Here is a 72,089-nt window from a genome sequence, read left to right on the forward strand (position 1 = left end):
TTCTTACATAGGAACATGGGACGACCAATATCCGGAGGACTCAAATATTCTTTTGATTAAGGACAGCCATGACTGAATTGCCCACTTGGGCGAGACTCATGAATTTCATGGATAAATTTGATTATCAAGATATGCATTATGTGAGCCCATAGGGGCAAGATTTATGTTGAAAATGTTTATCATATACATTATGTTATTAATTTTGTTACACATCATGCATTATTTCTACATGACAGCCCACTTGGGCGAGACTTAAAATTAATTTTATTCATGAACTTTTACTTAATATTAGCCCATTGAGCGCTAGAATGTATTTGTTCGAATTTCATTTGAAAAGGCATATCGTGGTGTTACTTGTGTTTATGATTCACTACCATTCCAAGATGGCGACCATAAACTGGTCGGGAATGACTGATGTAAGTCCTCTTTCCTTGTTTACTAGTTGGATATGTAAATAGCACAGTGCAATGATCACATTTACCGTGACCAAGCCTTAGTGGCGAAACGCGTCGGTAGGGAGCTGCTGATTTCGTGCCTCTAAATAAATCACTTTAAGCATCAAAAGTAGCCTGTGATTTTCTTCAAAATGGGAGAAAACGGTTTGTGCATATCGACGGTGTCCGGCACCCACACAGGCTCGCCGTGGCGAGAGACGAGGAACAGCCGGGAATGGTTGTTTGTTCATGTTATTTAATGTTCCTGATTTCCCGTAAATGGACTCCGCATCAAGAACCTCTAAAGCAACGAATGGCCAAGTACTGTGTATGAGGCGGCGGAGAGCAAGTTCTTAAAGCAAGTTTCAAGTTTGGCAACGTTGATCTACAAACGTACCAGCAAGACGGCGAAAAGAAAACCCGGAAGTGAACTCCTGTTCGGCAGCTCCGCGGTGAGTAACGCGGAAGGTGCCTTGACAAGGGGGTTCGGGTTCGCTGCGAACTTGCCTCATTTACGGTAACGGAGTAGACGGAAAGCGGGACCTCACACGCCTTCGTCTACATTTGATGCTATACGCGCTGGGAGCAGCGCCACAATTACAAGCGCAGGCAAATACGAAAGATGGCAGCTCGCTTTGAAGCTAAAAGAAAGGAGATATCGGACCGGTTATTTTTTACAGACCCTACAACTGGAACTAATACTGAAGGTCAACAACAAGGGAAACATTTACTCCTGACTAATGAAGTTAAATTACAACAACTTTTTGACAAATTAGACAAATTGCACCGCAAGGAGGTAGCCAAATGGTGGGAAGCAGAATCACTGCAGAAATACTTGGATGCACAACGAGCACCAAGAGGACTGCGAATCTATACTATTCCCACTTTTGAAAACCCTGACCCAGAGATGCTAGAGGAGTGGGCAGGTAACTCTAAAGACTGCTCAGCAACAATGATGCGAATCTTGATTAAATACGCTATAAAATATAGAGCAAAATTATTAGAACAAATTGATGAAGTACTATCTGAACTGGCCACATTAACTACCCAGGAAAAAATTCAAGAGTTTATGATTAAACTCGAAGGGCGCCTCAAGAAACTTGAAGATGAAATAACAGCAAGGAAACAACGCAAATTTATAAGGGATTTCAAGGATTACCAAACAGGCAGAACCTTAACATTTCATAAGAAATATGATTACTTATTCCAAAAAGCGAATATCAATTCAACTGATAAAACCAAAGCCAATATTACAGTGGAAGGGGACAGTACTGCCCCTGAAGAAAGTGATGCATCCAATGGCAATGTTGCTGATGCCACAGGGAGTGCATCGGGAACACCAATACGTGGAGGGGGCAGAGGCAGGATCAACTTTTTGACACAATTCCAAATGCTGAATAAAGCAAAACAAAATCAACAAGGCGGACAAGCGGACCAGGATTTTCACAGGGGCCGAGGACGAAACTTTCGAGGCAAAGCCGGAAGATTCAGAGGAACCAAAAAGCAAGGAGAAGAAAGCAAAGGAGATTCCAACACACCCGCACCAATGCAGACAAGAGCAAGAAAGGGGACAAGATGACAGTAGTCAACCTCTCTAAACGTGAGTTAAACAACATTGAAATTGACTTATTGACTCTGGGTTTATCGTTTTGTCCGATGCGTAGAATGGATTATGTACAAACACGCATAGACACCTTTTGCTTTATTCGAAAATTAAAACTAAGAAAATGGTTCCAATATCATACATCTAATCTGTCTAGAAATGTTGTGGTAGATGCTGCAGAAGGTTTACCTGCCCCTGATGTGGAATATACACAAGATGCACATAGACTTGACACTGGGGGTGAAAATGTCTCCAATGCAGATAACGAGGAAGTGGCAACAGCAATGCCATGTAAAAGTGGCTTTAAACCCAAATCAACATTTGTACCAGTGATCCAATGCGATGCAATTGATGTTTTTGAACGAAGTGTCACTAGAGATTTGAAAAAGATACGCTACTGTACTGAAGGCTTGGCAAAATACAACTTATCAAGGGAACAATGTGAGGCAATAGATTCCCTTAGAAATGATGATGACTTGATCACGCGTGATCAAGGCTTGTGAGAAGCCGAAACATGTAGCAAGTGATTAAACACCCTTGGATTGTTTCCTGTTTGGCGTTTTTTTGGCTGCCACTGAGAGCGTGTTTATGCAGCTGCTTGAAGTGAATAGGATTTCCGGCATGCTCGGCCGGAGTACACGCCACCTCCCTAGGGGCCTCTAGCAACCCACGGAGCACTTTTTTGGAACCTATATATATATATATGCGGCTGAATTTGCACGAATAAAATCTTCAGCACTTACTTGGTCCGTGTCCGTGGTTTCTCTGTCTCGGTGAAGGAGACTGCTGCTGGGTGGAGACGCGGTTTACCTGATATATATATATATATATATATATATATATATATATATGTATATATATATATATATATATATGTTTTCAGCAAAAACTTGTCAAAAAAGACAACGCCGCACAATGCTTCGATATGTTGATTTTCCGTTTATTTTCTGTAGGTTCCCCACCAATCTTTTTTTGACAAGTTTTTGCTGAAAACATGTTTGCGAGGGTGTTCTGAACCTTGCCGCCAGCACCAGCTACTGCAGCTCCTCTCATCTTGGGACATTTGCTAGATTGAAATATATATATATATATATTCACTGAAAAAACCATAGGTTATAGACCATATATAGTTAGGAATTAGCATTTACAAAACCTTGAAAATTCACTGAAAAAACCATAGGTTATAGACCATATATAGTTAGGAATTAGCATTTAAAAAACCTTATTTTACTCACACAAAACCATTGAAATTCCATATATAGTTAGTTGCACTAACTATATATCGCGCACCTGCAATCCACTGCTGATCATGTCACATATTACATCATTCATGACATGGTCAGTGACATCACTGATGACATCACTGATGACATCTCAAATGACATCACTGATGAGATCACTGATGACATCATCCAGTGACTGTGTGTTTCTGTAAAGTTTAAATATGTTTTACATATTGAAGAATGAGTAGATGTATAAGTGTCTGGACGAAGGATTTAGTAGGTGCATGACTGAATGTATGAGTGAGTGATTAAATGTGTCTCACTGAGTGCATGGGTTAGTGACTAAACTGTCTTAATTTGTGCATCATTATGTCTGTTGTTCTGTAAACTGCTGCATGTGTTGATCAGTAGCTATATGATTAACTATATGGGTTATTGATTGATTGTCTAAGTATTTGTATGGGAGACTGAGTGTGTGTGTGGCTGGCTGGGAGGTGTGTGACTCTGTGCAGATCAATGTGTACTTGTATCAATGATTGTATAAGAAAGTAAGTATGTGTTAGTATATGTTTGAAAATGTAAGGTGCTCTATGTTTAACTGTATAGACAAAAAAAATGGAAGTGTGATTGATTCTTTACAGGACTGACTAGGTGTGTGAGTAACTCCATGGATGAGTGGCAGAGTGTGAGTGTCTGTATAGGTGTATGAGTGCATATGATAGTGTTGTAAAGATGAGTGATTGTATGTATGAATGATTGTATGGGTGAATGAGTGAATGTGTGTGTAGACGTAGGAATCAGTGAGTACGTATGTAGTAACTAGTATTGGTGTGTCAATGGTTTCAAAAATTATACTCTGTATTTAACACTGGGTGAAACAGAGGTTATATTAAAATGTGAGGAGATGCATTGTATTGTCACATGAATGATATCATCAGTGATGTGGTCATTGATGTCAAATGAGATGTCATCAGTGATCTCATCAGTGATGTCATTTGAGATGTCATCAGTGATGTCATCAGTGATGTCATTTGAGATGTCATCAGTGATGTCATCAGTGATGTCACTGACCATGTCATGAATGATGTAATATGTGACATGATCAGCAGTGGATTGCAGGTGCGCGATATATAGTTAGTGCAACTAACTATATATGGAATTTCAATGGTTTTGTGTGAGTAAAATAAGGTTTTTTAAATGCTAATTCCTAACTATATATGGTCTATAACCTATGGTTTTTTCAGTGAATTTTCAAGGTTTTGTAAATGCTAATTCTTAACTATATATGGTCTATAACCTATGGTTTTTTCAGTGAATTTCAATGGTTTTTTAATAGCAAATATCATAAGCTGTCGAATGTCAAGTACGTGGTAAGTGAAAACATTTTCGTGTTTATGCACACTGATCTGCTTTGAATGGTGCCCCCCCCCCCCTCATTTCTATTAGGAGTACTCTCTCTTTGCAGATAGTGAAAGGTAGTTAACGCAGGTCTTTGCCCCCATTGTAATCCGTCGTGCCTGCTTCTCTCTCCATTTGATTGATTGTTATCCAAGTATTTACTGTTTTAGAATTAGTTCTCTTTGGTTCATTCTCTATTTACAAACAAACACAGAGTCGCAATACTCTGTTTAGTATTTGCAGATAACGAAAAATCGTGTAAAAAAAGAAGAAAAGGAATCGAGCAAAATCAGTAGGCCACTAATGGGATCTCTTTTTGACCTCGCTAAAATAGAAACATTAGGAACAACCCCTCATGACAAATACAAAACTAGTGAGATGAACTGAACTCCACACAATGATGGCTGCAAAACAGCTCGGCTCCGCCACCCACCCCGCCCAAAATAACGATAAAGAACGGCTGCCATGATTGGTTGCGGAATGACCACGACGGAGCTACGAAATGGTGCTGCTCTCATGCTAACCCCAGCTTCAGTCTGAAACATCCAGAAACACTGTAGACTACCAATTTGATCAGTTCCGGTAGCGCCCCAATGTAACCCGGTAGAGAAGAACTAGCTCTCCCCTCTTTGACTGATGGTTCCTGTTGCCTGTCCCTTCTGTTGTCATTTAACAGAACTATTTAGCCTGCTGAAAGGGGTTGTGTTCCGACCGCTGGTTGGTGGAGACATTTTGACTATATTCTGTACCTGCGTTGTCGCGTAATGCGTCATATGATGCGCCGCGTTAGCGCATCCGGAAGTCATCCGGGGCGCGCAGCGCGTAACGTAAGCATAACAAGTCATGTGACTTGTTAATAAAACTTTTCATTGGTTCATTTTACTTTTCTTATTGTAATGATGAAAGGCTTGGTCATATGACCTAAAAATTACGCTTTTCATTACTTCCGAACATTATTTTTTCTTAAATATATGTTATAATGTTCCAGGCTAATGTACTTTCCCGGAAATTTTACAACTGTCCTGCAAGTAAAATATATTCTTTTTTCGAAAAAAAGAGCGTTTCTTCGTCCCATGACGGAGCCGTTGAGCAAAAGAGGGTCGACCTGCTGTCTTAGTCGCCGATACGCCTGAATATGAGATTCTTATCGATCACTTTATGTTGCAGGAATAGAAAACACAACAGCCCTTGACCATTTATCTTTACTGCGTTCCTTCGTATTATACCTTTTACCCTTCATGTAATTGGTCTGCTTTATTTCACTTGCCTTTTAATGATTCTAAAACAGTCACTATTATTAAAAACTTTACCAATGTATATACTACTACCATGTTTTCTTTTAAAAACCTTTATTGTGAAAATTTCATTATACAAATACGAGCCTATAACCACGTGGGCCTGCCACAGAGCAAACTGTAATCGTATATGATGAATAGACATTTACACTGTAGAGGAACGTAACGGGCGGGCCATTAGGTTGCAAGAACTAAGGTGTCTAACAGTTACGGAATCGGTGGACGTACATTTTATAATTAAAATACGACAGGGCCAGTTACAATAAAATTATCTAGATATACATTTGCGGGCAAGTACCATGGGTGACGTTAATTCGAACTTTCAACAGTACAGTAATCAATAACACATCAGAACTTAATATCAATAGGGATGTCGAAATATTCAATCAATTCTCGTCCCCGCCCGCCATGTGCTTCAAAACTGCATACGTATCTCGTGATTTCAAGGTTCTGCAACCAGTACACAACAAGGAGTTACGAGTCCCATTTATTCCGGCGCCATTTTGGGCGAGGACGGGCAGGTCCAGGATATAGTCAAAATGTCTCTACCAACCATCGACTATGATGATGTTCATATGCTGTATTTATTAGAGTAACACTCATCTGTCCACATGAAATTAATTTGCCACAATCTAAACATGTCATTTTAATCTTTCCAAAGTTCTTCTAAATATTTGGGACCGTTTCCCTTGCCTCTGAAGCTCTCAGTGCCACTTCTTTGATGAATGTACTAGCAGGTCAGGGGTTCTCCTCCAAATCTCTCTTTTATGTAGCACTATAATTAATTGGTGCCACCTCTCCATATGACGATGCATGGTATAGTTACCACAACTATATTTTTTTTCGGTTCCTTCTGGAGAGTTCATCGTGGCAGATGAAGCGTGTAACGTACCGGGCATTTACCTTTTTTTGCATGTACAGGAAAGGAAAAAAAAATCGAGCGTCCGAGTTCTAAGGTGTCCCAGGGCCATTTTGGTGGACCAGGCCCAAATCCAAAGAACAGCCATCTCACAGGCTAATGGGGCGACCCACGCCGAGTTTCAGCATTGTAGGATGACCACACAAGTACAGCAACTTGCTAGACATCACCTCGGTGCCATCCGGATCTCGGCGCCCCACTGCAGATGAAGTGCCTCTCAACTATGAAACCACCACGGTGACATCCGGATCTTGGCGCGTTGTGCTGCCTTCGGCCTATTCGCACATCGGTCCGCTACTGACGCCATCTCACAGGCTAATGGGGCGAACCAAGCCGAGTTTCAGCATTGTAGGATGACCACACCAGTACAGCAACTTGCTAGACATCACCTCGGTGCCATCCGGATCTCGGCGCCCCACTGCAGATGAAGTGACTCTCAACTATGAAACCACCACGGTGACATCCGGATCTTGGCGCGTTGTGCTGCCTTCGGCCTATTCGCACATCGGTCCGCTACTGACGCCATCTCACAGGCTAATGGGGCGACCCACGCCGAGTTTCAGCATTGTAGGATGACCACACCAGTACAGCAACTTGCTAGACATCACCTCGGTGCCATCCGGATCTCGGCGCCCCACTGCAGATGAAGTGCCTCTCAACTATGAAACCACCACGGTGACATCCGGATCTTGGCGCGTTGTGCTGCCTTCGGCCTATTCGCACATCGGTCCGCTACTGACGCCATCTCACAGGCTAATGGGGCGACCCACGCCGAGTTTCAGCATTGTAGGATGACCACACCAACTTGCTAGACATCACCTCAGTGCCATCCGAATCTTGGCATCTCAACGCCTAGTGGTATCTTCCATACAAAAAATATTGTTACGCTGCCTTTGGCCCCATTCGCACATCAGTCCGCAACTTAGACATCACCTCGGTGCCATCCGGATCTTGGCATCTCAGCGCCTTGTGGTGTCAGTCAGAAAATATTGTTGTGCTGCCTTCGGCCTATTCGCACATCGGTCCGCTACTGACGCCATCTCACAGGCCAACGGGGCGCCCCACGCCGACTTTCAACATTGTAGGATGGCCACAGAAGTGCGACAACTTACTAGACACCACCTCGGTGCCATCCGGATCTTGGCGCGTTGTGCTGCCTTCGGCCTATTCGCACATCGGTCCGCTACTGACGCAAACTCACAGGCCAACGGGGCGCCCCACGCCGACTTTCAGCATTGTAGGATGGCCACACCAGTGCGGCAACTTGCTACACACCACCTCGGTGCCATCCGGATCTTGGCGCGTAGTGAAGCTGCAGCAGGTGCAAATAAGCTTCAGACAGTGTTACAACCGCTGCTCAGAACTCTCAACTATGACACCACCTCGGTGCCATCCGGATCTTGGCGCGTTGTATTGCCTTCGGCCTATTCGCACATCGGTCCGCTACTGACGCCGCCTCACGTGCCAACGTATTTTCTCCGCATTTTATACCCTATGCCGCATAACAGATCATGTGACTTGTTTATAAAACTTTTCATTGGTTCATTTTACTTTTGGTTTCCGAATGATGGAAGGCTTGATCATATGACCTAAAAACAACACTTTTCATTGGATGAAAACTTTTTTTTCCCCCCAAACGATGAAAGCCCCACCTTGTTTCTGGATGTTTCAGACTAAACTGGCGTCAGCATGAGAGCACCACCATCTCGTAGCTCCGTCGTGGTCATTCCGCGAGCAATCATGGCAGCCGCTCCCCACCAGAAGCCTGCAGGAGTCGGGGCCCCCAAAACTTTTGATGAATTCTCAAGGCGGAGGGGACGCTTTCGAGAATGGGGTCCAAGACCTAGCAGACAAGCGTCCGATTTCCAAGGTGTCCCAGGGCCATTTCAGTGGACCACGCCCAAAAAGGAAAGAGCCTGCCGCCATTTTGAGAGTCCTGTGGCAGCCGCCTATCGCTGCACCGCAAGAGTGGGCGCAACTCAGCTGAATGGCGGATTTTGACACAGTGGACCAAAAGCGGACGGAATGGCAACTGAAACGGTAAAGGGGCGCCCCACTAAAACAGATGAGACTCCACCTGGAGAGGCCCGTTCACGCCGCCTCCCCCGGGGCGCTCCACGCCGTTATTCGGAGCAGCATTGTAGGATACCAAAACCAGTGCGGCAACTTACTGGACATCACCTTGGTGCCATCGTTCTGCTGCCTTGGAACTATTCGCACAACAGTTTGCTACTGATGACCCACCCCCGCGACGCCCCACGCCGTTATTTGCTGGGTGGCAACTTACTAGACATCACTTTCGTGTCATCTAGATTTCGGCGCGTTCTGCTGCCTTGGAACTATTCGCACAACAGTTTGCTACTGATGACCCACCCCCCGCGACGCCCCACGCCGGAAATCTGGACGTTGTGCTGCGTTGGGACTATTCGCACAGCCGACCGCTACTTCGTTGTTTTTCTCTAAAAATGTTTATATGTTATTACTATTTTTGTTTTCTTGTATATATTTATAAATTATTAAAGTTTTATAATCTTACTACTTTGTCGGAGTGCTATATATTTTTAATGTGACACATAATTGTAAAAACTTTGATGTACAAAGAGTCATCCCTGGAATCTTCCGCTTCACGCTCGGTCCCCTCCCCAATCACAATACAGGATGGTTTTCAGATAATAGCAACGCTTCTGCTGTGACGGATCTCATCGAGTGTGGGCCTTGATCTACTATAACTCCTTTGAAGAGGGGTGATTCTTTACAGCTGTGGCCATAAACTACATCTGCAGGGCTAGCTGATAGCCTAGGACCGGCCTGGACAATCGGACACAGAGGAAAAGGAGTGTCAGAGGGTGCGGTAGTGAATAGGGCGAAAGGGAGGTGTCGGGCGGGCACAGGGTGTGATTCTCAGGGAAGAGCAGCGCAGATGGGGGGAGGTTTATTACCCATGCATAAGACAGAGAGCGGGGGTGACCACTGCCTGGGTGAGATGCTTGCGAGGGTGGGGAGCCATGCTAAGGATCGACAGCGTGCACAGAGTGGGTCTGGTCAAGGCATCTAAAATGGCTGCCGTGCACGACAAAAGTGTGGCATTTGAAAAAAGACAAGATGGCGCACACAATGTTTTTCAACAATTCCTGATTTCCTTCGAATCGAACGTTAACAGACGTTGGGGCATATTACCAAAGTTAAGCGATATTTATCCCTAACGATGCATTGCAAAGATTTTTTTACCGTCAGAAATTATCGCAGATAAACCTTGCTATTATCAAGGTTTATCGCAAATACGATAAAAAACGAGCGCAATGCATTAATATCGCTGAAAACTCCGCGATATTCATGCATTACCGAGCTAATGCTCTTAGCCATGTTATCCACCTCCCATTGGATAACATGGCTAAGAACTGCTCAGGGCAGCTGTTACTTTTTGGAGATATTCGCGCTTATCTCGAATATTTCCAAAAGTTGATAATAGGAGATAGCGATGTTAGCGACTGTTTCCAGTCGCTAACATCTTGGCATGCCCACTTTGCATGTCATTAGTGATAAATATCACTCACATGCAAAGTGGGACCCAAGATGGTTGCTATCTCCTACTAGCCGTCGCTAACTGGTGTTAGCAACAGCTAGGTAATACAGATATAATTTTATCTCCGCGAAGCGGAGCGCTGTTACAGATATATATCTTGTTTTTGAACGTTAATTTCTCAAAATGCACTGAAGCACATATATTGAGACATAGCAAAGGCACATCGGGCTACCAGTCCCTAATATTTTACCAAGTTTCGTGCAAATCCATTCAGCCGTTCGATTATTATTATTATTTTTTTTTTTTGCCCCGCGGGGCCCTTTTAAAACCTCCACATCAAACCTAGGGGGTCAGCGAGGATCTACTATGCCCCCTTATGGTCATTTGCCCCTTTGCTTTGGCCTCCTCTTGTCTCTCGATCCTACCGAGAGACAAGATGGCGGCCGCTACGTACTGTTTGGAATGTTTACAGACACCGGAGAGCCAATCAGCTTCGCTTCGCAAAGCTCCGTAACGCGAAAAGTACGCGAAGCGGTGCGCTGTTACAGATATATATCTTTTTTTGAACGTTAATTTCTCAAAATCCACTGAAGCACATATATTGAGACCTAGCAAAGGCACATCGGGCTACCAGTCCCTACAATTTTGCCAAGTTTCGTGCAAATCCATTCAGCCGTTCGATTATTATTATTATTATTTTTTTTTGCCCCGCGGGGCCCTTTTAAAACCTCCACATCAAACCTAGGGGGTCAGCGAGGATCTACTATGCCCCCTTATAGTTATTTCCCCCTTTGTTTTGACCTCCTCTTGTCTCTCGATCCTACCGAGAGACAAGATGGCGGCCGCTACGGACTGTTTGGAATGTTGACAGACGCCGGAGAACCAATCAGCTTCGCTTCACAAAGCTCCGTTGCGCGAAAAGTCCGCGAACCAGAGCGCTGCCCGGTCCGCTGTTACAGATATATATCTTTTTTTAAACGTTAATTTCTCAAAATCCACTGGAGCACATATATTGAGACCTACAAAAGGCACATCGGGCTACCAGTCCCTACAATTTTGCCAAGTTTCGTGCAAATCCATTCAGCCGTTCGGGCTAAAAGTGAGGCCAACCGCCCTATGGAAAACTCAATGTTAAAAACACATTTTGGGACCCCCCTTTTTTCTCGGCCCCCACTGGACGAACCCCCCCAAATTTTCAAGGGCTGCTCAGAAACAAAATGTGCCATTTTCCTGAAAATTTCAGCCAATTCCGTCCACAAACGCCAAAGTTATTAGACATAGAATTTTCAAAAAACCCATAGAGAAAAAATCCTAACTATATATACCTACTGGCGACCGCCAGTAGGTAATATATATATATATATATATATATATATATATATATATATATATATATATATATATATATATATATGTATGTATATCGGATATACAAATATATATGTCTCGGTAGACTGAGGCACAGGAAAGCTGAAAAACAAACGTGTAGAACTCAAAAAGGGGGCAGGGTAGAAGCACCCTGACCCCCTAGGCCTGCTCAGGGGGTCCCACAAGGACCCCCAAGGCAAAAAAAAACCAAATTGTTTTCAAAATTCAAATTCTTCATCCAAGAAGTGTTGGCAGCCATCTTGGGACCAATATACATGATAGCACCTCATTAAAAAGCATTGCAGTTAATAGAAGGTTTTAGGACATTAGTTACATTATAAATCATTTGTTGATGGTACCATACTCATTTTAGGAATTGTGGTGTGTTCTAAGGTGATTTTACCATGTGAAAAAGCCTTCTGCTGGGATATCATGAATCATGTTTGAAAGAAAACTATTATCTCATGCTTTTCCCACAGTGATTTGGAAGGGGATCTATAAGCTAAACTGAACGCATCTTTTCTGTAAATTGACATTATCTTTTTCAGTCATGTGAGAATGAAGTCTGACATTCTCAGTATAACATGTACATCCAACAAGGACAGAGACTGTCAGTTGATTCCTTTGTGTTCTACTGCAGCTTTCCAGAGTGTTCTAAAGAACAACTAAAGCGCTAACAGTCCTACTTATTACAAAGGTATGGCACACCAGAAGCCATCTTGATTGGAATAAAGTGGTAACTCTTAAAACATTCAATTTAAAAAGGAACAAAATGAGGGGGTATATCTTGCCATAGAAAGTATGATTAGTGCTGCAGAAAGAAAAATTAGGGCACATTTTGAGTGACTTCTCAAATCCTCTTCTATTTCATTAAAAAAATTCTGACATGCAGTCTCCCAAGATGGCCACCAGAGACAAAAGAGCCCAAATGTAGCCCAAATAGCACCCAGATGTAGCCCAAGTATAGCCCAATGACAGAATGTCCCAGAGTGTTCTAAAGAACAACTAGAGCGCTAACATTCTTACTTATGACAGAAGTATGGCACACCAGAAGCCATCTTGATTGGAATGAAGTGGTAACTCTTAAAACATTTAATTTAAAAAGGAACAAACTGAGGGGGTATATTTTGCCATAGAAAGTATGATTAGTGCTGCAGAAAAAAAAATTAGGGCACATTTTGAGTGACTTCTCAAATCCTCTTCTATTTCATTAAACAATTCTGACATGCAGTCTCCCAAGATGGCCACCAGAGACAAAAGAGCACAAATGTAGCCCAAATATTACCCAGATGTAGCCCAAGTATAGCCCAATGACAGAATGTCCCAGAGTGTTCTAAAGAACAACTAGAGCGCTAACAGTCTTACTTATGACAAAAGTATGGCACACCAGAAGCCATCTTGATTGGAATGAAGTGGTAAGTCTGAAAACATTTAATTTAAAAAGGAACAAAATGAGGGGGTTCATTTTGCCATAGAAAGTATGATTAGTGCTTCAGAAAGAAAAATTAGGGCACATTTTGAGTGACTTCTCAAATCCTCTTCTATTTCATTAAAACATTTCTGACATGCAGACTGAAACATGCACTTTGAATACCAGCAGCAGACTTCCCTGGTGAGCAGTAGCTTTACTACAGTGATATAATGAGCAACTAGAGTGCTAACATTCAGAATTTATGGCAAATGTGTGACACATCTGAATGCCTTATTGATGGAATTAAAGTAAACAAGCATTGAAAATGCAATAGATATCGCCCTCGTTTAAGTTAAAGCCATTCTGTTTGTAATGAGGTGGCTTTTTAGCTTTGCTTTTAATAGGGTTTTTCAAACTTTCATGTAAATAACATGCATATGTATGCATATATGTATATGTATGCATGCATTTATATTTGTATTTATATAGATATGCAGATTATATATGTTTATATATGTATGTATATATATATACACATACATATATATAAATGCATATATATATGCATATATATATGTGTATATGTGTGCGTGTAGGTAGACCGAGGCACAAGAAAGCAGAAAAACAAACACAAAAAGGGGGCTAGGTAGATACACCCTGACCCCCTAGGCCTGCCCAGGTGGTCCCACAAGGACAAAAAAGCCCACATTTTTTTTTTTTAAAACCTGGTCTGTTTTTTTAAAAATTTCCCCCCGGGGGGACCAAATCGCGGCGGCATAGTGATAAAGAAGTGTGGGGGTCCACAATCCCCCCCACACTGCCCCGGGGACCGCCGCCCCCGGGGCAAAGCAACGCAGCCCCTTGGAGCATACTGGAGGCTCCTGGTGGGCTACTTGGCCCCCAGGGACACCAGTATGCAAGGGGAATTAGTTCCTATTCTGCAAACACGCCAGGGGTTGCAGTGCAGAGAGGTGTAAAAAAGGGTGTTGCCTCATTACACCTCTCTGCAATGCAGCTCCCTGGCGCATACTGCAGGTTCCAGGTGGGCTAGTTGGCCCCCAGGGACCTCCAGTATTCAAGGGGAATTATTTCCCTATCTGCAGCCGTGCCAGGGGGCTGCCTTGCAGAGACATGTAAAGAGGCCCTGCCCCTATTTACACCTTTCTGCAACGCAGCCCCCTGGCACGTTTGCAGAGGGGGAACTAATTCCCCTTGCATACTGGAGGTCCCTGGGGGCGAACTAGCCCACCAGGAACCTCCAGTATGCGCCAGGGGGCTGCCTTGCAGAGAGGTGTAATGAGGCCATGCCCCTTCTTACACCTCTCTGCAACGCAGTCCCCTGGCGCACACTGGAGGTTCCTGGTGGGCTAGTTGGCCCCCAGGGACCCCCAGTATGCAAGGGGAATTAGTTCCCCCTTTGAAAAAGTGCCAGAGGGCTGCGTTGCAGAGAGGTGTCAAAAGGGGTGTGGCCTCTTTACACCTCTCTGCAACGCAGCCCCCTGGGGCACACTGGAGGTTCCTGGTGGACTAGTTGGCCCCCAGGGACCCGCAGTATGCAAGGGGAATTAGTTCCCCCTCTGCAAACACGCCCGGGGGCTGCGTCGCAGAGAGGTGTAAAAAAGGGTGTGGCCTCATTACACCTCTCTGTAATGCAGCTCCCTGGCTTATACTGGAGGCTCCTGGTGGGCTAGTTGCACTGCAGAACGTTGTAAAAAGGGGGTGCGCCCTCTGATCACCTGCCTGCAAAAATGTAGTAAATCAGTATAAAAAAATAACAATTAATACATTTAAAAATTGTCATTTAAAAAACCTTCGAAATTCAATGAAAAAACCATAGGTTTCAGGCCTTATATAGTTAGGAATTAGCATTTAAAAAACCTTGCAAATTCACTTTAAAAACCATAGGTTTCAGGCCTTAAATAGTTAGGAATTGGCATTTAAAAAACCTTGCGAATTCACTGAAAAAAACCATAGGTTTCAGGCCTTATATAGTTAGGAATTAGCATTTAAAAAACCTTGCAAATTCACTGAAAAAACCATAGGTTTCAGGCCTTATATAGTTAGGAATTAGCTTTTAAAAAACCTTTGAAATTCACTCAAAAAACTATAAGTTTTAGGGGTGTTATAGTTAGCTGGACATTTCACTCATACAAAACCATTGAAATTGCTCCTATATAGTTAGTTGTACTAACTATATTTCGCGCACCAGCAATCCACTGCTGATGATGTCACATATTAGATCATTCATGACATGGTCAGTGACATCACTGATGACATCTCAAATGACATCACTGATGACATCACTGATGACATCAACCACGTGACAATCACATACACCTTTTCATACACTATTAACATTTTGCATCACTTTTTGTTAAATACAGAGTATCATATTTGAATCCATTGGCACAGCAATACAAGTATCTAAAAATCCACTCAGTGATTCATAGATGTATACACACATCTAATCACTTACCTGTAGATTTACTCATACATGCTGTCAATGAACAATAGAACACTATCAAAAATACTTATACACCTATATCGACATTAAACAACAGCACACATCCTATTCACATATGAAGTCATCCTACTCACTTATGCAAACAGTGTATCATACTTACATACTTACTTAGCAAAACACTTATACAAACACCACTTCATCTATTCATTTAGATAGTAAGTCATACTTAGTGAATTATAAAATCATTATTACAAGTATACAGTTATCCATACAGTCACTCACACAATCATTGAGTCTTATGTATACTTATTTATATACAACAACTGACACATACACTGCCTTTTATTTTTCTAGTTTGTTGGACATGTACCATTGAGAAATATATTTGCTCATCACCACACCCATAAAGAGATTCACTCACCCAAACTGTTAGAACATGTAGTTTTAACTTCATATATCTACTGAATCAACTATTCACACATCTTTGGACAGTCACACCCCCCCCACCCAACCACACACACTTTCACACTCCCATACAAATACTCAGTTAACTAATCAATAACTAATATAGACTTTCACATAGCTAGTAACCAACTGTAGAATCAGTTTACACAACAACTGACAAAGTGATACAGATGAAGGGATTCAAAATCTATCTTACCGGGTCACACTTACCAATAACCCATATATGTTAAGGACAAATAGTAATTCAGTCGGCAATGGAGAAGGTTCAATCGTTTATTCAATCAAATACAGACCCTGACAGGGGAGCCCCGGTCTACACAACCTCAAAGGTGCGCAGAGGAGACTGCTGGCATATTCACAGTACAGAGCATATATACGTTTCACATATTTAGGAGGACACCTTACAAGGAAAAACACAGTTTGTCAGCAGGCCAAGAGGAATACCCATATAAGGCACAATTGATTGTTAGTATCCTGGGCTTCAGCTATTCCGGGGGCAGGTCAGCCGGGTGCCTCCTAGTCTATCTAGAGCGGGGAGGACAAGAACAGGCTTTGTGAGAATGTACGCATCCCTTCAAGGAGAGCAGGTGCGACCTTGAGTTTCTCTTGAGCTACCAGTTAGCAGACACTGAACGTAGTCTGGCTGACGACTGAGTTTCGGGTAAAAGACACAGTCACGTGATATCAGGGAAACAGCATTTGTACATGCAGAAACGAAACAAAAACGGTTTCCACAGTGCCAATAGTGCTAATACATACAGAGTGGTTTATATGTGTCTAAATGAATATTTTCTATTTCTAAGTAGTCGATTATATGTTTGCAAGTTTATATGGGACATATTAGGCCAATATTCATGTATATAAAATTCGATCCCTACAGACGGCCCTTTTGGCCTAATATTTCCAATACATATTCCTATTCTACAAAAACACCCTCATCTATTTGCATGAGGTCAGACACTTCCTTTTGAATCATTTGGGTCTCTACCTTGCGTTGTCTAGAAAATCGTAATGCAGACGTGATCCTGGTGGCACAAAAAGTGCAGCAGGCAGGGCCACAGTGGAGACACAAGCAGCACATAAATATTACTCCAAATGCTCCTGCTGATACCAAAAATATTTTCCATCCCCAAGTAGCCAAACGACCCCAAAACCAGCCGCTAAGGGACCAGGTGCCATTATCCACATGGGCCTCGCTAGCCAATCGATGAAGCTTCTGTATAGCTAAGTGAATAGTAGGGGCGGAGTCAGGAATGAACACACAGCAAGAGCTGCCGATCACACAACAGGCTCCTCCCCTATCGGCCAGGATGACGTCAAGAACCATCCGGTTCTGGAGCAAAACAAGCCTTGTCGCAGTAAGTTCTACTGTGATATTAGTTAGAATTCCGGTAGTGGTCTGGACCACATTTTCAACAATTCTAGACAAACGCCTGATGCTGCGGCTATTAAATATGGGCCCCCAAAAGGGGGTGAGGCCTTTTGCGAAATCTTCAAACTGTTGTAAGGAAGTATCTGTCTGGTCTGTGCTATCCAGATCCTAGCTCCGAATATTCCGGCCTACTACTGTCTCCTTGGATACCAGTTGGTGAGTTCTATGATAATCAGGAGGGGCAATATACACAGGAGGATAAAGAAACGACAGGTAGCAACTTCCTGCCCATCACCGCAGACAAAATAGACATCTGGTGGGGTAATCATAGGTGGGGTACTATATATTTGCAAGGTGTAGGTGTAATTACATTTACTTCTGCCTACTTTAACGTGGCCTCTACCCTGTAGGCAAAAGGGAGAGGTAGTATTAATGATGGGAATTGGCAATGCTTTGTCATTGGTGACATTTCTATCCTTAAATTGTTGAAAGTACGTTGTATCATTGAAAAGTTCAAAGTCCTGCATTTCTTCCACTAGCCAGGTAGCATTCTTATAATCAGTATAGAGATTTATGCAAGCATTGAGGTCCAATGAACCCTCCCCTTCGTTGCCAGTTGCATCAAATCCCTGATGCGTCTCGATATATTTTAAAATAGCTTCATAATCTTTTTCGGAATACAATTTTGGTTCAGCAACGTAATGTGAGTACATTAGAGACAATAATTGAAACCATGCCTCGCAACTGGCCAGATAGGACATTGGCAAAGAAATGAATAATTTGTGTTGGTGCATGACCGAAGGGAGCAATCCACATACCCAACAATTCGTCTTATTCGTTGTAGAATGGGTCTGATGTAACATTTCTATAAAAGCATTCTTCATATAAGTTTCCCTATGTCTAGCCTTATGAGGGGGCAAAGAGTAAAAGAGATGTTCTTCCGGGGCAACAGTAGTACCTATCAATTTCTGTACTGGATGCTGAAACTCTAAATATACAAATACACTCATCATAATAAGTGTAACAATAATAATAAACACAATAAATGCCACCTTCACTCTGGTGGACCAACCAAAAAACAAATGCATATTATCCACATTTCGCCGAGGGGCTAGTGGTCTCTCATCCTCCATTGCAAATCGAGCAAAAGGGAACATACTCTCTAAAAGTTCAGATATAACTCGGTTCCTCTCTATAAGTCCAAAAACTATCTGTATCCACGAAGCACGCACACCACCAGAGGGGTTCTTCTTCCTGTGTCCATTCAGAGTCTCACAGGCAGACTCCTGTCGATTTTCTTCATGAACAAAATAGAAAACAGCTTCTTGTAGAACGACCGCAGCCCCCAACTCAGTCTTTCTTGCTGAACAGAGCTATTTAGCACAAAGTTCCGAGCTCTCAACGCGTTCAGTCCAGTGTCTCGCTCAGTACCCCAGCAACTCTATCCAAGGTTCTTGAGCTCAAGTCTTTCCCTGTCTCCTACCATGAGAACCTGGGGTACCGCGCTGTTTTCGGGGCCGCAGGTCGTATTTGCAATGACCAGGTCGCTCTTGATCAGAAAACAACTCAATTGCACGGTCATCAGATACATCCGGATTCTGTGATGCACCCACCACACTGACTTCCGCTGGTTGGGTCACCTTTTTAGTGACTGGGGGCACAGTTTCACTTGGCTGCCCCTTTTCTTGGGCTTCCGAAAAAGGCACAAAGCTCAATGGCGATTCTCCTTCTTGGCTTGAAATTCCTTCACGATTTTTCAAATCAAAGGGTAAAGGAAAAGGAAGTCGTTTCAGATGGGTCACATGGATCCAGTGTTTCCGCCCGTGAACCTTCACAGCTGACCTGCTGACGAGGAGGATCTGATGGGGTTCAGACCATCTCGGTTCCAAACTCGATTTCCTCTGGAAGTTCTTCAGCAGAACCCACTGTCCGGGTTCCAGCCGATGTCCGGGACCCTCTGGTAGTGGCTGCAACGTCTCGGATACCTGTTGATGAATAGAACGCAAATCTTTAGTTAAGGCATACAAGTAATCTGTCATAAGAGGATAATCAATATCTCTGAAAGACCTAGGTCTAGGAACTCCCCATATATTGGCAGGCCTACCAAAAATGACTTCATAAGGAGATAAACCAGTTCTAGTGTGTGGAGTGGTTCTTAAAGATAATAATGCCACTGGAAGGGCATCAGGCCATTTTATTCCAGTGCTGGCACAAATCTTGGCCATTTTTGACTTTAAAATGCCATTATATTTTTCCACTAATCCTGCAGACTCGGGATGTCTAGCTGCATGGAACTTTTGCCGTATCTGTAGGCCATCACATACACTCTGCACTAGCGCAGAGTTCAAATGTGTCCGGTTGTCCGACCAGATAATCCGAGGCAAACAAAATCGAGGGAAGTATTCTTTGATCAGGGCTTTGGCAGTGGCTACTGCAGTGGCTTCTTTAGTGGGATAGGCTTCAACCCATTTGCTGAAAGCACAAACCACTACAAGTACATACTTCAAATTATTCACCCTTTCCATCTGTATATAATCAATCTGAATAACTTCAAAAGGCAAAGATGGGGGAGCAAAATTGCCACCTAGGACGGACTCCCTGCCTCCTGAGTTGTAACGCAAACACACCGGGCAATATTTGACCACGTGTAAGGCTGTTTCAGAAATATTTGAGTTGTTCCAGACAGGGTCTAGTACCGCACAAATACCCTTTGCTCCTATATGGGCAGGGCCATGGGCCATAGTCACTACAGCATACACCAAGGCATTAGGGAGTAACCAACGCTGTCTTTCTGTTCGATCTATCCAACATTCATTTGTATCTAATTTCCCTGTCTCCTCCTCCCATTTCTGGACCTCCTCTGAGGTGGCCTCCTTCTGCAATTCTCTCACGCTTTCTATAGTATTATCAAAAACCGATGTTTCCGCCACCCACCGAGCTGAAGTACTTGGGAGCATGGCAGACATTTTGGTTTGTGCTGTTTCCTTTGCTACTGAATCAGCATAGGCGTTTCCCTGTCCTGTGGAATCAATAATTTTCTGATGTGCGCTACATTTAATAATGGCCACTTTATCTGGTAACGTCAAAGCTGCTAATAAACGATCAATTAAAGGACCATGTTGAATCTTTTGGCCATGCGTGGTAAAGAAACCCCACTCCCTCCACAATCTCCCGAAACTATGAGCAACGCCGAAGGCGTATTGACTGTCTGTATAAATATTTACTCTCAATCCTTTGCTAATTTCACATGCTCTTAACAAAGCTATTAGTTCAGCTGCCTGGGCTGAATGGTGTGAGATTCTAGCAGTTTCTACTACAGTTTTCAAAGTCGTAATCGCATATGCAGCTGTTGCAGTTCCATCTGGTAATTTGAAACAGGAACCATCAACATATAATTCTCCTTGGGGGTCTAGTAAAGGAATGTCGGTAAGATCTACATGACCTTTTGTCTCTTCCTCAGTTCTAAATATACAATCATGAATATCATCCTGTTTATCATCAGAAGGGAGAGGTAAAAGCGTTGCTGGATTCAAAGTGGCACATCTCTTAATCGTAATGTGTGGTGCAAACAGTGTAAGCTCATATCCTGTCAAACGAGCACTCGTCAGGTGCTGGGTTTTGGTTCTATTCAATAGAACATCTACAGCATGCGGTACCAATACTGTAAGGTCAGTATTCAAGACTATCCCCTCAGATTGTCGGATGGCCACCGCTACTGCCGCAGTGGCCCTCGGACAACTGGGAAGGGCTTGTGCCACCATATCTAATACTGACGAGAAGAAGGCACAAGGTCGTTGTTTCCCCCCAAAATGTTGTCTTAATACTGACAGGGAACAACCGTCCACCTCGTGCACGTAAAGTGAAAAAGGCTTCCGGTAATCCGGGGTACCCAAGACAGGCGCAGAACACAAGGCAGATTTCAAAGAATCAAAGGCTTCTTGGCATTCATTCGTCCAAGGAAGGGGTTCATGCACATCTTTGGTAGTCAAATACAACAAGGGTTTAGAGAGGAGTGAATAGTTAGGGATCCATTGGCGACAGTAAGAGGTTATGCCAAGAAAAGCACAAACATCACGTTGAGTACGTGGTACAGACATGTTAGTAATCACAGAAATTCGTTTTGACGTTAGGCGTCTCCCCGCTTTCGACAGTAAGTGTCCGAGGTAGGTCACTTCCTGTCGACAATATTGAAATTTAGAAAGGGAGACTTTATTACCTTTCATAGCCAAATGGTGTAACAATTTTACAGTAGCATCCCTGCAACCCTCCTCAGTGTCGGAAGCCACTAGGATATCGTCCACATATTGAATGATTGTATTACCGGGGGGGGTAAAATTAATTCATCCAATACTGCTTTTAGAGCTTGGCTATAGATACTCGGGCTTTCTGTATAGCCTTGAGGTGCGCGCGTAAATCTAAAGCTTCGGCCTCCTAATGAAAATCCGAAAATATGTCTGCTATCAGGATGGATGGGAATGCTAAAGAAAGCATTCTTCAGATCAATAACGGAGAAATAGCGAGCGGTAGGTGGAATCATAGTAAGGATTGCCGTGATGTCCGGTACCACTGGGTATTGTGGGACCACTATCTTATTAACCGCTCTAAGGTCAATCACAAAACGATATGCAGACTTATAATCTGGGGCACCATCAATGGAGTCTTTTTTTAAATCAGCATGATCGGGCTGTTACACACATTCGCAGCCGTCTCTTCCACTACTCCTTTGTCAATAAGATCTCGAATAATTTGGAGCAGGGCCTGTTCACCCTCTGGTGAAATCTTATACTGAGGAATGCGGGGCATCTGTGCATTTGGTTTTATGGTGATTGACACAGGGTCTATTCTTAACAGACCAACATCGGTGTCCCCTGTCGCCCACAGGGTCGGAGGGATGGTAGCAAACTCTGGAGGCAAACGCTCATTCTTAGCAAAATACTGTGTCGTCTCCACGGGTGGTTTCGGCATTGTAAGGTACACACCATCAGGAGAACAGTAAATGCGGGCATGAAGTTTCTTTAAGATATCTAAACCTAGCAAATTCTCTCCACAATTAGAAGTTAGAAGAAAAGGAGTGGACATGGAAATGGGACCAATTGTCAACGGCAGAGGTTTGGACACGGGGATGACTACCGGTATTCCAGAGAATCCGACTGATACATTATTTTGGCCAGACAGAGCTGCCCCTGGGACCAGTGCCTGGGCTACTGAGCTACTCATTGCCCCAGTATCCACAAAAAATTTCCCTGATGTTCCCAACAGTTCTCCTTTCACATAAGGTCCCTCTTGCTCCACCGGTACTGTAATACGGCCCCTGCTCTGTCCTTGGCTGTCTCATGCATACTCTCGATCATCGTACATGTCATTATGATAGCTTTCGTTGTAGTATTGTCTATTCTGAGGGTCATCAAAGTGATTCTTGCGAGAACTCTCATGTTGCTGCTCCTCCCTTCTCATGCTATTTCGATCCATGTTCCCTCGACCCCGTCCTCGACCCCTACTAGGACCGTTTCGTCCTTGCAATAGAGGGCAATCAGCTCTCCAGTGCCCTTCCTCCTTACAATAAGAGCATTGGTTTATCCCAATATTCGGAGGACCTCCTCTACCTCTTCCCATTGCCTGGCCCCTGTGAGACGAGCCCCGTACACCCCTTCCCGAAGTTTGCCCTCGGCTAACCTGTTGCAATAACACTCTTGTTTTTAAATACTTAGTCTTCTTTTCAGATTTATCCTTGCTCTCATTCTCGCGATGTTCATAGTATTGGGCCATGCTAAGAATAATGGAGGGTGCTGCGGTAGTCCACGTGCTTTCAGATGACTGAAGACGGGACATAATCTCCGGGATCAAATTGGTGACAAATCTGTTTACAAATAACCGAATCCCTCCTTCAGTAGAGAGGTCCTTTCCACTAAAATCAATAAACACCTTCTCAAACCTTGTAAAGAAGTCCGATACACTTTCATCCTTCTTTTGTCGACACACAGTTAATTTATCCCAAACTACCTTTCGAGGGGGGAGCAGTGTTTTCATGTACGTGATAATTTTATCTGGGACTGCTAATACTTCATCCCGGGGTTTCTCACCCGGCTTCCGCTCCTTATCCCAATCCTTCAATTGGACCCATGTTCCCCCTAATTCGGGAGCATGGTCCGTATCGTGTATTTGCCTCCAAATATCACCGGAATCAGAAGACCGATGAACAGCTCAATGTCAGCTATTGTCATGATAGCAGAATTAGCGGCTTCGGATCATTCTTTGTAATAGGCTGTAGGATTCTTACGGGGGTCTGGTAGCTGGGCTTTCAGTGTGAGAACCTCGCTTCGTTTCCAAGGGGTATAAACCCATTGTTCTTGAAGTCTGGCATCCTCACGTACTCTGGTGATATTACCCCCATTATCTCTTATCTCGGGTACTTCTGGTGTCGTGTATTTCTATAGGTTCTGAATCGATCCCCCTATTCCTGACCCTATTCTGGTTAAACTTACTAGCTAGTTAACTAACAGTCAGCCCATGAGGCAAGAAAACCCCCATGATGCAGATACCGTTATCTGACGCAGTCACACTACGGCACAGGAACGTGTTATCTGATTAGGTCATAACGCTTGAGATCTAATTAGACAAGCGACATTCCTCCAGCCCCTGATAAGGCATACGACGTTCTCATAACAAATCAAACCTATGACAACCTGGATAATCCGTGCGGCCATTGTTTTGATTTCACAGAGAACTTTAGTAAAGAATGTGCTAACGAGCAAGTCGTATGACATCTTTATTGACGTACCTATGTCCATCCTTACGTCAATCCCGGCACCTTTAAGGTATAAATATTGCCGACCTTGCCCTATGCAAACACACGCGTGGTGACAAGACGGAGCAGCCATACTTGCCGAAGCCGAGAGCAGAAGCAGACCCCGCAGGCAGCAGCCCCGCCTTCCTGACGCGCTGAGAGACGCGCTGCTATCTCAAGCCGAGAGACCCAGCACCGGCGCTTCTGGGCAGCCCTCGCAGGCAGCCTGGAATATCGAGAGCAGAGAAAGAGATACCATTCCTCATTCATCCTAAATTCCAGGTACAGAACTGAATAACCCCTCCTAGAGAATTCTTTAGTTATTCACTTGGCAAAAACAAACTTAAACTAAACTGTAACTTTCTATTCCCGCCCACGCATTAGACTTAGGTCAGGTACACGGGGTAGGCGTATTTAGAAACACCAGTTGAGTACGTTTAGTCAAATGTATATGTGTATGTAAATATATTTTAATCATTTTAAACATCATATGGCTCAGAAACCATATCAATGTTTTTACAGTATTATTTTATACTAATGCTTCTAATGTATGCACTTTACTTAACTATAAGTATTGCAATAATATCGATCCATTTCTCTTGTACGAGAAAAGAGACTGATCAATAAATAACATCTTTTATTGAACACGCCCGTCTCTTCCTTTTCTCTACATTCTGATGAGACTAAGAATGCACGTACTGACTGAGTAAAATAATTGCCTTGTGCTCACACGACTCTCGAGATTGACTCTTGATTAGGGGAGAGCAAAGTTGTCATGTTCTATGGTTGTCAGAAACTAAATCCCTTCTTGTCTAATCAGGGGAGTTCATCCTTCCTTGAACATTCGAGAAAGTTTCTAGCGAACTCTGAGCTTAGCTGGCAAACCCAAAAATTAAGTCTAGTTTCGACAGTAGTAGACCTAGTTAACGTCTGGCCTAGGCCTTTACTACTGTAGGTACTATTCCAATGCGCAGAGCCTATTGGGAAAATAGGAGCTACACTACATGGCGCCCAACGCGTTTGGAAAGGGCGATAAAACTAACGTAAGACATTTAGAGTAACTCAGTCGTGCTTTCTCACTCAGACCCCTTTTCCCAAATACTCCAAAGACGTCTGGAGTGGGTGAAAGGTTATTATATCCTCCAAAACCTCGCAGGAGGGAACTCCTATGTATGGTTCTTGGTCTAGTCAACGTTGAAGGATAAAACAGTTCCAAAATATTGTGCATCTAATCTCTGTTTCCATAAAGAAACCTGATCTGCAAATAAACATAATACCATCCTGTCAGTAAAATGGGAGACAGCGATGGAGAAAGAGAGGCAATTAGATTAGCTACTGAAATAGCAGATGCTGATGCTACCATGCAAGCAGCAGACGCGGATATAATACTTATTCCGGTCATTAAAAGGAGATCTATAACCTTAAAACTTATAGAAAATGGACTGACACCTAGAGGTGGCACAGTCATATTCGTAATTGAGGCACACGAATATCGGCAGACAGAGGTATACTATACATGGATACATTTTCCAGCAGCAAATGCTGTAACAAAGTACTTCCACTATTACAAAGTAGAGGAACCTCCTGAAACGTACACTCCTTTCGAGGAGGTGGAAGTACCACTCAAATTCCAAGAGCATTTGCTCTTATTTGATGGCGCCCTAATACATAACAATCACATTACAAGGCTCGGTCCTTTAGGAAGACCAGGAGCAACGTGGCCGGTCCTAGCCGGATACACACCACATCCAGACATCGAAAGAATGCCTGCAGCAGAGCTATTAATACAGCTAAAACAACTACTAAAAATTCATAGACAATTAGTTCAGTATGTAATGCGGACTTCAACAATTCAGCCAGCGATTAAAATTCCACAGCTGACCCCTCACCAGGGGAACACAAATAAAATCACACCACAGAACATCCAATCCTGCCTAGGTAAAGTTCCAGCTAAACGGGAACAAATACCATTCTGGTTGGCACAGAAAATTACCCAAATAGAGGCGGTGTTTCCTGACACCACCCCATTAGAAAAACACAGGATTCTGACTATATGTCTCCCAATGGGAATCGCACCACACATTGAGGACTGTGACACTTGGGGTACAGTCTTTGCTTCCATCTATACAAAAACGCACGGTGTTCCATCCATTTCGGTGATACCAGATGTGCTAAAACAAATTCAAGATGAATACGGTCCAGAACCTGCTTTAACTCTTGGTATGAAATTACTGAAAGACTTCAAGCAGGTCTCGGCTATATTACTAGCCAACATAAAGGGTGAAGCAGCAAACGTGGCGATCCGCCAGAGGTTAAAAGAGACAGATATAGCAGACCAACCAGCTGAAATTGCCAGAATCATAGAAAAATCCTATGAAGAGCTAGGCAGAGATAGTCTAGGTGGAATACCAGTAAAACCGCAACTGACTACAAGTCCAGAAAAAATATTTTTTAATAATAATTCACCAAAAAAGAACTGGGATGGAAATAAACAATCCAATCCTAAAGAAAAGAAATTCCAGTCCAGAGGAAGGTCTCCTAGGCGAAGAGAGAAATCTCCGAACCCGAGACAAAGGTCACCTCAGAGTGAACCCTCTGGGAATAGATATAACCTTAGAAATAGGGATAATATTAAAAAACCTGATAGATATCAAGACATTGATACACGTCCGTCTCAATCTTTTCAGAATTCCTCGCAGAAATCGGAAAGAAGAGGACGATCAGAAGAGCACGCCAAGTCCAAAGACAAGGAACCTGCTCAACTGAAAAAGAAATCACAATTTCCAAAAAAGAAGGTAGCCAGTATCAAGGTAGTTAACAATGCCGAGAATACTGAGGACACAACTGAAAAACGGAGAATGGGCTCAGACAATGCTAGACAGCGCAGCAGAGGTGAGCATAGCTCGCAAAGTCCTTATGAATCATCTGGAGACAGTGGACACGAATGAATACCTTCAAGTGGAAACTGCAGATACCAGAGTTAGCAAGCCCCACAAAATATACGAGATAACATTACGTATAGAGGGAGATAAGACTAGGAAAATAAGGGGACTATTTTGGGATAACCTATCCAAGGGCTATGACATCCTTCTAGCTGAAAAAGACTGGCCACCAGAGTTTGTCAGGGAGTGCCCTCATGGCGAAGAAGTAATTATGCCTGCCTTCTCGAATCAAATACCGATTCATAAAAAATATACACTTGCTAGAAAGTGGGCAGTGGCCTTAGCACCTGCTTTATATAAAAATCATGTAGGATGGGATGAGGATTCTCCTCCTCACAAAGTCCAGTTAAAATCACAACCTACTGCACAAAGGCAGTACCCAATTAAGCAAGAAGCTAAAAAACAAGTAAATGAAATACTAGATCAGCTAGAATACCAAGGGGTGATTGAAACTTGCACCTCACAAATGAACAATCCTTTGTTTCCGGTCTCCAAACCAGACAATTCGTACCGTCTAGTTTTGGATTACCGACACCTTAACACATGTTGCAAAACTTTTGCAGTGCAAAACTCACACAGTGCTGCACTAATGAATAACATAGTGCGCAAAAAATACAAAACAACCTTGGACATCTCCAACGGATTCTTTTGTCAAAACATAGCACCAGAGAGCAGATATTTAACTGCATTTTCAGTAAATGGCACTCAAAAACAATTCTGTCGGTTAGCCCAGGGGTACAAGAACAGCCCGGGGGTATTCTCAGCGAGAGTAACAGAATTACTACAACTATATGATGATGAAGCATTATCTTATGTCGATGACATTTACTTAACAGATGATGACTTGGAGACTCACTTGAAAAGAGTGAACACCATAATACTTGGTTTCGCTGCAGAGGGTTACAAATTCAACTTCAAAAAGTCCAGAATTGCCCATCTGACGGTCCTATTCTTAGGATATGAGTTATCAAGTGAAGGCAAAAGCCTGGCAGACAATTTCCTAGAGAAATGTGCCGTAATCCAAGCTCCTAAAACACTAAAAAACCTACAGTCAATTCTAGGCTTCCTAAATTTCGGAAGAACTTACATTGCAAATTACGCAGAAAGGGTCAAACCCCTTTACGATCTAATTAAACCAGACTTTAAAAGATCCAGTTGGACTCAAGCACACACAGAAATTTTGAGATCCTTACAAACAGACATGCTAATTAAAACAAAATTAGAAACCCGTGATAATACACGCAACCTTGTGATCCGAGTCATCCCAGGGAGATACGGATTCACATACCTAACCTCTAATGAGGGAGATAAGGTACCAATTGCATTCAAATCACATTTGTACACAAAAGCTGAACAGAGATTCAACAACAAAGGAAAAATTGTTCAAGCAGTTCAAACCGCAATAGCTAGAGAAAAAGACATAGCTGACGGTAGACATATCACAGTCAGAACAGCAGAATCAGCTTTTGAGGCATTAACAACACCGTGTAATTTACCAACAACAACATTGGATCCAGAATGGTTACAATGGGTAAATTCAATGACAACGGACAAAGTATATTACTTCTTTGATCCAGAACTAGAAGAATTAAAAAATCTAAAATATGAAAAAACGTATCCTCTGCCAATCGACATTCTGCCTCTACGACATTACGCCTGTGTAATCTATACAGACGGACATGCTCAACCCTCCGTTTGGGGAGAACATGCATACAATCCCACATGTGAGATTACAAAAGAAGTGTGGCACGGAGGTAAACTAAGACCTCTATTAACAAAATCACACTCAGTAGAAACTAATTCAGAACTACAAACTGAAATATTAGCTTTGAAAATGGCGCTAGATAATGCGGATCGCGAATTCCCGACACTTATAGTGTCAGATTCATATTTCTGCGTCAAAGCATATAACAAGGATTTGCAGACCTGGATTCAGAACGATTACAAAGATGACACGGATGCACCAATAAAGCAGAGACTGCTCTGGGAACAGGTAGCTCTTTTGAAAAAAGAACTACCAAAGACTCACGTGACACACTCACTGAGTCACCAGCGTGATGGCGTTCACGTTGTAGGGAATTCATTGGCTGAAACAGCCGCAGCGGCAGCCAGTAAACCGGCTCCCGTAGATCAGAAAAAGCGTACATTAAAATACATTGACGGCGAAACATTGCTGGCAGTAAAAACGTCATCAAAAGGCGACTGCTCGGTGTTACCGATCAACTATCCACTCAATTACACATACATCATAGATGCAAACTCCATTCCTTTTGCTCGAATCCCTGGAGTGGGGGATAGAGTGATTCCAAACATGGACAGGAGAAACTTGTTAATCGCAGACGCACACATGGGCGAGGGTCTCAGACACCTTAAATTAAAGGATTCTCTGGAAGAATTACAATCACGGTACTGGTGGCCAGGCATGAGCCTGCACTACACCATGTTTGTAAAAAACTGCCCAAACTGCAACAGAGATCGCAGTGGGGAGAGAAGCAGTTTAATACCTCGTCGTATCAAGGCAGATAACATCACCACTAAAAAGAATGGCTTGCGATTAACATATACAGGCTAGTTCCCACTTATAATGTAGATCCACAACACTCGGCTGACGTCCGGACTGTTATACAAGATTTGCGAGTCTAAATGGCATATACGCTAAGAGCATGCTACGTTCGACCATTTTTTTCTTTTTCTCAGGCAATCCAGCCTGGGGGGGGAAAGAATGGCCAAATGAGCACAGCCCAGCGGGAATCTTCTCACTTCCTTCCTGAGGGTATGGGATGGTGTAAAGAAAAAACCAAGACAGAAAGCAATCTATAATAGAAAGGATATTAGGTTCGGGAGCTGGGTGGGTCAAACATCTAATAAGTGTCCAACGTAGTCTTAATAACTTGCCAAGAAATTCTCTGAAGGGATTCAGTCCGTACGAATTATTATTCGGAACTAGGATGTTGATCTCTGACCTTGATAGTCAGACTTCAGTGGTAACAGAAAAAAGCTTTGATGTCAAAGACCGTTTGGCTATTTTGCAGGACTTAAACAAAACAAGAAAAGACCTGAGCAACATACAGTTGAAAGAACAGCCAACGACCACTGAAGAATCACCACCTGTCCCAGCAAGACCTGTCTGGATTCCAAAAGTCGGGGATCTAGTCAGGGAGAAGATCGCGGTAAAGAAGGAATTTGGGCCTTCTTACAGAAAAGCAGTTCCTGTCTTGTCTGTCAACGGGACAAGATCAGTTGTACTACCGCCACTTGCTGGAAAAAAGGAGAACCGAGTTGTATCCATCGACCTGGTAAAACCACAACATGTGGCCGATAACCAACAGTAGGCCAAGTGGACTCCCAATAAGTAGCAGAACACCAAGGTTTGCTACCAGTACAGAGGTCCTATCAAAGAGGCTCATCACATTCGAAACGCCTACAGAAGAACAACAAGGACTATGCAACAATGCAATAGAACTTAGACCTCTGAAAACCCAAATAAAGACATTTAGCAGAGACACACCAATCTATACAGAAGTACCAAGTGAAAATGCGAGAAACAAAAATCCTGAACCAATTGGAACAATTGACAGAACTGCATCCGGTTACTTCATCAACTTCGATGATTCCTCTGACGGCTTCAGCGAACAAAAGACACAGCCATCATCAAAATCCTTTAAAGACAAAGCTAAGGAACTTTTGAAACAACTGAAAGAAACATATCTAGTTTCTCCATGGATTGAATTTTGGGTGGGTTTTGGTGCATTTATCCTCATACTTTGGCTCATCATGGTATTTACCTTGGGACGCTTCATTGAGGGAAAATATGCTAAAATGGACACAGCAAGTCAGAACATCAACTTGGTCCTCAAACCACACACATCTTCACACGTCGAGAAAAGAGAACTTTCTTCAGAACTTTCTTCAGCCAACTTCACAGCAATTCCAATACCTGGTGGGGTAGCCTGGGACAACACTGACTATGAAATTTATGGTCCGGTCGAGATCCTGAAATATCCACACCAAATCAAGATCTCCTTGAGTGACTTTGCAAAACCAAACTCATTTGCTGATGATTGGGACTTTGAAAGTATAAACAATATGATGTCTGACTTAGTAATGTCTGCTAAATTTACAAAACATGATTATTTGCAGGGTTCTACAAATTATGACAGCATGTACTGCTATAACCATTATGGGAACCATTACTTGCATAAATCTGCACAACCTAGAAATGTTTTAAATTTTAATCAATGGGAACATTGTGCTACACCTCCAAAAGGGAGCTCTAGAACCGTGTATGACAAATATTCATATTTTTCAGGTTTTAACATAACTAATGCTGAAACATTTTATTACAAATTGTCAAACAAGACAGGGATGAAAACCATGATAACCAACACAAAATTGATATATTCAGATTCTTTCTTTGAAAAAATGAATACTTTTGGATTTGATTATTGGGACAAACATGTTGATTTGAAAAGTGTTTGGGGTACAAAAGAATGGCAAGTACAGGGTATAGAAGCTTTGTTTAGAGCCTGCATGATCCCAGAACAAATGATATTTTTAAATGACACCGTTCAACAAACCACCTGTCTTGGCTTAGCCAAAATCAAAGATTTAAATAACCTGTCTATTCCAAAGCCAACAATGTTTAGCAATAACTCTGAAACAGATGAAGAAATAGACATAAACCATATACTTAACCAAAACAGAACACATCCTGATTGGAAACAATGGTTGATCTGGCCCACAGATACAAATAACTGTCAAGATAGATTCCTGAATAAAACACAGGGTTTCAAAATGAACAGGCCAGACCCTAGATATCCCCAAAGACATCACCCAGGGATAATAACAACCTACAGTGTGGGCAAATTATGCCTTCAATGGCTACAAACTTCCACACTGCCTGAAATTAAGCAACACCTAACTTTACTTACTGATGGTGCTGACTTGCGTGATTTCATAATGGGACCACGCAAACAGCGTCAAAAGCGTTTCATAGCAGCCTCTGTATATGCAGCATACAATGAGGCCTGGAAGGTTACTCAAATTGAAACAGCAGAAAGAATACGGGAAATTGACCGTATTAATTTGGAAAAATCACTTTCTGTAGTGGACAATGGGTTAATGACTCTGTCCTCCAGAATTTTTTCATTGGACAGCATTGTGTCTTCAGCAATCGATATATTATCGCAAGACTTACTGTTATTACAACATGGTCAGTCACAATTGCGTTCTATTGTACAGCTTGGCTGGACGTTACAAAATCTGCGTTCAGGCTATGTGCCTTGGCGTTTAATCAACACAACGTCACTATTCCAAATCTTTAACCTTACTGATAGACAAATCGGTATGGCTCAGAAGGGTGCTGATTATACAATCTTGAGCATTGAAAAACTAGAAAGATTACCGTTGACAATGTCAGAACGACCTGTCAGTGAATGGATAATCCACGGAATCATAAATATTCCAATCTCAACCTTCAGGTTTCAATACTGCCAAAAATATATACAGGCTGGCATGTACGAGAAATTGGGAAAGGGGTACCTTAAAACAACTTGGAACCTGCCCTATTCACATGCATGTGTCAGTAACAAAGGACAGAAAGTGTTTCTTAGTGGCAACAATTGTGCTATGTCACTAAGCGGCACGCTTCTGTGTAACGGTATTAGTTTGCACGGAGCCTGTGAAGGGAATTCATACAACCTTTCATGTCACCAGCAAGGCGCACCTGCAACTGAAATAGAACCATTCTTTCAAAGACTCTATAATGGGAGTTACATTCTTATTGTAGACCGCAGATGCTGTAGTCTTATGCCCGGGACTCCTTATCTCGTCACTACGACGGCGAAGGTCAAGTGCTGTGGACGTTCTTTGTTTCCCAGCTCCTTTCCAGACAGGGAGGCAAGGGCATGGCCCGGTTTGAAAATTACTTCTATTCGAATAGACACTTTAAGCAGAATGAAAACAGTGCTTCTTCAGACGCCTACAAGGCTCACGTCATCTAAAGAAACGTATGATCTACAAGTCGCAAGGACGACTGCAGAGATACATACATTATTATCAACTAATTCCCCCGTACATTTCGCGGAAATCCTGAGCGAAATCTTAAATATTTCTGATACCACAGGGGTCTCAAAGGTATTTAAGACAGTATTTTCGATGGCATTAACACCATTCAAAGCCATACTGGGTATTTTTCCAGACTTCGTCCATTCGATTTTTGGCGGACTTCCCCTGATCCTAGGACTAATTGCAGGAATCCTATTCCTAGTCCTTATTTTTCGTTATGGCAACCCATGTCACAGATCAAACTCTCGCGACAATGGAAGATACGATCCTAGCCATTGGATACCGGGACCGGATATCAAAAATCCTGGGACTATCCCGGCTTAGAGACCTAAACATGACTTGGTTTCTATCATTTCGACCAATGTGGCAAAGGTGTGTTTTACCTGTACTAAGGTGTCTGCTATGCGGAGAAGAATGCGTGTTAGACACCTGTCTGACGCTACAATCGGATGCGCCGGTGGATGCAGATACACTGTTGGTTCCTACCAAGGTTCACGCACTGTGCTGCCCTCAAAGGCTGCCAATTCTGATGACGGCATTCCTGGAATCTTCACCACTGCGATTGAAGAGTAGTGAAGTTCAAGATGAAAGCAGCATCGAACAGGTACGACCTTCTGTCAGCAATGCAAATCAGGATGTCAATGGAGACAATCATGCGCATGAATGCATGGTTACCCCTATTTCCGACTTAGAGGAACTTTCCCATGAAGCTGTTGACAGTTTTTTCGAAAGCCTGAATGATATGATGTTCTCTCCGGAACAGAAATAGAGACTTTTGAGTAAACTCGCACACGGCGTTCCCTGAATTCGGCCTTCAACTTTAAAAATAAAGTCACATGAACAATTACAATCCAGTTCACGGACAGCAACTTTTTTCAGCAAGCCCCTAAAATATTTTTCTATATATTTTTTCCCGGGACACTGATTTTCTGCTTAAAGTAAGAGACTATTCCTAGAGAACTAAGATTTCTATTTTAGATACTTTATAGACTTTATAGACTTTAGCTGCCCGCTGGTATGTTCGCAATAGATTTTATGTGATGAAATGGTTTCGACCTTTTTTCTGTATAGCCATATTAAGAGCCATTTCATGTGTATTTCTCATATACCAACAAGCAATAATGCATAACAATGCGTGTTTACTTTTGCATTTAATTCATAGCTTAAGTGCATACAATATATATGACTGCAATTTTTCAGTATATTTGAAAATTTCGAAATGCATTTATGTATTTTGGGGTGGTAAGGTATACACTATACTCTATAGTATGTTGTACTATGTTATACTATGCATAGATTAGTAGATATGACCATAGTTAGCGTGGAGTGGGTGTCGTGTATTTCTATAGGTTCTGAATCGATCCCCCTATTCCTGACCCTATTCTGGTTAAACTTACTAGCTAGTTAACTAACAGTCAGCCCATGAGGCAAGAAAACCCCCATGATGCAGATACCGTTATCTGACGCAGTCACACTACGGCACAGGAACGTGTTATCTGATTAGGTCATAACGCTTGAGATCTAATTAGACAAGCGACATTCCTCCAGCCCCTGATAAGGCATACGACGTTCTCATAACAAATCAAACCTATGACAACCTGGATAATCCGTGCGGCCATTGTTTTGATTTCACAGAGAACTTTAGTAAAGAATGTGCTAACGAGCAAGTCGTATGACATCTTTATTGACGTACCTATGTCCATCCTTACGTCAATCCCGGCACCTTTAAGGTATAAATATTGCCGACCTTGCCCTATGCAAACACACGCGTGGTGACAAGACGGAGCAGCCATACTTGCCGAAGCCGAGAGCAGAAGCAGACCCCGCAGGCAGCAGCCCCGCCTTCCTGACGCGCTGAGAGACGCGCTGCTATCTCAAGCCGAGAGACCCAGCACCGGCGCTTCTGGGCAGCCCTCGCAGGCAGCCTGGAATATCGAGAGCAGAGAAAGAGATACCATTCCTCATTCATCCTAAATTCCAGGTACAGAACTGAATAACCCCTCCTAGAGAATTCTTTAGTTATTCACTTGGCAAAAACAAACTTAAACTAAACTGTAACTTTCTATTCCCGCCCACGCATTAGACTTAGGTCAGGTACACGGGGTAGGCGTATTTAGAAACACCAGTTGAGTACGTTTAGTCAAATGTATATGTGTATGTAAATATATTTTAATCATTTTAAACATCATATGGCTCAGAAACCATATCAATGTTTTTACAGTATTATTTTATACTATTGCTTCTAATGTATGCACTTTACTTAACTATAAGTATTGCAATAATATCGATCCATTTCTCTTGTACGAGAAAAGAGACTGATCAATAAATAACATCTTTTATTGAACACGCCCGTCTCTTCCTTTTCTCTACATTCTGATGAGACTAAGAATGCACGTACTGACTGAGTAAAATAATTGCCTTGTGCTCACACGACTCTCGAGATTGACTCTTGATTAGGGGAGAGCAAAGTTGTCATGTTCTATGGTTGTCAGAAACTAAATCCCTTCTTGTCTAATCAGGGGAGTTCATCCTTCCTTGAACATTCGAGAAAGTTTCTAGCGAACTCTGAGCTTAGCTGGCAAACCCAAAAATTAAGTCTAGTTTCGACAGTAGTAGACCTAGTTAACGTCTGGCCTAGGCCTTTACTACTGTAGGTACTATTCCAATGCGCAGAGCCTATTGGGAAAATAGGAGCTACACTACACTGGGAAAAAGAGAGGGTGTACCTCTCTCATGGGGTTCTGAGCTCCCCATTCAGCGCTGTTCCGAAGCAACCGCTCCCGATAGTTCAATAAAGTTGTCACATTCTGAAAGACTTCCTCTATCTGCAGATGAAATTTGTGAGCGTGATCCCGTATATCGCGCAGTATTTGAGGCGGAGAACCCTCCGCAAAATGTTGCTCCCATAGCGAAATCTATCGGATCGCCATGCTTTCCACGGCCAATTGTTGTGCAACGGGTTCAAAATCCTTCATAGTACTCCATATATCTTCTAAAGTATAAATAGGGTTCCGCATCCACTGGGATGCCTGATTTATAATAATTTTTCTCTCCTCCTGGCCCAATAGCGATCGGATGAAAGCCCGTTGATCACTCAGGTCAGACATCGGTCGCTTGGGTGTAGTTCCAGAACCCACCATATTCCTAGGATCTAAAGGGGTCTGAATCGGAGGAGAAAGAAATACGGGATGTAAGGGGGAAGGGAAGGCCCCATCCGGCCGAAGCGACAGGAGGGGTGAGGTAGTTAAGCGAAGAGAAGGAGGGGAAACCAGCGTGTTGGACCCTGATCTATCAACGGGAGCCGTGGCAGCTATTCCCGATATTGGTCGGGCATCTGCGACTGCACCCGCTTGAGCAGGTCGATCCATGGGTACAGCTGGATATAATCCTTGAGGGGCATAAGGGGGAGGCGGTCGAGCCTCTAACAACTCTTCTAATTCATCTCCTGTCTCCGGTCTCGCTACATAGCTTTTCTCTGTTTCCAACCGGAACTGTCTATCCATTCTTTCGATATTCTTTTCTACTTTTTCCTTACCATAAGCTATCGCTTTTTGAGTAACCGTCTGACCCGATTTCATTTTCTCCAACTTCTCTTCCCTGATTCGTCATCTCTTTGCCTCCTTTAACCACAAATTCAAGGAGTCAAACATCGACTGACGACTTTTCTTCATGAACAATTTATTCTGTATGTAATTAATCTTTTTCTCATCAAAGGACCCAGTAAGAGGCCATTGTAAATCCGAATTGTCCCTCGTATATTTGTTCCATAGGGTATTGAACAAAATTGGCTGTAAGCCGTGCTTAGTGTACATATCAAAACTGGGGCTGCCCTCGGGAGGGGCGGGCTGTCTTTCTTCGAGCCGCGTACCTTTCCTACAGCAGCACCCAAAACACATTTTGCTAAAACAAGGCATTGCGACTTATGCTTTCAAAACAGACATACACTCAAATGTCGACGTTCATAACACTCATATACACACAATCTTTTACACTAAAGTGCTGTAAAACAGTGCAAGGCAATTATTTCTCAAAACCTTTACAAATGCATATGACGTCTTCAAATACGAACAGAGCCCGTCGACTCCTGTTCGGGGAATCGATTCAAAAGAAATCCAGACCAACAGATAACACCAAAGAACATTCTTATTAGGATGTTCCGAGGCCCCCGGATAGGTGAACCACGAACTCTCTCTCAGGTCATCCCCTGGTCCTGTGCTGGTTGGGCTGGGTTTTCGGACACGTCTCCGGACCCCTGGCTTACCCAGTTGCTCCCAGAGTCCTCCCGGAGAGAATCCGACCTCACGAGCAACACCGTACTCTGCTAAGGCATTCAAGACAGTCTCAATTAATCACCAAACAAGTCCGTGAGGTCTCTACTCGTGTAGCCCCTTCGCCACAACGATAGATTCCCCGATTCCCTTGTGGTCCGGCTTCCCCGGCCACCTTCAAACAAGAACAGTTAACTGTAATCCAAAAAGGAACACTCCCTCCGAGTGCTTCCTATCCAAATCAATTCCAGAATAATCACTCACCTGGTGCACTCAGGTCGATTGCGAATTCTCCACTGCCGACATCTAATCAGACCGACTCAGTCTGACTTTTCTCTCGGGTTAAGCCCGTAGGATTCCAGCGTAGGGTCTTCAACTGCTGGGAGGGGTACTGGACTCGAGGGGGGAACGGCTTGTTGTCTTACCACAATCGGGTGTCTCAAATCAGGATCCTTTTTCTGTCCACCCACTCGGCCAGAACTCCTCCTTGTCCCGTTACTCCTGCTTACAGGAGGGGACGACCCTATCGCGGAGTCCCGGCGGAGTCGCCAACTGAAGGGATTCAAAATCTATCTTACCGGGTCACACTTACCAATAACCCATATATGTTAAGGACAAATAGTAATTCAGTCGGCAATGGAGAAGGTTCAATCGTTTATTCAATCAAATACAGACCCTGACAGGGGAGCCCCGGTCTACACAACCTCAAAGGTGCGCAGAGGAGACTGCTGGCATATTCATAGTACAGAGCATATATACGTTTCACACATTTAGGAGGACACCTTACAAGGAAAAACACAGTTTGTCAGCAGGCCAAGAGGAATACCCATATAAGGCACAATTATTTGTTAGTATCCTGGGCTTCAGCTATTCCGGGGGCAGGTCAGCCGGGTGCCTCCTAGTCTATCTAGAGCGGGGAGGACAAGAACAGGCTTTGTGAGAATGTACGCATCCCTTCAAGGAGAGCAGGTGCGACCTTGAGTTTCTCTTGAGCTACTAGTTAGCAGACACTGAACGTAGTCTGGCTGACAACTGAGTTTCGGGTAAAAGACACAGTCACGTGATATCAGGGAAACAGCATTTGTACATGCAGAAACGAAACAAAAATGGTTTCCACCGTGCCAATAGTGCTAATACATACAGAGTGGTTTATGTGTCTAAATGAATATTTTCTATTTCTAAGTAGTCGATTATATGTTTGCAAGTTTATATGGGACAGATTAGGCCAATATTCATGTATATAAAATTTGATCCCTACACAGATATTCACACAGTTTAGTCACTTTCCACTATATTTAGTGAGACATTATACATTGGTCAAGTAAACAGTCAATTACACTGCTACTAAATCCTCCATCTAAATATTTATTTATATATATCCACTCATTCTTCAATGCAAATTGCTATATATATAATGCATATTTAAATAACGAAGCAAACCACATTCACTGGATGATGTCATCAGTGATGTCATCAGTGATGTCATTTGAGATGTCATCAATGATGTCACTGACCATGTCATGAATGATCTAATATGTGACATCATCAGCAGTGGATTGCGGGTGCGCGAAATATAGTTAGTACAACTAACTATATAGGAGCAATTTCAATGGTTTTGTATGAGTGAAATGTCCAGCTAACTATAACACCCCTAAAACTTATAGTTTTTTGAGTGAATTTCAAAGGTTTTGTAAAAGCTAATTCCTAACTATATAAGGCCTGAAACCTATGTTTTTTTCAGTGAATATATATATATATGTTTGAGGGAGTGACTTTGTGATGGCGCCCATACTTGGATTTTGATTTGAGCACTACCAGTCCCAGAATGCCTTGGGTGTAATCAACAGGAATATTAATGGAAATAAAAAGAGGGATTATACTGGTCAGTGCTTCCTTGCCGTCATTTGTCTCACCCTGCCCATGATGAAGGGCGTTTACCACCCGAAACGCGTCGGCCATATGGGGAATAGTGCCTGCATACCTGCCCTGTGAAATGGAGTAGTCCTGGGTGTGCCGACCAAACAAAGGGGTAACTTGGTGAAATAAATAAATATATATATATATATATTCACTGAAAAAACCATAGGTTATAGACCATATATAGTTAGGAATTAGCATTTAAAAAACCTTATTTTACTCACACAAAACCATTGAAATTCCATATATAGTTAGTTGCACTAACTATATATCGCGCACCTGCAATCCACTGCTGATCATGTCACATATTACATCATTCATGACATGGTCAGTGACATCACTGATGACATCACTGATGATATGGAATTTCAATGGTTTTGTGTGAGTAAAATAAGGTTTTTTAAATGCTAATTCCTAACTATATATGGTCTATAACCTATGGTTTTTTCAGTGAATTTTCAAGGTTTTGTAAATGCTAATTCCTAACTATATATGGTCTCTAACCTATGGTTTTTTCAGTGAATTTCAATGGTTTTTTAATAGCAAATATCATAAGCTGTCGAATGTCCAGTACGTGGTAAGTAAAAACATTTTCGTGTTTATGCACACTGATCTGCTTTGAATGCTGCCCCCCCTCCCCCTCATTTCTATTAGGAGTACTCTCTCTTTGCAGATAGTGAAGGGTAGTTAACGCAGGCCTTTGCCCCCGTTGTAATCCGTCGTGCCTGCTTCTCTCTCCATTTGATTGATTGTTATCCAAGCATTTACTGTTTTAGAATTGGTTCTCTTTGGTTCATTCTCTATTTACAAACAAGCACAGAGTCGCAATACTCTGTTTAGTCTTTGCAGATAGTGAAAAATCGTGTAAAAAACAAAAGGAATCGAGCAAAATCAGTAGGCCACTAATGGGATCTCTTTTTGACCTCGCTAAAATAGAAACATTAGGAACAACCCCTCATGAGAAATACGAAACTAGTGAGATGAACTGAGCTCCACACCATGATGGCTGCAAGACAGCTCGGCTCCGCCACCCACCCCGCCCAAAATAACGATAAACTCTATGCAAATATTACAAATATATACAACACACCAGCAAAGTAACAGGGTAAAACATTTTATTAAATAACTATTTACATAACTATTTTATACTTTTTGTTGCCCGATCCGGCTAGCTCAATCGATCGAGCATGAAACTCATGCACTCTGATAATTCAAAGTTTTGAGGAGTGCTTGTAACACTGTCTGAAGCCTATTTGCACTTGCTACAGCTTCACTATTCTCAATGTAAGTGGGGACTGTTTGAGGACGTGACTGCATTTGAAAACAATGTGATGCGGTGCCACCCTGAACCGCTTGACGGAGGCCCCCGAGGGACGGTGTCATGGCGCGGACTCGGAGGGGGCGCTTGGCTCCGGCCCCCTCCGCAAGTCGTGTTGCCCTGGTGTGGCCTGAGATCGCCCCCGACATAGGTGGCCGGCTCCCGGGGTCAAGCGGAACTTTTTGCCTTTTGGTGACTCTTCCATTCTTGACCTTGTCCCACAATCCGTTTCACCTAAAGACACGCTGTAGTGGGGCGCCCCTTTACCGTTTCAGTTGCCATTCCGCCCGCTTTTGCTACACTGTGCCTCTTCCGCTATTCAGCTGTTTACCGCCTGCTCTTTTGACTACAGCGTCTCGCTCACCATGTACTTGAGTTGCTCCCGCTCTTGCGGTGCAGCGATAGGCGGCTGCCACAGGACTCTCAAAATGGCGGCCGGCTCTTCAGATTTGGGCGTGGTCCACTAAAATGGGCCTGGAACTCGGACGCTTGTCTGCTAGAGCTTGGGCTCCATCCTCGAAAGCGTCCCCTCAGCCTTGAAGATTCTACAAAAGTCTTGGGGGCCCCCGACTCCCGCAGGCTTCTGGTGGGGAGCGGCTAGCATGATTGCTCGTGGAATGGCCAAGACGGAGCTACGAAATGGTGGTGCTCTCATGCTAACGCCAGCTTCAGTCTGAAACATCCAGAAACACTGTAGACTACCAATTCGTGACCCGGTAGAGAAGAACTTGCCCTCCCCTCTTTGACTGATGGTTCTTGTTGCCCGTCCCTTCTGTTGTCATTTAACAGAACTATTTAGCCTGCTGAAAGGGGTTGTGTTCCGACCGCTGGTTGGTGGAGACATTTTGACTATATTCTGGACCTGCGTTGTCGCGTAATGCGTCATATGACGCGCCACGTTAGCGCATCCGGAAGTGCTCCGGTGCGCGAAGCGCAGCTTCCCGGAAGCGATCTGGGGCGCGGCGCGCAGCGCGTAACGTAAGCATAATGTGACTTGTTAATAAAACTTTTCATTGGTTCATTTTACTTTTCTTATTCTAATGATGAAAGGCTCGGTCATATGACCTAAAAATTACGCTTTTTATTACTTTCGAACATTATTTTTTCTTAAACATATGTTATAATGTTCCAGGCTAATGTACTTTCCCGGAAAATTTACAACTGTCCTGCAAGTAAAATATATTCCTTTTTCTAGAAAAAGGGCGTTTCTTCGTCCCATGACGGAGCCGTTGAGCAAAAGAGGCTCGGCCTGCTGTCTTAGTCGCCGATACGCCTGAATATCAGATTCTTATCGATCACTTTATGTTGCAGAAGTAGAAACACAACAGCCCTTGACCATTTATCTTACTGCGTTCCTGCGTATTATACCTTTTACCCTTCATGTAATTGGACTGCTTTATTTCACTTGCCTTTTACTGATTCTAAAACAGTGACTATTATTAAAAACTTTACCAATGTAAATACTACTACCATGTTTTCTTTTAAAAACCTTTATTGTGAAAATGTCAGTATACAAATACGGGCCTATAACCACGTGGGCCGGCCACGGAGCAAACTGTAATCATATATGATGAGTAGACATTTACACTGTAGAGGAACGTAACGGGCGGGCCATTAGGTTGCAAGAACTAAGGTGTCTAACAGTTGCGGAATCGGTGGACGTACATTTTATAATTAAAATACGACAGAGCCAGTTACAATAAAATTATCTAGATATACATTTGCGGGCAAGTACCATGGGTGACGTTAAATCGAACTTTCAATAGTACAGTAATCAATAACACATCAGAACTTAATATCAATAGGGATGTCGAAATATTCAATCAATTCTCGTCCCCGCCCGCCATGTGCTTCAAAACTGCATACGTATCTCGTGATTTCAAGGTTCAGCAACCAGTACACAACAAGGAGTTACGAGTCCCATTTATTCCGGCGCCATTTTGGGCGAGGACGGGCAGGTCCAGGATATAGTCAAAATGTCTCTACCAACCATCGACTATGATGATGTTCATATGCTGTATTTATTAGAGTAACACTCATCTGTCCACATGAAATTAATTTGCCACAATCTAAACATGTCATTTTAATCTTTCCAAAGTTCTTCTAAATATTTGGGACCGTTTCCCTTGCCTCTGATGCTGTCAGTGCCACTTCTTTGGTGAATGTACTGGCAGGTCGGGGGTTCTCCTCCAAATCTCTCTTTTGTGCAGCACTATAATTAATCGGTGCCACCTCTCCATATGACGATGCATGGTATAGTTACCATAACTATATTTTTTTTCGGTTCCTCTGGAGAGTACATCGTGGCAGATGAGGCAGGTAACGTACCGGGCATTTACCTTTTTTGCATGTAGAGGAAAGGAAAAAAAATTCGAGCGTCCGAGTTCTAAGGTGTCCCAGGGCCATTTTAGTGGACCAGGCCCAAATCCAAAGAACAGGCCGCCATTTTGAGAGTCCTGTTGCAGCCGCCTGTCGCTGTAGCATCAAGAGCGGCCGAAACTCAGCTGAATGGCAACTGAAACGGTAAAGGGGCGCCCCACTACAGCAGACGAGCCTCCACCTGGGAAGGCCCGTTCACGCCGCCCCCCCCCCTTCGGGCACCCCACGCCGTTATTCGGAGCAGGATTGTAGGATGGCCACACCAGTGCGGCAACTTGCTAGACACCACCTCGGTGCCAACCGAATCTCAGCGCCTTGTGGTGTCTTCTATTCAGAAAATATTGTTGTGCTGCCTTCGGCCTATCACATTGCTTTCCAATGCAGTCAGATCCTCAAACAACCCCCACTGACTGACGCGAACTCACAGGCCAACGGAGCGCCCCACGCCGACTTTCGGCGCAGCATTGTAGGATGGCCACACCAGTGCGGCAACTTGCTAGACACCACCTCGTTGCCATCCGGATCTTGGCGCGTTGCGCTGCCTTTGGCCCTATTCGCACATCGGTCCGCTACTGACGCCATCTCACAGGCCAACGGGGCGCCCCACGCCGACTTTCAGCATTGTAGGATGGCCACACCAGTGCGGCAACTTGCTAGACACCACCTCGTGCCATCCGGATCTTGGCGTGTTGTGCTGCCTTCGGCCTATTCGCACATCGGTCTGCTACTGACGCCATCTCACAGGCCAACGGGGCGCCCCACGCCGACTTTCAGCATTGTAGGATGGCCACACCAGTGCGGCAACTTGCTAGACACCACCTCGGTGCCATCCGGATCTTGGCGCGTTGTGCTGCCTTCGGCCTATTCGCACATCGGTCCGCTACTGACGCGAACTCACAGGCCCACGGGGCGCCCCACGCCGACTTTCAGCATTGTAGGATGGCCACACCAGTGCGGCAACTTGCTAGACACCACCTCGGTGCCATCCGGATCTTGGCGCGTTGTGCTGCCTTCGGCCTATTCGCACATCGGTCCGCTACTGACGCGAACTCACAGGCCAACAGGGCGCCCCACGCCGACTTTCAGCATTGTAGGATGGCCACACCAGTGCGGCAACTTGCTAGACACCACCTCGGTGCCATCCGGATCTTGGCGCGTTGTGCTGCCTTCGGCCTATTCGCACATCGGTCCGCTACTGACGCCGCCTCACGTGCCAACGGATTTTCTACGCTTTTTATACCCTATGCCGCATAACAGGTCATGTGACTTGTTTATAAAACTTTTCATTGGTTCATTTTACTTTTGGTTTCCTAATGATGGAAGGCTTGATCATATGACCTAAAAATAACACTTTTCATTGGATGAAAACTTTTTTTTTTTCCCAAACGATGAAAGCCCCACCTTGTTTCTGGATGTTTCAGACTGAAGCTGGCGTCAGCATGAGAGCACCACCATCTCGTGGCTCCGTCGTGGTCATTCCGCGAGCAATCATGGCAGCCGCTCCCCACCGGAAGCCTGCAGGAGTCGGGGGCCCCCAAGACTTTTGTAGAATCCTCAAGGCTGAGGGGACGCTTTCGAGAATGGGGTCCAAGACCTAGCAGACAAGTGTCCGATTTCCAAGGTGTCCCAGGGCCATTTCAGTGGACCAGGCCCAAAAAAGAAAGAGCCTGCCGCCATTTTGAGAGTCCTGTGGCAGCCGCCTATCGCTGCACCGCAAGAGTGGGCGCAACTCAGCTGAATGGCGGATTTTGACACAGTGTACCAAAAGCGGGCGGAATGGCAACTGAAACGGTAAAGGGGCGCCCCACTACAGCAGACGAGCCTCCACCTGGGGAGGCCCGTTCACGCCGCCTCACCCCCCCCCCCGGGGCGCCCCACGCCGTTATTCGGAGCAGCATTGTGGGATACCAAAACCAGTGCGGCAACTTACTTGACATCACCTGGGTGCCATCCACATCTCAGCGCGTTCTGCTGCCTTGGGACTATTCGCACAACAGACCGCTACTGACGAGGCCTCCCCCCGGGACGCCCCACGCCGTTATTCGGAGCAGCATTGTAGGATACCCAAAACCAGTGCGGCACCCAGGCAACATCACCTGGGTGCCGTCCAGAACTCAGGACGTTGTGCTGCCTTGGGACTATTCGCACAACGGACCGCTACTGACCATTGTTCCTTCTTTTTTCCTAAAAATGTTTAAATGTTTTTACTGTTTTTGTTGCGTTGTTTATATTTATAAGTTATTAAAGTTTTAAAATCCTACTACTTTGTTGGAGTGCTATATATTTTTAATGTGACACATAATTGTAAAAACTTTGATGTACAAAGAGGCATCCCTGGAATCTTCCGCTTCAGGCTCGGTCCTCTCCCCAATCACAATACAGGATGGTTTTCAGATAGTAGGAACGCGTGTGGTGTGACGGATCTCATCGGGTGGGTGCCTTGATCTACTGTAACTCCTTTGAAGAGGGGTGATTCTTTACAGCTGGGGCCATAAAGTACATCTGCAGGGCTACCTGATAGCCTGGGACCGGCCTGGACAATCGGACACAGAGGAAGAGGAGTGTCAGAGGGTGCGGTAGTGAATAGGGCGAAAGGGAGGTGTCGGGCGGGCACAGAGTGTGATTCTCAGGGAAGAGCAGCGCAGATGGGGGGAGGTTTATTGCCCATGCATAAGACAGAGAGCGGGGGTGACCAGTGCCTGGGGGAGATGCTTGCGAGGGTGGGGAGCCATGCTAAGGATCGACAGCGTGCAGAGAGTGGGTCTGGTCAAGGCATCTAAAATGGCTGCAGTGCACGACAAAAGTGTGGCATTTGAAAAAAGGCAAGATGGCGCAGACAATGTTTTTCAACACTTCCTGATTTCCCTGCAGGGCTACCTGATAGCCTGGGACCGGCCTGGACAATCGGACACAGAGGAAGAGGAGTGTCAGAGGGTGCGGTAGTGAATAGGGCGAAAGGGAGGTGTCGGGCGGGCACAGAGTGTGATTCTCAGGGAAGAGCAGCGCAGATGGGGGGAGGTTTATTGCCCATGCATAAGACAGAGAGCGGGGGTGACCAGTGCCTGGGGGAGATGCTTGCGAGGGTGGGGAGCCATGCTAAGGATCGACAGCGTGCAGAGAGTGGGTCTGGTCAAGGCATCTAAAATGGCTGCCGTGCACGACAAAAGTGTGGCATTTGAAAAAAGGCAAGATGGCGCAGACAATGTTTTTCAACACTTCCTGATTTCCTTCGAATCGAACGTTAACAGACGTTATCTCTCCCACACTACCGGTCCCCCTGGGCTTAAACGCCGAGATGGTAGGGACTGCATCCCGTGGAGATAGGCCGAGACGTCACTCAGCAGAAAAAAAAGTAAAAAAAAGTCTATAAACATACAATAAGTTAAAAGTCAATCATTCTTGTTTCCTTGTAGTACGCTCCCCAGTCCGCTTCCCGTTACGCTAACCGGGCGCACCCCACCAAAGCCTCCACATCAAACCTATGGGGTCAGGGAGGATCTACTATGCCCCCTTAGGGTCATTTGCCCCTTCGCTTTGGCCTCCTCTTGTCTCTCGATCCTACCGAGAGACAAGATGGCGGCCGCTCCGTACTGTTTGGAATGTTTACAGACACCGGAGAGCCAATCAGCTTCGCTTCGCAAAGCTCCGTAACGCGAAAAGTACGTGAAACGGAGCGCTACCCGGGACGTTGTCACAGATATATATCTTTTTTTGAACGTTAATTTCTCAAAATCCACTGCAGCACATATATTGAGACCCAGCAAAGGCACATCGGGCTACCGGTCCCTACAATTTTGCCAAGTTTCATGCAAATCCATTCACCCGTTCGATTTTTTTTTTTTGATTTTTGTTTTGCCCCGCGGGGCCCTTTTAAAACCTCCACATCAAACCTAGGGGGTCAGGGAGGATCTACTATGCCCCCTTATGGTCATTTGCCCCTTCGCTTTGGCCTCCTCTTGTCTCTCGATCCTACCGAGAGACAAGATGGCGGCCGCTACGGACTGTTTGGAATGTTTACAGACGCCGGAGAACCAATCAGCTTCGCTTCGCAAAGCTCCGTAACGCGAAAAGTACGCGAAGCGGAGCGCTGCCCGGAGCGCTGTCACAGATATATATCTTTTTTTGAACGTTAATTTCTCAAAATCCACTGGAGCACATATATTGAGACCTAGCAAAGGCACATCGGGCTACCAGTCCCTACAATTTTGCCAAGTTTCGTGCAAATCCATTCAGCCGTTCGAGCTAAAAGTGAGTCCAACCGCCCTATGGAAATTAACATGGGAAAAACGCGTTTTGGGACCCCCCTTTTTTCTCGGCCCCCCCTTGACGAACCCCCCCAAATTTTCAGGGGCTGCTCAGAAACAAAATGTTCCATTTTCCTGAAAATTTCAGCCAATTCCGTCCACAAACGCCAAAGTTATTAGACATAGCATTTTCAAAAATCCCATAGAGAAAAAATCCTAACTATATATACCTACTGGCGACCGCCAGTAGGTAATATATATATATATATATATATATATATATATATATATATATATTGAAAAAAACAAAGGTTACCGGGACGGTTTAGTTAGGCTCAGATTTCACTCATACCAATCCATCCATAGAATTTCAGAATTATTGTTACCTGAGCTAATTAGAACTTACGCCCCTGCAATGCACTTGTTGCAGGGATTTTGCTCAGCCACAGAACTGTGCACAGAGACTCAGGACCTCAGTGAATTAGGGTGTGCCTAAACTCACCTTAGTACCCAAAATCCCCTACCAGACTAGCATCAGTGTCACATTAGCTCTTCGTCCTATAGCAAAGTCACCAATGATTAGACAACCCAGAACATGCGACTTAGGATACCTCAGGTAAGGTGGGAAACATGAGCATTCTTTTGTTATACTCTCATACTAATCCAGAACAGGGAGTAAAGGGAGACACGAGCAAGTTTAAAATATTTCTTTCAATGCCGTGATCTCAGGTGCAGCCTCTTAGCTAATACAAGCAGACATATGATAAGAAGTAAGATTGTCAGCATAGTTACTATTCCATAAAATACAAAGGGAGAAAGCATGTTATAATGCTAAATGGAAACAGGTTAAATATATACCTATATTTCACCCTCCCTTGCTAGTAGGTTATTTTAGAACTACAGAAGGTCTCTTAGGCTGGCATAGGCGACCTCATACCTCAGAGTTTAGCAGGAGTGAATCACATTGAGTTCTGCACAAGCTCTCAGCATACAAAAGTTCTCCAATAGTGTTCAATCAGGCCTACACAGTGTATTATTAAAGGCGCCAGTATCTGAGCTGTCTGCAGTTGTTATGTCTAGAATGTGCGCTGATCAGTTCGAACAAAAGTAACAGTGTTGATAACCTTGAAGATCTCAGCACTCACTGTTCAGACTATGCTTATGAGGCAAGTCTAGCAATGTGGAAAAACAAGTGAAGCGAAACTCTCAGCCTAACGTGAAACAATAACTAACGTGTGTGTTGTGTGCAACAGAAAGCAAAAAGGTAAAATGGCGTTTAAACTTCTAATAAGCTCATGCTAACTTAACACTTCAATACTTACTTACTTCAATATAACTGCGTGCCAAGAATTCATTTGCTGCTGCAAAAATACTCCAATGTCCTAGGACTCCATGCATCGCTGCAAAGGCCATAATCCCGCCGCCAGAACAAAGTGAATTTCATGAGCAACTAAGGGGCTCATCAGTTGATCATAATCTGCGTTGGGAGATACCGTACTGCAGAGACACAAATCCAGAGCCCATTCGAAATCGCAGCTCAGGCAATGAAAGACAGGCTGGACGTATGTGAAAAAGGAAAATCGAAACGATAATCCATAAACTGCACTCAATGTAGCAAGAGGCAGAGCTCCATAGAAATTAAGCATTCAGTTGCGGAGCAGCAACAGCCGGGGCAAATCGTCTCATGGCACAGGATGTGCATCCATTCTGAAATAAGCAAAGTAGTAGAAGTACTCCGCCAACCAGAGCAAGCATCAAGGGAAATCCACCAAACAGGCTGGAGAAAATCAAATGAAAAAATGCTGGGAACACACCAACTATAGTTTGGAAAGAAGTCACAAGGCCACTACTAACAATTTTTAAAAAGTGAGCCAGCCCTGTTGTCGAGGAGGCATTAAAGATAGTGTGAATTAACTCCCCGAAATGCACGTCGGTATTTAATAAGGCATGCACTTCTGTGTGGGTGTTTGCCACGTGAAGGACAAATGTTTCACGGGCCGAAGTAAGGGCGACTTCTTTCTGGGACAAAAGAGCTCTTATTCGACTCATCTTGTTGAACTCTGCTTTCAAGGTTGGAATCGACGGCCAGATGGAAACATCCAGCTTCCCATGTGGAGGAGGAAACATTACGTTTTTACAACAAACTACACGTTGGGAGACCGTAACGATGTAAGGAATTCCAGCTAACATCCCACAACAATCTTCATTATTTAAAAGTAAATAACTACCGTTTGCTAGTAATGTGAATGTTGGTGTGATAGCAGGTATTGGTGTACCTTTTAAAACACAGGCTAAATTAGTCGCATTCTGGTTACACGAGCCATGCAGTTGTATATTCCTACACACTAACGAGTGATCCGCTGATGTTGTGCAATTTTCTCCATTCAAATAAACCTCTTTTCCCTCTCTCAGGCACCTATAGGTAAATGCAAGTGACCAAGCTTCATGGAGATAAGCGGTACCCAGAGGTTCATACCTGCCAATAGCATAATACTTCATGCAAGCTTCGACTTGAACAGAGGGAAAGGTAATGTTATTAGCCCATGTACGAGCCACACAGCAGCATTTGTCTCTGCCACAGAAAACTGCAAAGGTTCTAAATTCTCAATATGTAACATAGAAAAAGTTGCATCTTTCATTGACATAAACTGCTGTTTGTCAGTCAAATTAAAAGGGGCAAATAATGAGGACATATTCATGTAGTCCCAAGGCACTCTCCCAGCCTTTAACGTTTGTAAAGTCCATGCAAACTGCATAATGGAACACCAATTGATTTTGCCCATGGTACAAAACAGAGACATCTTCTTGCACAATATCAACAACAGACGAAACAATAGTATCCAAAGTGTAAATGCGGGAAGAGAGCGTGTTAATGCTGTTATCTACAACTGCTAGCACTTTTTCTAAATTAGCTTGATATATGGCTCGTAAGCGGGAAGCAGCTTCAATTTGGGACAGTTTCCAAACTTCATTGTAAATAGCATATATCCACCTTTTGGATCTGCCAGAAGCAGGGCCCTTGACAAAGTCAATCAGATCAACATAGTCAGTCAATTTAGACAAATGAAGCTTAACCGGAGCTAAAGTGGAGTGTTTGAGCCAATTCTGACACAGTTTGCCGACAGAATAGGTAGTCACAGAATGGTCACTCTCAAAAGGGGATCCACCCTAATCTGTGTGTAGCCAGGGGCTAAACCCAGAAAACGATGCTGGCAAGAATCTGCACTTCTGTGCCTGTTAGAAATGGGATTTCCAGTTGGCTGAGGCTTGCGCCAAAGCCAGGCAGAAACCACCACTCTAGTCAGGGCAAGGGAGTTACACGCCAAAGATAACCTCTGCTCACCCTCTAGGCAACGTGACACGAGCTGTGAGGCTGATCCCCGGGGCAATGTAAGTTAAGTATTTGCGCACGCACCCACCAGCAACAACATCCCAGGCCCCCCAGAAAAGGAACTCCACACAAGGTATATGTAAAAATAGCCTATCTATTACAAAACACATTAGATAGTAAACACACACTTTACAATGTGCCAGAGGCACGGGCAGAATTTACAGGGGATTATGTACATGGGACAGGGCCACCTGGACCACTGTCAGGAATAAGCACTTTTAGAACTGGCTTTAGGTAGAATTAGCACTTTGTAGAAGTAACACTTTTAGAACATAGAACATATAATAACTGGCGGCGGATACGGACCGTACCTTCCGTCCTGGTTGCGCGGGATAATGCGAGTGATCTCCTCAGTAGGCCTGAGCGGGCGGCCGGCGTGCTACAAGCGTTTGGCTGGGGTGACCAAGGTGTGAGGCTCAATGCATGAGGGCGGCCAGGCACAAGTTGCCGAGGTGCCGGATGCGGGCGGCCCAGACAGAGCAGAGCATGGCTTCACAAGGAGCGGTGCGTCTCTAGGCGGGGGCGGCCAGGCACGAGCTGCAGTGGGGAGTGAGCAAGGCACACTTCAGGCGAGGCCCCAGCGGCCCAAGGAGATCAGACAAGTCCCAGCAATTTGTCAGGGAAGGCACAATAGAGTCCACTGGTCCTGGGACTCTGGTCAGGGGGCAAGCTCAGTTTCAAGCCCTTGGAGATAGTTTTAAGCACCAAATAGCAAATGTAGCACACAACCAGTAACCACTAGTAAAAGGTAAGTACCACCTATGCAACCCTAACCACCTTAGGAAAATAGTACGCAGGGAACCATGAACTTACTAGCATAATTATACTAGGAAACACAACCACCTAAGCATAGAACTACATTTAGGGGTATAGGTCAGAAGCTTTACACATGATACATAAAACACATTCAGAGGTGTAAGGAAGACACATGACGCATAAAACACATTCAGCGGTGTAGGTAGGACACATGATGCATAAAACACATTCAGCATTGTAAGGAAGACACATGATGCATAAAACACATTCAGCGGTGTAGGTAAAACACATGATGCATAAAACACATTCAGCGGTGTAGGAAAGCAACTTTGTACATGATGCATAAAAACACATTCAGAGGTACCAGAACACAGGGTAAGCAAAACATACAACACACAGTACATTTCCTAGCACCCTAAGAAGCACATAACTCACAACAAAGTCCAGGTTGCGCCACTGCGCCAAAAACCTAAACGTAGCAGCTGCCCACTACTTGCTGGGCAGCTGAGGACAGGGACAGAACAGGGCCTAAAGGCTGCAGCTGGCACTAAGTGCTGCGCAGCTGGGAAAGGCCAAGGTAGGGATGAAGAAGTGCAACTCACTCCTGAGTCCAGAGAACAAGTCCCTAGGAAGCAAAAACCTAAATGGTGCAGCTGCCCACTACTTGCTGGGCAGCTGAGGACAAAACTGCGACAGGGCCCTCGCCGGCCCATTGGAGCCAAACTGCGCCAACTGTTGGAGCCCTCTAGGCTCTGCACACCCTGTGCGCCTGGGAGCACTCTGGCTCTTTAATGAAAGTAAGGCCCCCCATCGTTGGGGCCACGGGGCTCAGCACGGGCTCCTCGAGCCCTTCAAATCAATATTGTGCCCGTGGGAGCCTACTGGGCTCTGGTAAGACAATACTACACATGTTGGAGCCCTCTAGGCTCTGGAGTGACACAGGTTGGACCAAAAACGGGCTCTACATTAAATGTGCCCCATGCCCCTCACGGGGGCTCTAATATCACTGAGGGCCTCGTTGGAGCGGCCCGCTGCAGGATGAGGCCGCTCAATCACTAATGCCCTGTTCGTGGGAGCCCGCCGGCTCTGGAGACAATTAGGGCCCCCATCACTGGAGCCCTGCATGGGCTCTGTAACTTATTAAGGAAACGTGGGGGCGGTGGGGCGGACCGCAACGGCGGGTCCGCTCAGGGTACAAACACGGGCCCCTGGGACCTCCCACGGGGCCCGTGAACCAAATGGGGCCATCAGGGGAGCGGCCCGCAACGGCGGGACCGCTCTAGATAACAAAAAGGGCAAGCCCTCGCTTACCGGGCTCCGGGGATGGGGTAGCAGCGTCGCACTGCATTCTCTCTTTCCAAGGCGGTGGGGCAGGCACCGGCAATGTGCCTCGAGCCCCTCTGCTCCTCTCTCGCTGCTGGCGGCCCCGGGGCTCTCCTCAGCTCATGGGAGCCCCGGGCCACAGGAGACCTCCACCCGTGCAGCTTCCTGTCTTGTCTCGGTGGCGGGCGGGACTTCCTTCAGCAACCCGGAAGTCCCGCCTACAGCCAGGCGCGATGCCGCCTGACTTCCTGTGTGCGGGCCGGCCGCGGCGGTGATCTTGCTGGGGCAATTACGAGGGGTGGGCACCCTCGGAAGATAAAATAATAGTAGAAACGGGGTGGCCACCCGTGAAATAATTAAATAAACGGGGTGGCACCCGTAATAAAAATAATTAATTTGCGGGCAATATGCAGGGTAGGCTCCTGCCGGTAAATCATAAAATAAGCGGGCATAATGTAGCAACAGCGCCCAGGACAGCGCTGCAAGAGTTGAACAGCGCTCCCAGAGGGAAATGCAGCGAAGGAAGAACTAGGGGCCTCAAAAAGAACTATAGCCAGCACTCACAAGGTGCTGGGGCAGCCCCAAAGTCTCTCCAAGCTCCAGGGACTCATTAAGCCAGTAGCAGGGTCCCCAGAAATCCTCCAGCGTCCAGGGGCAGGGCATCCAGGGGCTGGGCAGGGCCCAGGGAGGCAAGCCTTCCCCTGGGGCCTAGCAGCAGTACACCCCTGGTAGATTCAAGTCACGAAACAAGAACATTGAACATGAGGCCACAGCCTCATTTTATAGAGAAAACCCCTTTGTCTAAAGGTGCAGGGTGGGGGCAAAACCAGACACAGCTGGTTTGCGAGCACTCTAAGGGGCTCAGCCCCTCTTACTATTCACTGGCCCTGCTAGGGTCATTAGACGCACCACAGGGGGCGAAGCCAGCATTGTGGGGGGAAAGCCCAGCCCTATTCAGGGCCCAGGTGCAGCCCCTCCCTCACATCAGCATGCTAATCTCAACACTCACCACCGGGGCAGACCCATCCTGACTCCTGGAACCAGGCTCACCAGCCAGCTCCAGCCAATCACACGCCAGACACAAGTTACACCAACATGCCAACTTCTGGAAGTGGCACTTCCACACTAGACACATTCACGCCGCACACATCATTGCGCAGCATTTAATCACACGAGTCCGCACATACCAAACTCGCACCTGCCCTCCCCACACATCAGGAACTAACATGGACAAATACATTCCCCATGCATTCCTATGGGAGGGCAGACCAATCTCACACACGCACTCACACACGCACTCAGAGAGCGCACGTACTTTACACTGCGCCACAGTGCTAAAGTGCGCAAAGACCAGAAATTATTATAATTAGGTAACACTAAAAGGCAAAAAGTTCAGGAGTGAACCTGCCAGAAGGGCCAAGTCCAACAGTGCCACACCAGCCAACCCTTAGGATCCAAACTGGAAATGTTAAAAGTAGAGTTCAGCAACAGGGTCTGTTATTCTCTGATAGAAATACTGGGTTTATTATCCTAACCTGGGTATTCTTCCATTTCTGGAAAAGAAGGAGCATTTAATTTTTTTGTAGTAGCCAATCCAAAGCAGGTGGTTTGTGAAATAGTCGAATTCAAAAGCAACATATGGTTTGGGATGAGACATGCACGATGCAAAGCCTCTGTGCCTTGCACTTGCCAATTTTTAGAACTCCAATAGTATCCTTCCACAGTTCATAGCCCCCAATAGCCAATTGGTCAAGAAAGGACTTGGAATATAATAATTCAGTGTGGGTCAGTCTAACTTTGGAAGAGGACTTTTAGGTCCTCTTAAAATAAAATGCATTAGGATTTGACTGATTGAAATCAGTAAAATAAGTGAATCTCTTTAAAAGAGAATTTGAGCTGCCTTCCACAGGAGCGGGGCAATGTTCCCATTGCATATAATTAACCATATTCCTTCTTGTGTTCCCCTTATACAGGTAGTGATTGCCATAGTGTTGATAACAGAACAGGTCACCATAATTAGCAGAATCTTAGTACAAATCCTCAGCATCAAAGGCAGCATAATATTTCAAATCTGAAAACAAAGCCTCTATGGCTTGAACATCCCAATCATCAGAGCGTATATTTTGTTTAATCACATCCCCTATAGAAACTCTTAGTACATTCGGGACATTATTAACCTCTGTGGGACCATGGATTTGAAATTTAACAGCATCCCATACAATCCCATCTAAAACGGGCGAAGCAGTAATGTTTACAAAGCTTATATCCCTCTTCAATCTGTGTGATGAGAGATGCGGTGCCAATGTTCCATTAATATGTCGAATAGCAGTCCTCTCTTCAATGTAGTGTCCATTCACAAGACGAAAAAAATACACCACAAATCCAATTGACATGAACAAAAAAATTGAAAAAAGAACTAACCAAATGTAAGTCCAAGGAGGAATCAAAAAATGTTTTTTAAACCATGTTGCAAAAACAGAAAGTTTTAAGGGGACTTCGAGGTGGTAGAGTTAGTGTCAAATGAAAATCTGGACTCAGTGGCCAAACAGGTTTGTAAATCGGGCATCGATAAGTCTTTGGGGTAAGTATACTCAGTCTCATCAAGTTGAGCATCAGGTGGGGTATTCAATAAAGGACTTGAAATTGCAGGCATCTCAAACGCAACATCAGGCCTGTTGTTAGGGGCAGGAGCCAAAACAGAATTTCTCAGTATTGATGGACAGGAGACCGCAGGAGTCATACTAAGAAGAATCAGCCACTCTGTGTAATTTAACATTGTCATTGGAGATGTACCTTTTTCCTTTCGACCTGGAAATGGTGGTAAAATTACTGTTTGTGTGCCCTGCACGCCAAGTACAGGAACTGGAGCTCGATATGAGGGACCACATTTTTTCTTGTTCTCGATCTTCTCTCGGACAAGTTCTACAACTCGGGGTAGCCAGCCAACTACCTGAATCTGCAACGCAGCATTAGATGTGGAGGGCAAGTGTTCCTTTGCAAGACTGTCTCTCGTCTCTTGTAAATTCTGTAAAACATCACAATGTTCATCAAGGTCAAAGGGGGCAGAAGCCGCCGCCTGGTCTAGACCTTCAAGGTCCGGAACGAACATTTCGATACCAAAGAGCATCTCATATGGGGTCCGCCCAACCAGAGACCTTCTAGGGAAATTATTAAGTGCACGCTGTATGCTATTGAGATGGGCAAGCCAGTTCCTGTCGGTACCTATAACCCTAGCTGTCAATGATTGCTTTAAATCACGGTTTATTCACTCCACAACACTATTACCCTCAGGTCGGTATGGAGATGAAAATTTGACTTGGACCCAAGAAACTCATGACATCCTTATACGCCTTAGAGGCGAACGCTGGACCCTGGTCCGAATGGAAGGTGACACACGCAAAAAGTCCCACAAAGAGACGCAAATCTCTTATGACAGTCCGTGAATCAGCAATCCGGTGGGGCCACACCCATACAAAGCGCGTGCAAGAATCAACTGCAACTAAGATGTACTTATACTCAGTATCAGAGGAGAAAGGACCGCAGTGATCCAAATAAACACAACAAAGTGGTTTATTGGAAATATACAGTGAAATAGAAAGTTTTAAATGAGTCCATTGTTATTTTGGGACTCCGTGTCTGGCGGACACCTCACTTGATTCTGTGAGACTGTGGAACACTCCCCAGTTAACAAACTGTGCTATATAACGATGTAGGAAATAGGGAGACACCCTTTTAGCGAAAAGGGAATGGGTATAGGATCAGTGAAATAGAAGGATTCCCTTTTCTTGGTTGTCAATGATAGATCCGACTGTGGTAGACAGTCCTACTATCAACCGTGATTTATGGTACAGCTCGGAGTATGATCAATTATAAGGCACCCCACACAGTAACAATTTTACACATAGGAGCTAATCAATGATAATATGGTTACAAAGAATTTAAGCAAATTTCAACAATACATAAGTAATGAAACTAGAGATAAAAAATGATCAGAGGATAGAGGTACTGTTCATTAAAATTATTACATTTATTGTAACAAAGGATGATATTTTACATTCATTGACATTTTGTAAAAACAAATTTACACATACATTTTATTAAAAACATGACAAAATTGACCCAAAAAGTTTTTTTATAAAAATAAAAGCACAATAACTGTCGACGCGGCGTTTCGGTGAACAGGTTTGAACACCTTCTGCAGGACAATGCTTTCTATGTTTTAAAACAATTTTTTATCTTAAAAAGTCTCAGCTTATATTCTGTCAGACTTTACACTGGAGGTCTTCGAGTTTTACTCTTCCTGTGGACACTTCTTTTTACGTTATGTAAGGTCTTTGATGTTTTATGTTCTAGGTTTCTATCTCGAGCTGCTGGTTGTTTTTTGCCCAAGGTAAGCTTTAATGAAAGTCCATTTGTTTAAAATTCAAATGTTTCTTTATTGTTAAACAGCCTCGGTCTCCTGTGTCAATTTTCAATTTCTTCACTGGAGGTTCTATATAAACTCTAGTTTTTATAACCTAGGTCTTTTATGCAGGCTAGGTGTGGTCTGTGTTTCTGGTAACTTTAAAAAATCTTCGGTTTTTTAATTAGTCCACTGTTTAGGTCTCCTGCTTTTATATTTTGAGGGGATCTAGCGGCTTTTGTAGGGCTGCTTCCACACCGTCCTGCATCTGGGCTGCAACTGGAAATATACAACTGTGTTTGGGGCGGACGCGCAGCAGACAAAGGCTTGATCTGCTGACAAATGTCACATTAAAGGACATACTCACACGTCTGTTTGTACAGTCCCCGCCACCAAAAGCAAAGTTGTAGCTGAGATACAGAAGCCGAAACTCCCGCAAGTGCGGAAGCAACACCTTCATGGGCAGCTGTAATCAGCGCCGGCCTGCGATCCGCTTTGGGAATCAGTCTGTCACCAATGTCTGGTATTTTCACATAAGGAACTTTATCAGGACTTAAATGATAAGAATACTTAGAAGGAAACCCCTTAGGATATTTACTTCCCTTCTCAGTAGCGGCAATTGCTGCCAAGATGTCATCATCAATCTTACTTTTGGAACGTGTAACTGCTGCAACCAAATATGTCGAAACTGCTGTCTTCGCGGCCTCATAGGCCAAACTATTGCCAACAGCGTGAACTCCCACATGCTGATGACCAAGAGTATGAATTACATACACGAGTGGCAGGTGCTCTTTAAGTTCAGCCACTCGAACTCAGATCAATTTGTGTTTTATTGTGCTACCTTTGGAGTCACGATAGTCATTTTGAGTCCAAAAGAACAGATTGTCATTGTAAGACTGGACACAGTAGTAAGAGTCACTCACAAGAAGAGTAGTCACACCAGGGTCTGCATACTCCAATACAAGCATTAGAGCACGGAGGTCCGCTAACTGGGCGGTACAGTCCCCTAATGTCTGTGTATGCATTGACATCGGACTTTGTTTTCTACATCCTCCATGATGGTACCAACCACAATTGCGCAAGCTGAGACGTATGCGTGCTTAGAACCATGCACAACTTGTGCAGAACCATCAGTGTAAATGATACAATTCATACTGCAAAAACTGTCCTGTGACCGTAAGGAGGCATAAAAAATAAATGTGACATCTGGGGAAGTCAATGATGTCGCCCATTGTATCCACCGTGGGTGCAAAGCTTTAGATTTCGGTACACTGTCTTTCGTCACTGCCTCTAAGGCAGGATACGGGATAACAACCAACATGCGTTTTCCCTGCGACAGTGCGCGTTCCTTTAGAATCGCCATTTGCACTGCTGTCAAAACTTTTTCCATAATGGAAAACCGCATTTCAGCCGAAGTGTACAAGTGTGACTTGTAAACAATAGGTACTGTGTCACCTTCGTTAAAATTAAGGTATGTGAAACCCACCTCCCCAGGGACGATTATTATCACCAGGTTGGTGTGGTTATCACGAGTCAGCAAGAATTTAGATTCAAGTAGATCAGCCTGCAAAGATTGCAAAATGGCTGAATGTTCAGGCAGCCAGCACGATTTGGTAAAAGTAGGTTGTATCAAAGCATATAAAGGCTTGATACGCTGGGCATATTCGGTAATATAAGTACGCCCGAAATTTTTAAATCCCAGCAAGGATTGCAATTTTTTCAGCGTTATAGGAGCGGGCAGTTGTGCGCATTTCTCCAAGAATTGAGGAGCCAAACCCGACCTTCATTGTTGAGCTCCTAGCCCAAGAACAACACTGTGTAATCCGCAATGTGAGACTTTGCAAAGTTAAACTTGTAACCGAAGTCTGCAAAATTGCAAATTATACGGTCAACGCGACACAGATGCGCCCATATCTCGTTGCCTGTGAGATAAATGTCATCCACATACGAACACGCATCTGGGTCGATTCTCTCTAAAAGAGAAACTATACGGGCAGCAAACACACCTGGATTATTCTTATAGCCCACTGACAATTGTCTGAATTTTTTCTGTGTGCCACCACTGGTAAAAGCAGTCCATTGACTACTTAAATCCGGAAAATTGTGGGAAAAAAACCATTGGATATTTCAAGTGTGGTAATAAACCTTTTACGCACACGACCATCTACCGGAGGGTATTCTGTACTGCACAGGCACGGCAATGCAAGTTAAGATGCCGGTAATCCAATACCAAACGGTAAGAACCATCAGGTTTGGTCTCAGAAAAAAGAGGGTTATTCATCAGAGACACACAAGTTTCAATTACACCTTGATATTCCAATTGTTCAAGGATCTCTGCGACTTAAGCCTTCGCTTCACGCCTTAAGGGATATTAAGGTTGAGGCTGTGGCATAGACCGCAAGGGAATCTCATGTTGGGGGGAGAATTTATCCCAACCACAGTGAGTGCGGTACAAAGCAGGCGCAAGGGCCTTAGCCCACTCTTCTGCAAAATTCAGTGCAAGCTCCTTTGACACTGTGTGCGCGAAACTAGGGAGGATTACCTCCTCCTCTCTCGGAGCAGCGAGAACAAAAGGGGGGGCCACTCAGCCTCTGCTAACAAAATGTCATATGTAGGTGTAAGATTTTCCCAAAATACCCCTTTCATGGTACGCTGTATGTCACCTTCAATTAAAAGGCCGATTTCAAATAACCTATCAGGGGAGCTACTCTAGTATCAGCTGTCTCAACAACAACAAACTTGTCAGTCGCTGTCACATTCAATAGTGGACACAGGGCCTCTCGCACTATGGTAATCTCCGCCGCGCTGTCCAACAGCGTCAGCGCTCACATCTGATTCCGAAGCTGCGTTCTCACTATCTGTGGCATATCTCGCTGTTAAAGCTGCAACTTTCTTTTTCTGAAACAGGGGTCTTTTCAATGAAGAATCGTCCTGCTTGCCTTTTCCGTCCTTCAGGCGATAGATCAAACCCAGATCTTTTGACTGGGTGTGAGTGTTGGATTGGTTCAGATGCTCCGTCCATCACCACCCCCTTTTGTACCGCTTTGGCCGCCATAAGTGTGGCAGGGTATGCTCAGATGTGAGTTCCTTGCTCACTTTGCCACTAGAGTCAAGCAAGCCCGGCTGAAGACGGCTGTAATGCCAGAAACCGGTCCTGGGAAGCTTGATTCCGGTTCAGGGAAGACATGTCTTGGCAGTTCGGGCTGGACTGTTCCTATGAGGCACAGGGTCAGACTGATTTGCATATGGCCATGTCTGAACTGGGGTGGCGGAGTGAGCTAAAGAACGGTGATGGATTAAACGCAGATCAGTTGACTGGGGGTGAGTGTTCATATTGTCAACGCTCCGTCCATCACCACCTTTGGTTTTTCTTTGTTCGCCCTAAGTTGGCAGGGTATGCTCAGACGTGAGTCCCTTGCTCACTTTGCCACTGGAGTCAAGCAAGCCCGGCTGAAGACGGCTGTAATGCCAGAAACCGGTCCTGGGAAGCTTGATTCCGGTCCAGGGAAGACATGGCTTGGCAGTTCGGGCTGGACTGTTCCTATGAGGCACAGGGTCAGACTGATTTGCATATGGCCATGTCTGAACTGGGGTGGCGGAGTGAGCTAAAGAACGGTGATGGATTAAACCCAGATCAGTTGACTGGGGGTGAGTGTTCATATTGTCAACGCTCCGTCCATCACCACCTTTGGTTTTTCTTTGTTCGCCCTAAGTTGGCAGGGTATGCTCAGACGTGAGTCCCTTGCTCACTTTGCCACTAGAGTCAAGCAAGCCCGGCTGAAGACGGCTGTAATGCCAGAAACCGGTCCTGGGAAGCTTGATTCCGGTCCAGGGAAGACATGGCTTGGCAGTTCGGGCTGGACTGTTCCTATGAGGCACAGGGTCAGACTGATTTGCATATGGCCATGTCTGAACTGGGGTGGCGGAGTGAGCTAAAGAACGGTGATGGATTAAACCCAGATCAGTTGACTGGGGGTGAGTGTTCATATTGTCAACGCTCCGTCCATCACCACCTTTGGTTTTTCTTTGTTCGCCCTAAGTTGGCAGGGTATGCTCAGACGTGAGTCCCTTGCTCACTTTGCCACTAGAGTCAAGCAAGCCCGGCTGAAGACGGCTGTAATGCCAGAAACCGGTCCTGGGAAGCTTGATTCCGGTCCAGGGAAGACATGGCTTGGCAGTTCGGGCTGGACTGTTCCTATGAGGCACAGGGTCAGACTGATTTCCATATGGCCATGTCTGAACTGGGGTGGCGGAGTGAGCTAAAGAACGGTGATGGATTAAACCGAGATCAGTTGACTGGGGGTGAGTGTTCAAATTGTCAACGCTCCGTCCATCACCACCTTTGGTTTTTCTTTGTTCGCCCTAAGTTGGCAGGGTATGCTCAGACGTGAGTCCCTTGCTCACTTTGCCACTAGAGTCAAGCAAGCCCGGCTGAAGACGGCTGTAATGCCAGAAACCGGTCCTGGGAAGCTTGATTCCGGTCCAGGGAAGACTTGGCTTGGCAGTTCGGGCTGGACTGTTCCTATGAGGCACAGGGTCAGACTGATTTGCATATGGCCATGTCTGAACTGGGGTGGCGGAGTGAGCTAAAGAACGGTGATGGATTAAACCCAGATCAGTTGACTGGGAGTGAGTGTTCATATTGTCAACGCTCCGTCCATCACCACCTTTGGTTTTTCTTTGTTCGCCCTAAGTTGGCATGGTATGCTCAGACGTGAGTCCCTTGCTCACTTTGCCACTAGAGTCAAGCAAGCCCGGCTGAAGACGGCTGTAATGCCAGAAACCGGTCCTGGGAAGCTTGATTCCGGTCCAGGGAAGACATGGCTTGGCAGTTCGGGCTGGACTGTTCCTATGAGGCACAGGGTCAGACTGATTTGCATATGGCCATGTCTGAACTGGGGTGGCGGAGTGAGCTAAAGAACGGTGATGGATTAAACCCAGATCAGTTGACTGGGGGTGAGTGTTCATATTGTCAACGCTCCGTCCATCACCACCTTTGGTTTTTCTTTGTTCGCCCTAAGTTGGCAGGGTATGCTCAGACGTGAGTCCCTTGCTCACTTTGCCACTAGAGTCAAGCAAGCCCAGCTGAAGATGGCTGTAATGCCTGAAACCGGTCCTGGGAAGCTTGATTCCGGTCCAGGGAAGACATGGTTTGGCAGTTCGGGCTGGACTGTTCCTATGAGGCAGAGGGTCAGACTGATTTGCATATGGCCATGTCTGAACTGGGGTGGCGGAGTGAGCTAAAGAACGGTGATGGATTAAACCCAGATCTGTTGACTGGGGGTGAGTGTTCATATTGTCAACGCTCCGTCCATCACCACCTTTGGTTTTTCTTTGTTCGCCCAAAGTTGGCAGGGTATGCTCAGACGTGAGTCCCTTGCTCACTTTGCCACTAGAGTCAAGCAAGCCCGGCTGAAGACGGCTGTAATGCCAGAAACCGGTCCTGGGAAGCTTGATTCCGGTCCAGGGAAGACATGGCTTGGCAGTTCGGGCTGGACTGTTCCTATGAGGCACAGGGTCAGACTGATTTGCATATGGCCATGTCTGAACTGGGGTGGCGGAGTGAGCTAAAGAACGGTGATGGATTAAACCCAGATCAGTTGACTGGGGGTGAGTGTTCATATTGTCAACGCTCCGTCCATCACCACCTTTGGTTTTTCTTTGTTCGCCCTAAGTTGGCAGGGTATGCTCAGACGTGAGTCCCTTGCTCACTTTGCCACTAGAGTCAAGCAAGCCCGGCTGAAGACAGCTGTAATGCCAGAAACCGGTCCTGGGAAGCTTGATTCCGGTCCAGGGAAGACATGGCTTGGCAGTTCGGGCTGGACTGTTCATATGAGGCACAGGGTCAGACTGATTTGCATATGGCCATGTCTGAACTGGGGTGGCGGAGTGAGCTAAAGAACGGTGATGGATTAAACCCAGATCAGTTGACTGGGGGTGAGTGTTCATATTGTCAACGCTCCGTCCATCACCACCTTTGGTTTTTCTTTGTTCGCCCTAAGTTGGCAGGGTATGCTCAGACGTGAGTCCCTTGCTCACTTTGCCACTAGAGTCAAGCAAGCCCGGCTGAAGATGGCTGTAATGCCAGAAACCGGTCCTGGGAAGCTTGATTCCGGTCCAGGGAAGACATGGTTTGGCAGTTCTGGCTGGACTGTTCCTATGAGGCAGAGGGTCAGACTGATTTGCATATGGCCATGTCTGAACTGGGGTGGCGGAGTGAGCTAAAGAACGATGATGGATTAAACCCAGATCTGTTGACTGGGGGTGAGTGTTCATATTGTCAACGCTCCGTCCATCACCACCTTTGGTTTTTCTTTGTTCGCCCTAAGTTGGCAGGGTATGCTCAGACGTGAGTCCCTTGCTCACTTTGCCACTAGAGTCAAGCAAGCCCGGCTGAAGACGGCTGTAATGCCAGAAACCGGTCCTGGGAAGCTTGATTCCGGTCCAGGGAAGACATGGATTGGCAGTTCGGGCTGGACTGTTCCTATGAGGCACAGGGTCAGACTGATTTGCATATGGCCATGTCTGAACTGGGGTGGCGGAGTGAGCTAAAGAACGGTGATGGATTAAACCCAGATCAGTTGACTGGGGGTGAGTGTTCATATTGTCAACGCTCCGCCCATCACCACCTTTGGTTTTTCTGTGATCTCAGGTGCAGCATCTTAGCTAATACAAGCAAACATATGATAAGAAATATCATATACCACTGACACATTCACTTACTCACCAACACAGCCACACCCACACTCACTCACTCACCCATGCAGCCCCTCACACATGCACTCACTAACCAATACAGCCACTGTCTCACTTACTCACTCATCCATACAGGCAGTCACACACACCCTCACACATACACAGAGACACTCATACAACCATACAGGTACTCAGATAACCAATGATGCCCCAATATAGCAAATCATGTACCCACTCACATACCACACAGCCACTTAGACACCAACTGACAGACTGATACTGACATTCACACAACCAGCCACTCCCCCATACATTCACTGAGACACTTAATCACTCACTTACACAGTCAGTCATGCACTCACTGAATCATCCATACAGGCACTCATTCACCCACTGATTCACCAATACACCTTGGAATATATGTTTACCATTCATAAACTTTTTTTTAAACATTCGCAGTCAATGGATGAATGCATCAGTGATGTCATCAGTGATGCCTTTTGAGATGTCAGGAGTGATGTCACTAACCATGTCAAGAGTGATGTAATATGTGAGGTCATAAGCAGTGCATTGCAGGGGGCTCGAGTTATAGTTAGCTCAGCTAACTCTTAATTCGAAATTTCACTGGTTTTGTACAAGTGAAACCTCAGCCTAACTGTAACGTTCCTGTAACCTTCATTTTTTTCAATACATTTCTAAGTTTTTTGTATCCATTTCCAAACTATAACATCCCAGTATCCTTTGGTTTTTCCAGTGATTACAGGATTGCCATCGTACCTGAGAGACACCAGTGACTTTTTAAGTAAAATTAAAGATTTCAAATGGAGACCGGGTTTCCAACTTCTAACATTAGATGTATCATTGTTGCACACTTTCATTGACAACAGGGACGGTCTATGTGCTCTAGAATTTTTTCTAAATAAGAGAAAAGCCACATGCCACCTACATGACAACATGCTCTTAGACATGGTTAATTTTTGTCTTAATAACAACATGTTCACCTTTAATCAAATGTTCTATCAGCAGATGAGGGGCGTGGCAATGGGGGCCAGCTTCTCCCCCAGTTAGGCCAGTATTTTTATGGGCTGGTGGGAGGAGCTGGTCCTAAGGGGCACGCATGCGGAAATGTACGACAAACATGTAAAATTGTATTACAGATACATCGATGATTTGTTTTGTGTTTGGGAAGGGTCAGCTGATCAGGCTAAAAACTGGGTGGAATCTCTAAATATCAATTCTGTTAATCTGAATTTTACATTTAACATTAATGCAACCAAGTCTAACTTTTTGGATGTCGAAATCTATGTGGCTAATGACAAATTGGAAACCAAACTATACAGAAAGGAGACAGCGGGAAACTCCATTTTACATTTTTCAAGCTTTCATCCAAGGCATTTGATACACAGCACTCCCTACGGGGAAATGCTGCATATCAAAAGAATCTGTAGCAATCCGTCAGATTTAATAACTGCTCAACTCCAGTGTAAGAAGAGATTCCTTGCCAGAGGATATCCCCTGAAAATCATTCAGGCAGCCATCAACAAAACAATGGAGCAAGATAGGGACACTCTCTTGGTTCCAAGAAAAGCTAGAAAAATAGTCGATAACACGACGCTTAGCCCTGATCCAGTGAGATTTACCATCCCTTATAGTGCCCAGGAGAAAGCCATAACTAGAATTGTCACCAAAAATTGGGCGATAATCAAGAGCGACCCTGTGATAGGGCATGAAATGCCCAGTAAACCTAGCATTGCTTTTAAGAGAGCACCTTCAATGCACAGTGCTTTGGTTTCCAATTGCCCAGAATTATCCTCTCCCAGCAAATGGTGGAGGGCATCCAATGGTTTCACTAAATGCAGAACATGCAAAGCCTGCAAATATGGTGTAAACAAGAAAAGCTACTCCACGGCTTTTAACAACAAAGAAATCAAAATCTCCAAGCCCCTGCATTGCAAAACAGAATTTGCTATTTATGTGTTGGAATGTACGTGCCCGTTAAAATATGTGGGCCAAATTACCTGCCAGCAAAAGGGTTCTACAACATATCCGGGCCATTGTCAATCATGACCCGACGTACCCTGTCGCAAGACACTTTCGTGAGGTCCATAATACCAATCTTCAGGACCTCTCGTATTATGTCATTGACACCATCCCTAAAACTAAGAAAGGTGGGGACAGGGGACAAAGGATGAGAAATCTTGAGACCCGGTACATCCTTAACTTTAACAGCAAGAACCCCGGGGGCCTGAACAACACGGAAGATTTACATACGTGCTTGTAACACAGTAAATTATGTGATTTGGTATTCCTTTCCTAAATGGCTTCACCCCTCAAATCCTTCCCAATGTTAACCCACATTTGAATTACATCATGGCCAATGCAACTTATTATAGATTTGATGCCATGTAAACCAGCACTATGAGTAAGAAACAATAGTGCTAAACCTTGTTGAGTATTATCAATAGGGTCCCTATAGCCGCCTTAGTCTTCTTAAACCAAGAATCATATTGGTTTTTTAAATAAAGTTTTTTTAATTAATATCACTTTTTTTCACCGATGTACTTTAATTCACACACTTTCCCAGTTTCTCCAAAGGGTGGGGGAGCTAATGGCAAAGTTTGAACGGGTATTGCATTTAAATAATGAATTTGGATATATATATATCCAAACATTATGTTTTAAAATCAGTCTGTCTGCTATGTTTACTAAAACATACAATATGGTCACATGGTACAGAATCAAGTGCTTAGATTGGTGAATTGCCATTTTTTAAACTGATGTGGTGTGCAATGGCAAATACTCGTTATTTCCGGTGAACAAGGCGACAGGGTCGCCGAAACGCGTCCGGTCTGGGGCACTACTGCTGCACTTTATGAAGAAAAATAAATAAAGAAGATACTAATTTTGCTACCTGAGACTGTTGTCCGTTCTTTCTCCGTGAGGGTGCTGCGTTCCGCGGTGTCCTTTGGAGCGGTGGTTTATATGTAGAGGAGCAGGACTTGGCTTCTCCTTTCAACGGACCCCTTCTCGGAAGTCGGCTGGTTTTGGAAAACAACAAGTCGTTTGGAGAAATTGGCTCGGGAGAGTCGTAACCAATCAGCCCCCTGCTTGTTCGAGGAAGGCGGAGCACACAACGGGCGCGGTGCAGTCCATCGGGGTCGGCGGACTCATGGAGGACGGAGCACGGCGTCTTGAAAAGTGAGCCCGACGAGAATTTTCGATATATGAGCAGGTGAGAAGGTGGTAGCGGACAGTATCTAACGGGACCCGTGTATAACAGTGGGTCCATTACAGTGATTATTTGTGCATACAATAGCAGTAGTGCCTGGGCATGGAGGAAATATTTGCTATCAGGGATAGAACGGCAGAGGATTTATTTTTAAATCTACCGACAGTGGATGAACGCCCGACTCGTGGCGAGGAGTCAACAAACATCCAAGAGGATGTAAGAAGTGTAATGAAACAGCTTGAAAAACACCATAGGAGCGAAATGATGAAATGGTGGGAGATCAAATCGCTCGACAAGTATCGCGAAGCAGGGCGAGTACCGAGAGGACTACGGATTTTGCTGGCGCCTAATTTTGATAATCCAAATCCGGAACTGTTAAAGGAATGGGCAGAGAACAATCTGGATGCGTCTATGCGCAATGTCTGCCTACTTATCAAGTTTGCTAAAATAGACCGGGAGGTAGATTTACAAGCAATTAAAAAGTTAACAGAGGATCTGGATAAACTCACCACAAAAGACAACAAGGATATGGTGGATAAATTAATGAAGGAAATGCGCGACCGCATTAACAAACAGGAAGACACCATAAAAACACGTAAGATCTGGAAGTTTGCAAGAGACAAAAACGACTATGAGAGAGGTCAAGTGTTCACCTTCTCTCGCAAGTATGACAGCGTTAAAAAACAGAAAGCCCTTACACACTCTATGGGACAGATAACAGGAGCCCAGGTTAACACACTACCATCTACAAGTGTGGAAGGAGGTGCCAATTCCAACATGATGACAGGCAATACTAGCCAAGGCATAGACTGTGATTCAGATGGCAGTTCTGGGGGGTCAACTTCATCCTTCACTCTGTTGGGGCCGGTCAGCTTTGCAGAAGAGCTGGATTTTATCAGGGAACAACGTCTCCAGACCCTTCGACCAAGAGCTGGACAATCAACAGGCAAACCAAAAACAGACGGCGGAAACAAAGGCGCAAATGCGCAAAACGTCGGGGGAAGAGGGCGCCAGAAGAAGAAAACATGGCGCAATTAGAAGTTCCCACAAGTACACCAACTGTGATCAATTTAACTGATATCGAACTTAACGCTGCTGAGACCCAGCTTCTATCTTTAGGTCTTAGTTTTTGTCCGGAAAGCAACTTTAACTATGTCCAGACACGGGTGGATATATACAAGTTCATCAGGAAGTTAAAACTACAAAAGTTTTACCTGATTAAGAATCAAGGGCGCACACCTTCAACCGCCATGCAATCAGTCCCAAGTGCCGGCACTAGGTTAACAGCAGGAACAATGCCGGCCCTGGCAACTCTCCTAGCGCTCAGAAATGATCAGGACAACACAATGTGTTCTCAAAGTGTGGCGCAGGAAGAAGATATTAATATCGCATTGCCAGGAAAAAGCCCGTTCAGAGCTCCATCATCATTCGTCCCCATCATGCCCCGTGACGCCTTGGATATTCTCCATGAGAGGGTAAATGACGAACTAAAAACTCTTTATAGAAATTCGTGCAAATCAAAAACAAGAGCCAGTGGAACATCTAGGGAGTATTTCCAACTAATGAAGAAATTAAAGGAACAGAAAAATGTTGTTATCAACCATGCTGACAAGGGGGGTAACATTGTCCTGTGGGACAAAGCAAAATATCGAGCTGAGGCCTTTAGACAATTGGAGGACAATATATGCTATGAGCGCAGCGACGGAATATCAGTGCGCAGAATTAGCAATGAATATAAAATCTCGCTGGCACAATGGCAAAGAGAAGGGCTAATCACTAAAGAGGAATTTAAATTTCTATATAATGAACATCCGGTGTTGCCCTTATTCTACCTCATCCCCAAAGTTCATAAAGGCCTGGACCCTCTACATGGCAGACCCATCATCTCTGCCATAAATAGTTGTTTTGAGAATACTTCCAAATACGGTGATTATTATTTGCAGGAATTCGTTATGAGTTTGCCCACTTACTTACAGGACTCAAGAGACTTCTTACAAAAGATCAGTGCCATTGAATGGACCCAGGATATGATTCTTATGACTCTGGATATTACTGCACTTTATACGTGCATAGATCATAAAGACGGTATGCATGCGGTGCAGTATTATCTAAACCAAAGAAACATTGGCATGTACCAGCACAACAAAATGTTGATTGATATGATTGGTCGATGTCTGAATAACAATGTGTTTTTATTTGACAACAAAATTTACAGACAAAAACGTGGGGTGGCAATGGGGGCATGCTTCTCCCCCAGCTACGCATGTCTTCATGTGGGCTGGTGGGAGGAGCATGTCCTCAGGAGCCAACACAGGGCCCTATATGAAATGCATGTAGCCCATATGTGGCGGTATATCGATGATATTTTTGTCGTGTGGAGAGGGAGCATAGAACAGGCCTTGAATTTTGTCAAAACTATTAATGACAACGAGCTCAACTTGGCCTTTACCAGTGACATCAATGCACACACGGCCAATTTTCTCGATATCAAAATCACTATACAAGAAGGGGCCATTACCACCAATCTATATCAAAAGCCAACTGCTGGCAACACGCTTCTACATGCGACTAGTTTTCATCCGCGCCACACAATTGATAGTTTGCCGTATGGCGAATTTTTAAGAATCAAACGCGCATGTAGCACTGATCAAGCTTGGGCAGAGTCATGTGAAATTGCTAGAAATAGACTGTTAGCTAGGGGCTACAAAAAACACAATCTGGAGGTAGCAATATCCAAAGTCAATTTAATAGACAGAACTAGTTTGCTGCAACCAAAGATTCCGGTTGTTAGTGAACAGACTGTCAGGACTTTGGAGACATCCGTGCCAACGGACAATTCCCCACCAGTAGCTTCTTGTAGATTCATCACTACATATAGCAAACAGTCACAAGCAATTAGAAGAATCTTGAATTCCCAGTGGCCCATAGCTCTAACTGATGGTGTGTTAAGGAGTACTCTACCCGTTAAACCTGACATCACGTATCGCAAGGCTTATTCAATGAGATGTGATTTAGTTCACAATAGTCCAGAGGTAATGAACAAAGAGTATTGGGTGTCCTCCAAATATGGTTTTTTTAAATGCAGTAGCTGCAGAGCCTGCAAGTTTGGGGTTAATACCAAAACATACCGAGGTGCCTTTGATGATCAGGAAATCAAAATCAAAGGCAACTATAATTGTAAGACAGAGTTCGCAGTTTATGTTTTATCCTGTATATACGGACTCCGGTATGTAGGCAGCACGAAGTTACCAGTTCAGGCTCGGATTCTCCAACATCTCAGAGCAACTGTCAATTCTGATCATTCATATCCAGTGGCAAGACATGTGAAGTCAGTACATGGGGGCAATTTAAATGTCTTGTCTTATTTTGTAATTGACAGCGTGCCGGTGAATAAAAGGGGCGGAGACAGGGACAAGTCCCTTAGGAGGTTGGAGTCCAAATATATATTGGAGTTAGACACCAAGAGCACAAATGGTCTCAATATTTGTGAAGATTTGTACCATTATCTCTGAGACTCACTATGAAATCTATGATATGATCTGTTTTGAATGCTTTGCATTATTTGAATTATGGATGTATATACATGAAATGAATTTTATACAAGTACCATTTGACAGCATCAGGAAATTAGGATTTTCTGCTGGTGGTAGGGCGTGGAGAGATTTTGATGTTATCGTGACTCTTACTATAGGGTTATGCTTTTATCGGATCTTACCAGGCACTTATCAGCAACCTTGAAATGTTGTACTGTATATTCATATATAGTCTTACTGTGTATATATATATATATTTTTGGTATAAAGGTCATATATTTTGGTCATATGGATCAATTTGTGATGTCAGGTAGCGAACAAGCATCAGCCACTTTAGTATGTCAAATTATGTAATTAAGAGTATACAAGCTTTGATGGTTATGCTGTCCTATATTGCTGCTAGTTCTTTCCTGTATTAGATTCCCCGGCTGGGGAATCTATTGTATTTTTGCACTTAGTAGATATGCATTTTACACTTTGCACTTTTTGACACTTTAGCACTTTTTCGGATGTTTCAACCAGTGACAATTTATATATAATCTTTTTAATCATTCAGATGGATTGCTGTTTAGTATATATAGCTCAGAGAAGCCACGATGTCTATGACTATGTTTATGAAGTATTTGTACAGATAAAATGTATATTGTTTTAATATCATTACAGTATACAAATGTCGGAATCGGATGGTTTCTCTATGAGAAATGTAACGTGGGCATATATAAAACTGTATTTGAACAGTAAGAATGGGTGGCCATTGGCTACAAGCCGAGAGGTCAAAAACATTATGTTTTAAAATCAGTCTGTCTGCTATGTTTACTAAAACATACAATATGGTCACATGGTACAGAATCAAGTGCTTAGATTGGTGAATTGCCATTTTTTAAACTGATGTGGTGTGCAATGGCAAATACTCGTTATTTCCGGTGAACAAGGCGACAGGGTCGCCGAAACGCGTCCGGTCTGGAGCACTACTGCTGCACTTTATGAAGAAAAATAAATAAAGAAGATACTAATTTTGCTACCTGAGACTGTTGTCCGTTCTTTCTCCGTGAGGGTGCTGCGTTCCGCGGTGTCCTTTGGAGCGGTGGTTTATATATATATATATATGTATATATATATATATATATATTCACTGAAAAAACCATAGGTTATAGACCATATATAGTTAGGAATTAGCATTTAAAAAACCTTATTTTACTCACACAAAACCATTGAAATTCCATATATAGTTAGTTGCACTAACTATATATCGCGCACCCGCAATCCACTGCTGATCATGTCACATATTACATCATTCATGACATGGTCAGTGACATCACTGATGACATCACTGATGACATCTCAAATGACATCACTGATGACATCA

The sequence above is a fragment of the Lissotriton helveticus genome, chromosome 11 (genome assembly GCF_964261635.1).
Source record: "Lissotriton helveticus chromosome 11, aLisHel1.1, whole genome shotgun sequence".
NCBI lineage: Eukaryota > Metazoa > Chordata > Amphibia > Caudata > Salamandridae > Lissotriton > Lissotriton helveticus.